The sequence below is a fragment of the Lygodium microphyllum genome, chromosome 9 (assembly GCF_053477565.2).
Source record: "Lygodium microphyllum isolate KBCC chromosome 9, Lygodium_microphyllum_v1.1.10, whole genome shotgun sequence".
Classification (NCBI taxonomy): Eukaryota; Viridiplantae; Streptophyta; class Polypodiopsida; order Schizaeales; family Lygodiaceae; genus Lygodium; species Lygodium microphyllum.
Window position 1 is genome coordinate 157,859,116 of NC_141143.1, and position 72,089 is coordinate 157,931,204.

At 42.5% G+C, this 72,089-nt stretch overlaps 2 protein-coding genes across 2 annotated transcripts; both read right to left on the minus strand.

Annotated features, from left to right (window-relative positions):
- Positions 1-24,672: 24,672 nt before the first annotated feature.
- SPP1 (Phosphatidic acid phosphatase (PAP2) family protein) lies at positions 24,673-55,526 on the minus strand. The gene is made up of 8 exons (XM_087685451.1): positions 55,049-55,526; positions 54,804-54,899; positions 54,649-54,723; positions 54,422-54,552; positions 54,241-54,341; positions 25,704-25,832; positions 25,505-25,620; positions 24,673-25,403 (listed from the first exon to the last, which is right to left on the minus strand). Exons 1-8 carry the CDS (start codon positions 55,220-55,222, stop codon positions 24,978-24,980), a joined length of 1,248 nt encoding a protein of 415 aa, XP_087541577.1. The 5' UTR covers positions 55,223-55,526; the 3' UTR covers positions 24,673-24,977.
- A 12,063-nt stretch (positions 55,527-67,589) lies between these two features.
- On the minus strand, positions 67,590-68,468 carry LOC148031786 (uncharacterized). Its single transcript, XM_087685604.1, has 2 exons — positions 68,325-68,468; positions 67,590-68,171 (listed from the first exon to the last, which is right to left on the minus strand). The coding sequence occupies exons 1-2, from the start codon at positions 68,466-68,468 to the stop codon at positions 67,590-67,592; spliced, it is 726 nt and encodes a 241-aa protein (XP_087541730.1).
- Positions 68,469-72,089: the final 3,621 nt, after the last annotated feature.

Consider the following 72,089-nt stretch of genomic DNA (forward strand, 5'->3'; position numbering starts at 1 on the left):
TGAATAATTAGGTTTACTTTGCTGAAATCCCATATTGCATAAGAATTTGCTGATTCTATCACACCATGCTCTTGGTGCTTGCTTCAATCCATATAAAGCCTTCTTCAATCTGCATACATAATGTGGGTATTTTGGATCTACATAGCCCTCAGGCTGATCCATGTACACTTCCTCTTCTAAGTTGCCATTCAAAAATGCATTTTTCACATCCATTTGATAAAGCTTCCAACCGTAGATAGAAGCCAAGCAATCACCGATCTCACTGTCGTCATTTTAGCTACTGGACTGAATGTTTCTTCATAGTCCAAACCATAAGTTTGTGCATATCCTTTTGCAACCAGCCTTGCTTTATACCTCTCAAGGAAACCATCCAACTTACATTTGACCTTATAAACCCATTTACATCTAATGGATTTCTTGCCATGAGGTAATTTCACCAAATCCCAAGTCTTGTTTTTCCTTAGTGCATCCATCTCTTCATCCATTGCTTGTCTCCACTCTTTGCTCTCTACTGCTTCTTCAAAGCAAGTAGGCTCCACATGTTGCACATAAGAAACCATGTATGCATAATGCATCTTCATGAACCCATTATAAGAATCTATCAATTGGATACCTGACCCTTTTTGACCTTCTCAATTGAGGTGCACTGCCATGCATCTCAAGTGATCTAGCATGTGGTGGAACATACTTTCCTGCACTTCTAGTGCCAAGTATTTTAATATGCAGAATGCCATACTCATCATCTATAGATTCATCTTTTGAACTTTCAGCCATAGGTCGCAACTTCTACACTCCTTTGTGCACTTTTCAACCTATCACTCCATGGACTGTAACTGCCACTGCTTTCCACATTCTCTTGAGGTCCTGAAGCATCTTCCACATGCTGATTTTTAGCCTTGTTATTTGCTGAAATTTTCCTTCCATAGTCATCATCATCACTGCTTTCATAATAATCAACATCCACTGCAATTTTGGGCTTGTACCATGATTCATATTCACTGAATTTGACATCCCTGCTTATGTACACTTCCTTGTATCCCTTCTTCTCATCAGGATATCCAAGAAAAATGCATTTTATAGCCTTTGGTTCCATCTTCTTTCTCAAATCATTTGGAACATGAACATAACAAACACATCCAAAGACTCTAAAGTATGCAATAGTGGGTGTCTTGCCATACATTTGGTCATATGGTGACATATTATGAGTCAAGGCTGTAGGTGTTCTATTCATAATGTGAACTGCAATATGCACTGCTTTTGCCCAATATGACAATGGCATGTTCATTTGGTTCATCATTGCCCTTGCAACCTCTGCAATGATCCGATTCTTCCTCTCAGCCACAACATTTTGTTGAGGTGTGTACCTACATGTCAATTGCCTTTTGATATCATGATCTCTCAAGAAGTCACAAAACTCATATGACATGTACTCTCCAACATTATCTGATCTCAAATATTTTATGTAGCATCCAAACTGCATTTCAGCCATAGATTTAAATTCCAAGAACTTTTCAAATGCCTCACTTTTATGCTGCATAAAGTACACCCAAGTCATTTTGCTAAAGTCATCAATGAAAGTGATATAGAATCTACATCTTCCACTCATGGAAACATTCTGACATGGGCCCCAAATATCTGAGTACACCATTTCCAAAGGATAGCTGCTTATTCTCCCCCTCTTTGGAAATGGCAATTTGGTCTGCTTGCCAAATTAACAAGCCTCACATACATGATCAAAATTCACATATCGTGGAACCTGATAATATAATGTCAATATAATTACCAAACTGCTGCATCAGTTCATTGCTGTCTTATGCCTTCTTGCTACATTTGTAGTCGTTGATGCAGCTCATCGTGTCCGCACTCCCCTTAAAAAATTGGCCCATCCTGACCTAACGAAGATGCTTCTCAGAGGAAGAAAAGGAGGATGACGAGGATTGAGGGAAGACCAGCCCCACGAGCTCTTCGTAATGAGGCTTTCATCGTAATGCTGTTGAGGCTACTGCAAGAGAGACGTCAAGATACCCCTTACAATAGCGCCCACCATTGCCATAGCCAAGAAGAGCTACTATCACGACTGATGAGGGATAGGATGAGGCTCTTCGGGGAGCAGAAAAGGGATCAGGACTTTTGGGTCGTTGTTGAGCCCCTGTTCCTTGTCCAGTTTCCACACATCACCAAGTGACTTAAGAGACATGCAACTGCCCTTGTCTCTATCGATGCCTTGTGGATAACGTTTATGAAATTGTGGCTTGAACGCGTATTGAGAGGTGAAATCCAAGCAGATTTAGTTGCCGAGTCTTTGAAATAAAATTTTACTAACGAATTTTGAGCTCTGATACCAACTGATAAATAAAGGGGAGAGATGCGCAGTGGAGAGTAGTCCACATCAAATATGGAGGCTCAAGCATTTATCCTGTTCATCTTCTTCTATCTCACTTCTTCTTCCATTCTCTCCAAGTCAACTACAAGTGGTATCCTCCAGTGATAGATACCCTCAACTTAGGGAGACTTTACATATGCTTCTACTTTAGATACACACAACCATAGGATATGACTTAGGATATGTCATATTTATCAACATGATGAAAGCAAGATCGGGGCAAGAAGAGAATTCATCAATGAAGCAGACTATTGAGTCATATAGGTTGTTAGAATATCAGGCTCTTGTTACTCTTTAGTCAGTCTATCTTTATGTGTGTGATCGACATTAGCTGGATACAACTGTACACGTGTGTGACATTCAATCAGTCGCATCGATGTAGTTAGTGACTTAACCACAATTAGTCTTGGTTAGTCAAACCTACGTGTGTAAGTCTCTTTCAGTTAGTATGATGGAAGAATAATGGAAGAAGAACAACAATGAGCTGAGGCTCATCTTCGGCTCCACTCTATCTCTCTCCTTCTCTTTCAACATGGTATCAGAGCTTGAATGCCTGAAGCATGAAGGCTTGGCAGTGGCCATTTGACATCAAGACATCAGATCTGAAGAAAACGTCATCAAAGGAGACTGTGCATGCAGCTCATTTTTTTGCAGAAGCTATATCTTGCTACAAAAATGGGTTTTCGAGAAACGGCTTGTGATTCCTGACCGTTTTGACATGATCTACAACTTTGCAGAAGAAAGTTTTTTCAAATTCCTAACAGATTTTGAGATATTTAGCACAAACCTGTGCAGATTGGTTGTTTACTGCAGTAAACATCAGGTGATTCTAGGGCACTAGTGGCTTTTATCCTAACAATGTATATGCCCTTATTATCATGAATTTGAGCATGATATTGAAGTGTTAAATGCACAGTTTTGGAGCTTATTTGTAGGCTGGAAACAGTGAATTGGTTGCTGTCCTGAATTTGGAAACAATATACCTACAGGGTTGAAGTATCTGTGATGCTTATTTGCTATTAACAAATGCTTGGATCATACCACTTGAGTGGTAGATGCTTTTTGGGATATTGTGAGTGCTGAAAATCCAAAGTTTGGACTGATTTGTTGTTGGTTATACCAGGGTATTGACTGGTTATTGTCTGTAGGAAGGATACCTGTCATCTTCACTTGACGTACATGTAATATATTCTGACCGGTTGGACATGTATCAACTCTTGCATAGAGTGGCAAAACTGAATGAGATATTTTGGGGCTATTTTGAGGTCTGAATGCTCTTGTTTTAATAGAGAATATATTGCTAGTTATAGCAGTGGGCTGGCTGTATTTGGTACTACTACTTGCATACAATACAAACATTGATACTTGTATGGTTATAGTTTATTGTTGGGATGTATTGCCACTACCATAGAATGTTTTGAACTGATTTGATCTTGGTTTATGCTCAGTTGACTGTGTTTTTTCATTGTTGGAATACAGTTTGCAGCAAGAAGGTTGTCAGGAAAACTATCATGAATTGCAAAAAATTGTCCTGAATAGCACAAAACTGGTCCAAAGTTGTAGGAAAAGGAGTCAGATACTTACAGGTTGTATACATCATTAAATACCTAAGTTGCAACTATGGCAAATGCTCAAGGCATTGACAATATCACTCAAATTCTGGGAGAAAAGCTAGACAACAAAAATTTTGCTTTATGGAAGTGCCGTATGAAGATTTTTTTGGTTGGTAGAGGTTATTGGGATTTGTGTATAGTACACGCACTAAGAGAGCATGCAAGGTGTTACATTGGTTTTCCTTATATATATCAGGATGCTATGGTTATATAGATTACTGGATGCAGTTTTCCAAAGGATGAATGGGACATACTCATGAAGAATTATAGAAATGTAACACATGCATAAAAGATTCAGCTGAAGCAACATTTCAATAACATGTCTAGGAATGGCAGAAGCATTCAGGTCTACACTACAGAGATAAAAAACATAGCAGATCAGCTTGCCACCATTGGATCTTCAATGTCTAAGGATGATATGATTGTAGTGACATTGAATGGACTTGGCACAGAGTATAAAGCATTTGATACGTCTATTTCTGTGAGAGCTGAATCCCCTGATTGGGATGAGCTGATTGCTTTGCTACTGCGTGAGAAAGTTAAGCTTGGGCTGAATACATGTTCTAGTACGTCTCAAAGCAGAGACCCTGTTCTTTACTCTAGCTAGCGTGGTAGAGGCGACAGAGACCATGGCTCTTTTCGAGGTCGAGGAGACACTTGAGACACTTATGGACAACATCAGCAGAATGCCTGGCATGGCATAAACACACAGGGCCAGCGTGGATCTGGTGGCTTTAGAGGCAGAGGGAGATCACCCCATGGTAGAGGTGGTGGATCTGGTTCATGGCAGTCAAATGATCAGTCAAACAGAGATAAGGATTGTCATTACTGCGACAGATATGGACACATTGCAAAGGATTGTTACGAGAAGCAAGGAGATATGAAGGCAAAGGGCAAACAACATGGGCACTATGCATCGTCTAGCAGTGCTCATGATGAGCAGGTTGATAGATTGTTTGCCATGCAACATGTGTCTAAGAATGCATCTAGACAGAATAGAGATGAGAGATGTTACATTGATTTAGGGGCTTCAAATCATGTGACACCCCATGGAGAATGGTTTGATGAGATGGTTGCAGGTTCACATGGTTATGTGTGTACTGGGGATGACACCCAACATGACATTCAACACACAGGAATTGTTCCGTTGTTGATGCATGATGGCAAGAAAAAGAGCATGCATGATGTACTACATGTACCTACAATAACCAAGAATCTTTTGTCAATTGGACAGATGGCATAACAGAATCTGTAGGTAAGATTTAATAGAGATGGATGCTTTGTTGAAGAATATGGTAATGACTGCGAATTGATTGCTAGAGGCCGAAGAGATGGCAGAATGTTTACTCTTGATGCATCAATTCCAGAATTGAAAGCATCCATGTTTGCACATGATGATGGTGCTATACGGGATGTTGAGATATGTCATAAGCAGATTGGCCATGTGAATATACAAAAGCTGAAATCTATGCAGCAGAAGGAGATTGTGCTTGGACTGCCTAAGTTCAAGTATCATGACTTTGTACATATATGTGATGCATGTTAGTTTGGAAAGCAAGCACAATTTTCATTTATGAGACATGTACGAAATAGCTCACGACCCTTGCAGTTGGTACATTTAGATGTATGGGGTCTATTTCATAATGCTTCATTTGGTGGTGCTCGTTACTATGCATTCTTCATTGATGATTTCGGTAGGTATACTTGGCTTTACATACTGAAATATAAGGATGATGTGTTTGATGCATTCAAGGACTTCAAAAAGCATGTTGAAAATGAGTTGAGCTGTAAAATTTTATGTCTTAGATAAGATGGAAGTGGAGAATATATCTCTAATTACTTTAACAGGTACCTTGCTAAACATGGGATCAAAAGACACTTAACTTGCAGCTATACACCGTAGCAAAATGGTGTAGCAGAAATGAAAAATAGGGTACTGATGGAATTGGCAAGAGCTATGCTGAATGAGAAGAGTTTGCCAAATGGTTATTGGGCTGAAGCAATAGTGACTGATGTCTATGTGTTGAATAGAACTACAACATGGATTCATGATGTAACTCCATATGAGAGGTTGTATGGTCATAAGCCTGACATTTCACGCTTGAAGGTATTTGACAGTATTACATATGTGCATGTTCCTGATGAAAAGAGGAAGAAATTGGATCCTAAAGCTGTCAAGAGTGTGTTCCTTGGTTATGCACAAGACCGGAAAGCTTACAAGTGTGTTATGTACCATCTACACATGAGGCATTGATTAGCAGATATATTTTTTTTGATAAGCTGGCATTGTGGTATGGTAATCCTGTTGCAGTGGCTACTGATGGATCAACCAGCACTAGTAATGCTGAATATACACCTACAGTGAGTACATCTATGAGTGGTCCTACAGTGTGATGGGTCACCTACAGTAAGTTCTTGGTCAAGACGCTTGCGGAGTCATACTCCTATGTCCACTGACACTGATATGTCAGCGAGGGGGAGATTGGATAAGGGAAAAGAAAAGATGCTTGAGGATGTGATAGGTCCACTTATAGCAGGTTATGAGTCATCTAATAGTGACAGTTTGGATAGTGAGTTGGGCATATTGTCTATTATGACGCTTGGACCAAGGCAGAGTCATTATGTACCATCTCATGAGAGGCAAGCTTAGAGTGAGCCACAGTTACGGAGATCTGAGAGAGTCAAAAAACCAGTTGACAGGTTTACATACACTAGTTATTCAGTTGCCATTATGCATATATGGCTAGTGTGACAGGTTATAAAGAACCTACAAAGTTTGATGATGCAGTTACAGATGTTAACTGGTGTGCTGCCATGGATGAGGAGTATGCAGCCCTGTGATGATGAAGGAAAGGCGGCATGGCAGTAGCGGCAACAGGTCCTGGCGTGGTGGCGATTTGGCGGGCTGCAGCAAGGCACTCTCTGATTTCCCCAAGCTCAAGGGGAGGGTGGTTCATATAGGCTGGGGGGGGGGGGGGGGGGGAGATCCACACATGTGGAGGGCTTTCATGCCTTCCCTCCCTCATGCATCGACTGAGCTCCACTCCCTCTCCCCTGCCATGCATTGACTGAGGGGAGGGGGTAATAATAAAAAAATTTGCACTACTTTAATCATTTATCCATTTGCCTTTATGTAAGGGGTGTTTCTCGTGCGGCTTGTGGGTTTTAACCTCGGCCTTATTTGCACAATGCGGATGGGGTTCATTATTGCGCGTGCGGGATAAGGACTTTGTTACTATCATTATTCCGTTGCGGAAGATGACTTAGCATAGCTTTTGCATGGTGCGTGTTGTGATCAAAGTTCTTTAATATTTCGTGTGGAAATATTACATAAAGAAAACATAGATTACTTATCAATGCAAGTGTCCATCCAAGGAATGAATTACTATTGGGTGAGTCTTGGCAAGTCAAAATAACACTTTTTTTTAATGAGACAATTGAGTGCCATGTCAACCAATCTGATCTTACATTCATGAAAATATTTTTTACTACTTTGCATGCCTTGATTTAATTGACATAGGTCTTGCTTAGATGAATTTGTCAAGGAGTGGATTGGAGAGGAGGAAAGAGAAGAGAGAGACTATAGAAGAGAGAGAAGATGAGGTGTAGAAGAGAGAGTGATGAGGAGAGAGAAATACTAGGAAAGGAGAGAGAAAGATAGAAAGAGAGAGAAGGTAGCCATGAAAGTTGAGAAAGAGAGAAGATGAAGGCAGCTTGTATTATAATAATCATGATCCAAAAAGCAAGTCCCTTACACCTTTTATACCAGCTAGTGTAGCTAGTATTTTACCCTCATTATTTTATTTCCCCTCTCTTACATTCTATCCTCACCCAAAGGTTTTTGCCCTCGAAAACAAGTTGGGCACTTATTACAAAAAGACAAGGTAGGAGCATATCAAAGTACTACTCTATTGTGCAGACATTACAAGGGTTATCTGGTGGAATGATAGGTAATTGTTGATGTATAAAGGGTTATTGATCAAGTATGATATATAGATATGATTGGGAGAAGATAAAATTTAAATCTTGACCCATATTCTCTAAGAAAATGAGTGCTGCTTGACAGTGGATAGCATGACTACATGACCCTATTGTAGTAAATCTGAGATAACTTTCTATAGGGAACTCTCATCAAGGTGTCTAATACATAGAAATGGAGTTCTTAACGATTACTTTCAACCCATGTATGGTACTTAATGTTATCCATAATTTAGAATAAAATTTGGTTCAAAACAATGAGTTGTCTACAATCTTCCATGCACTAAAACATAGCGAGAGATAACCAATCTTCAGCCAAAAGAGCCTACCAAAAAAGAAGAAATTTTTCACAAGATGGATGCTAGTCTAAATGAGATCCCCAAGCAATCCATTAACCTCCTAGATCAAAAGGTATTCTATCATAATGGAGCCCCAAGAGGAACACCAAGGAAAAGGGAATTCTCTTGCAAGAAAATCTATCTTGTAACATCAACAAGCTTGTTTATTAGGTTTTATATGATCACAATGAAAAAAAGAACACCAGGCACAACAAATCTTCATGCAGCATCATGTAGATCTCCCACGGATTTGATAGAATCAACCATATTCTTCAATATCTTCACAAAATCCATCAATAGAACAAAGAAAGCAAAGGAATACACTATCTTTGAATGGAAATACATCACATAGTATTCATCTTCAATATCTTCATAGTCTTCTCTCTCAATCTCTCATATACAATCACTCTGTTTTAGTAGAATTGACTATCTCTCTCTCTCTCTCTCTCTCTCTCTCTCTCTCTCTCTCTCTCTCTCTCTCTCTCTCTCTCTCTCTATCAATAATACATCATATCCTCACTACAATCTCTCATAATGTATCATTTGTAAATGGCCTAAAATATGAATTTATTCTTTGAACATAGGATGTAGTTTTTGAACACAGGTTGTAAATGGCCTAAAATATAACTTTATTCTTTGAATATAGGCTATAGTTTTTGTTTCGTTGTGTATATGTTGTGTCTTATATGTATATTCTCTCATTCTATTTGTGATTTTGTGGGGTCCTATCCATCATTATAGAAATGATTTTGAGAGGCCTTGCTTGCAGATGTGGAAGTATATGCTCATGAGGTCTCCTTTTTTATATCCCATGTGTTTATGTTGCTGATCATAGGCTCGCTTTTGTTTCATTTGGGCTTGTTGTAGATTTCTATGTATAAAAGATTTCAATATGGAATATTTTGAGAATATGTAAGCATAGCAATCAACTACATCAGCATGGTGTGGTTCTATCATTCTAATGCTCAATTTTGGTGGAAAATAGGGAGCTTTGAATGGTCTTACCTTTGTGGAGGTTTGCATTGATGTCCTATATGCCTACATAAGGACTGTCAACCTCTCATCCCAAGTCTATTGCAATGGATCAATGTATATTGCCAATATTTTTTAGGGTTTTATTTATTCTTTCAATCAAGCAATTCTTCATTACTACTTTTAGTGGAATTTGATGTTTGTTTCCTACTCTAGTTGTATTATGCAAAATTTTATTATAGCTTGATGTTCTAATAGCCAATCTTAAACTACTACAATTTGATATACTTGTGTTGTTAGGATGTAGAATTCGTGATCAAAATTTTTATTGCCTATGTTTAAGGTTATGTTTATGACTTGACTTGTGTTATATTTATCTTTACTATTCCTAAATACTATAGTTATTGGTGTTGTTCATTTAATTTTTGTTTCTAGTTTTTTTGCTAATTTATAGCTTATTGAAGATATTACACTTCTTGTTTCTATGAGTGCTTCAATCACTTTGCCTTGAATATTTGTGATGATTGTGCACACTTTGAGTGATGAAGGCTTGCTTGCTATCTAGCATTGGCCTTTGGCATTCATTCACATATTAATATCTCGGCACTACTATGACCTTTACATTATATGCTTTATGTGATGCAATAACCATGAATTCTAGCTAATGATGCATTTATATCACCAGCATATGTCCTTCCATGACCTAATTCCATGTACCATTGTACATCAAACAATATCGTATGGAAACTTTAAAATCAACTTGCATTATGTTTTGTATGAGTGCATGATATTGATACATTTATCACTAGCACATGTTAGCCTAATCTCACTACTATTACACATGATTTGATTCTTTTCAATTTTTACATTGGATCAACAAAGCATGGGACTTGTTCTATTACCAAAATAGACATTCTAAATGAGGAAATAATTTATTAAGCCTTGAGAAATTTTAGAAAATACCAGTACTCTTTTACAAAAATTTTAAAATTACCCCTCAAAATTTAAGAATTACCTAAACACTCCTTGTATATGGTTGAAATTCCCTATATATGATCCCATAGGTGATGCCCTAGTGGTCAGCACTTAGGCTCATAATCATGAGATTGCAACTTCAAGTCTTGCTAGGTGCATCACTTGGTTGGATATCTATGTTTAAATGGTATGTTGGTGTAATTGTGGGATCTTGCACACTCGGGCACTCAATTAGTCATCCTCCTTGATGGCGGAGGATCCCAATGTGATCGAGCTCTATTGCTCATTTCGTTTGCGAGCTATCTTATTTGGGTATAGGAAAATGCAACTGCGGCACTTGCCCACATTCTTGACTAATATTTCAAGAGCCCTTCCATGCGGGAAAAAAGTGTCTTGCATGGACATTGGTTTGTGTGTCTTATCTTAGTACCATACCCATTCAACTTAGTCAAAATTCCCCACATGCAATAAAATTTTTCCCATAATTCTCAATATAACTTTCATACTTTTATGAAAATTACATCATACTTTGCAAGTTTTTGTGAAGATAGTTGTGCTTTGTAAATATGGGATGAAAGGATGATAATTATTTATGTTAAAAAGAGATACAAAAGCTTACGATTTGTGAGGTCATGCCACTATTCTTCAAATTAATATTGTTTAAGACACTCAAAAGAATGTCCTTAATATAGAAAAGAGTAGACTAGCAAATTCAACTAAAGCATATACAAGGGTATTTGTGTAATTTTTAAAGATTGAGGGGTATTTGAGATTTGCACAAACCAGATGGGCATTTGGTCCGTTTTCCATTAAAGATTCCATGAATAATGGTAAAATTATGTGTACATGGAAGAATATGTACATGATATACCTCTTTTGCTATATAATGTCATATAATACTTGCAACGTTGTTGATGATATGCATAGGGCTTAAGATACCATCCATTTAAGCAAGCTATGTAGTGTATATATGACCTTTTCTAGAACCTAGCAAGACACCTTGGGTCTTTGAAGCACATCCTTGACGGTCAAACATCATGCCCAACCTTGATACCATTAAACCTCGGGCACTCATATGGCATATACATCCAAAACCCTCCATTACATCCAACTACATGACATAGTTCTTATAGCACCACCACTCGAGGTGACTTGTAATCTACAAAATATTATTGGCCATGTGGACCACTTATTGATCATCGATGACAATAGCTCAAGTTAACAAGATGTGTTCAAATTCAACATGTATATTGTACAATATTATGGGACTCTCTTCTTTTGTGTCCATATGCAAAATGTTCACATGTTCTTTGTGAACAATATTTGTTTATACAATGCATACATAATTATCACATGCCATTTGAGAGACCACGCAATCATGTAGGGTATTGGCCATTGGATGGAGTTGCATGGATAAAGTTTTTGAGGTTGATACTACCATTGCATGAGAGAGAGAGAGAGAGAGAGAGAGAGAGAGAGAGAGAGAGAGAGAGAGAGAGAGAGAGAGAGAGAGAGAGAGAGAGAGAGAGAACTCATAGTAGGATAACTTAAGAAGCAATAAAGTAATGACATAAGATCCTTACTTTAAAGAGGCATCACAAGGATAAATAGTAGTAAAAGTCTTGGGATAGAGTTGCATATAAGTAGTCACAAAGACTTTATTAGCTAGTTTTATTTGCAAGTTTAGTTCTAGTACACATATCAAAGCCCTTGAAATTTGGTCCATTAGCATACATTATCAATATTCAGTTTGAAAAAGCAATTAGGCACTTACTTCATGAGTTAGATGTGTGTCTAATTTGACACTTGCAAGTGACCATGGTGTGCATGAAGAATATGTATATAGATCTAAACCATGCACAAATGCAATGCTATGCACATATCATGGATTTATGTATGTATGGATATATAAATGTATCTCATATGCATGTGTGTGTGTGTGTGTGTGTGTGTGTGTGTGTATGTGTGTGTGTGTGTGTGTGTGTGCGTGCGCGCATGCGTCTTCCGTGCATAAGAGCCCATATGTATGTATGTATGTCAATAAATAGGTTAATTGTGTGTAAAAGATATGTTAGCATGTATGGTTGTATAAGTCATATATAGTTGTCTAGTTGAGATTAATCAAATGATAAAGCTAGTTTGATAATAGACTTTGTAAGTTTTTTTTTTGGGTTTGAGGGGGGGGGGGGGGGGGGGGGGGGGGGGGGGGGGGGGGTGAGTGAGCGAGTGTGTATGTGTGTACAATTCTTGAAGGTCCTCGAGTCTTCAACAAGTAGTTGACAAATAATAAGATTTTGAAGTAGACATTGAGAAGTTGAGCCTCCCAAGGAAACTTTTTAAGGCTCAACATTTGTGTATATCATGTAGCACATCATCTCTGTATGATTTTAATGCGGCAAAATATATTATCGTGGCATCTCATCTTTGCATGTTTTTTTAAAAAATGTGTTTTTCCATTCAGATAAGTAAAGAAATGTTTACATTGCCCTTTTAGGCGTTTCAGGCCATTGGCCATTGATTGACATACAAAATCAGGGCATTGAGCCTAGCTTTTTGCCAAAAAGCTTGAAGATCCAATGCTCTAATTCTACAGTTCTAAGTATCATAATCAGTTCAATATGAAGGGACTCGGATCAATTGGCTAGGTTGTTAACATATGGGTATTTCTGAAAAGTATACTGTTTCTTTTGCTCCAGATATGCTTCATGACTATTGTTGAGATAAGCAGTATCAATCTCCACATGGCTTCGTCTAGGTTGGCCTTGTCACCAAAGAAAACAGTGGCAAAGCCAAACTTGGCTTTGAGATTTGCACCATTTAGCCACTTCCTCACTTTGTGCCAAAGGGGTTTGATTACCGAGCAATCCCATAGTAAGTGTTTTTCATCCTCTTCATGTCTCTTTTGCACAGTGGGTAACGTGGAGAGATGGGGATCTTTCTAGCCCTTAGGGAAAGCTTCTTGATAAGAAGTCTCCATCTGAAGCAATTGAGCCTATGTAATGGTGTGTTCTTCCACACTCACTTAGCTTGTCATTTCCAGGTGGCAAGAGTGGCCAAGGGGCTGCATTTCTTCCATTTACCTTCAATGTGAGAGGGATGACCATAGAGGGAGGGCTAAAGTCCTTCAAAGACTTGCATTTGATAAGCTGTTTGTCCGCTTGGCTAGTTAGTGCAAGGAGGGGTGGTGAGTTTCTGGACACCAGTGAAGTGGGCCAATCATTTCTGAGCTGTGCAAGAACACTCTGTAACCAGAGTGACTCCTTGGTTGTCAAGCCGAAGCTGGTTCTAACAGAGTCAAAAGGAGACCAATCATTGCGTGTAGGGCCCCAAAGCTGCGACCAGAATCTTAAGCCTTTAGTAGCTAATGCTTTTGCAAGAGATCTATTATGAAGCACAAGTGAGCCCAGAGAATCAAGTCATGGAAAGGGGTTAAGCCGAATTGGCAAGGTTAGGGCCGCATCACCCTACCTGCTATACTTAGGAGACCAGTCAGATTGTGAGATGACAACTTGCCAGCTTCTCACTAAACTTTGGGTTGTTGTTGATTGCGGGATGTGAATCATTTTCTGGTAATTACAGACTACATCGGTCCAAACTACCCCAATCCATGCTCGTTCAGCTTCCTCGGAGGCTGTGATCCATGTCTTCAATATTACTAACCATGGCTGGTTGTCATTCAGCCTTGTGAGTACTCTGAATGCCACACAGTTGGCCTTGTCTGCTAGGGCTTCTATACCAGAACCCCCTTCATCTCTTCTTGAGGTGATTAGGTCCCATGACATTTGGTGCATTGGAGGGCCTTCCTTCTTCTTCCACAAAAACTATCTGAACATCTTTTCGATTTGCCCCCAGGCTGTCTTCCCAAACACAAAGAGGAATGCCATGTACACAGACTCTGAAGAGAGAACATTCTTGATCACGGTGATTCGCCCCGCCAAAGACTCTGCTTGTTCTCGTCATATCCTGGAAAACGTTCAAGCGGAATGTCGGTCGTCTACAACGTCTGAACATTTTACCAAGATTGGAATTTTGTAGCGTGTCTATGGCGTGAGGGATCCATTTCTTTGAGCTTATAATAGCCAATCAAAGACGTTTTATGCATTGTAGCCATGGCTAGATGCAAGAATCAGCAGCCTGGGCCTTGGCTCAGAGAATACTAAGCAAGCCCGTCGATCAAGGAGATGTGGTTATGGAGGTGAAAGCATTGTTGAGAATGTTGAGGCCAGCTTGTAAGCAAACCAGAAGAATACGATTATGCCTGAGTAGGATGATGGGCCTTCTGACAGGATCGTGCTCGACTTAGAGAAGCGATGCGACAAGGTAGTGCTACGTTTCAATAGCAGGGCTATTCCGGTGTCTTTTAACTGGCAAGCCGCCCAAAGCCATGGAGGTGGCAACCTGGTTTAACACAATACTTGACAGGAAAGAAGAGCCGGTGGATCAAATCCTTTACAAGTTACGGGGAAACAGGCTTTCATGATCTGGTGTATGATATTAAGGAAGCAGGACGAAGAGTCGTTTCTCAAGGCTTGTAAAGAGTGTTCCATTGAGCAGGAAAGCCCAGATCTCCCCACTGATCTTTGGAATACGCTCACTGATATCGTTAGGGGCCAGGCAACCGGTTCTTCAAGAACAAGCTTTTCCTTCTAATATGTCGACTTGGACATTCCGCACGTGGACCAAGTTTGCCAAAGTCTGCTTGAACCGGGAGCACACTCTTTATCGGGCGACGGGGAAGGGCCGCTCATTCAAGGTTGAACTGGCCAATGGGATGGGCCAAAATGGAAAAAAATGCGCTCCCTCGTTACACATCGGGGGATCCCGGTCGCAGGAGTCGCGGGGGATATTGAATGCCCCCCCCCCCCCCCCCCCCCCCCCCGGCCTTCTTTCCCTATTCCACAGGGTGGGGGAGTTCCCCCGTCCGATCTCCTCCGTGGGTGAGGTGGGCTCCTCCGTCACTTGTCTATTGGTCGAGCAAGAAGTCCATTGCGCCTGGAGCCGTTGTTGATCATTGCTTGCCATTGTTGTTCGCTGCTCCCTGGGTGATGATCGTCATTGTTTGCTAATGCTACTGTATTAAACGTGAACAGGAGAGATGCCATGCCTGCACAAAGGACATCCTGCAGTGGATCAAGATATGCTTCTCTCTCTCTCTCTCTCTCTCTCTCTCTCTCTCTCTCCACAAGAGAGCAATCCATCATGCATCATCTTCTTCATTGCTCACAGCATGTCCTTCATTGCTCCGATTGGTTCAATTTCTGGTTTAATTTCATGTCCTTCATTTTGCCCTTCTAATTGGTTTAATTTCTGGTTTAAGCAAGCAGTGAACTCTGAATTTCTGGTTTGATTCAAAAGGGTAAAAATGAAAAAAAAGGGGCGCCCCCTGTTACACATCATTTGAATTTCTAGTTTAAACATATATAATCTTCTTCATTGCTCAGCATGTCCTTCATTGCTCTAATTGGTTTAGTTTCTGGTTTGATTTCATGTCCTTCATTTTGGTCTTTCCGATTTGTTTAATTTTTTATTTAAGTAACCTGTGAACTCTAAATTTCTGGTTTAGTTTATCTGTGAACTCCAATTAGAAGGGCAAAAATGCAAAAAAGGGTGCCCCCCGTTACACATCATCTAAATTTCTGGTTTAAATAAACATGCATCATCTTCTTCATTGCTCAATATGTCCTTCATTGTTCCGATTGGTTTAATTTCTAGTTTAATTTCATGTCCTTCATTTTGGCCTTTTCGATTGGTTTGATTTCTGGTTTAAGTAACTTGTGAACTTCAATCAGAAAGGCCAAAATGGAAAAAAAGGTGCCCCCCGTTACACATCATCTGAATTTATGGTTTAATTAAACATGCATCATCTTCTTCATTGCTCAACATGTCCTTCATTGCTCCTTATGTCTGTAACCTATGAACTCTGAAGTTCTGGTTTGATTAAACATGCACCATGATGCATCATGATAATCGTGCTTTAATTATCTTTCTGGAATGATGCATCATGTTTCGGATTTTCTGAAATGATGATCATCTGTATTTCTAAAATGATTAAACTTGTATTGCTAGCGCCATAATCGTTAAATATGCATCATGCATGAATGCTCTCTCTCTCTCTCTCTCTCTCTCTCTCTCTCTCTCTCTCTCTCTCTCTCTCTCTCTCTCTCTCTCTCTCTCTCTCTTCTGCACAAGAGAGCAATGCATCATAATTTTTTGTTTAATTAAACGTGCACTGTGATGCATCATGATAATGGTGCCGTGATTGTGTTTTTGGAATGATACGTCATGGTTTGAATTTCTTGAATGATGATAATTTGAATTTCTAGAACGATTAAACATGTATTTCCTGAGCTATGAATGTGAACTATGCATCATGCATCAATGGCGTCTCTCACTCTCTCTTTTCTGCACTGGCAAGCAATGCATCATCCATCATTCATGAATGGAATATAACCGGTCTAGGATTTTTGGATATCAATACAATGCCACTCCATAACTTCAACATATTTGTAAGGTTTTCATGAGAATGTTGTTAGCCCATTGAGCCATGAATGATTATTTGGTGCATGAAGCTCACAAGACAACTTATTATCACTTACAGTTAAATTTGTTGGTACACACTGGCTATCACAATAACATATTTTTGTAGGATTACGCATTGGCTCTTGTTTTGAATTTAAAGTAGGCAAAAATTTCATGGATACTCTTTTGGTGCGGCCTATGACAAAATTGGCTCTTGTTTTGAATTTAAACTAGGCAAAAAATGACCTTTCAAAACATTAGCCATTATATAAGTGCTCTAAATTGAGGTCAAGCAATATAGATAATCTTATCTTTTATACATAAAAGATGTTTTAGAAGGCATTGAACAACACGGCATACATGTCAAGCGAAGAGGTGCAACCTTGGTAGAAACTATGGGTTAAGGAAAATGGCACCCACAACAAACCTTTTCGAATGATGACTCTAAAGCAAGAATAGATGAAACCTTATGCACGTGTTCATAAGCATGTTCATAATGATGACTCTCGTAAAGTTATGCAAGAATATTGGATAGGTGGCCTCATGGTTTAGCCAAGCTTATAAAACATATTTGCAAAATAAATTATGTTTTTGTAAAAACCTAAGTACATTCTACTTGCTGGATAAGTTTTGACATATTGTACTTAGTTTTCATTAAAGCTATTTTAACTTTACAATTCATAGTTATGGATAGAATAAAGTTATTGAACAATAAATCTATTTGTCCATTTATGTATTGTAAATTATAGATAATTTTTATGCATAAGGTGGAGCTCGATGGATTCTCAAGAGAGCACTCCCATGGAGGAGTTTCAACAATTCATATCTCAAATGAGCCAGGATGCAATATGCAATAAAGACTTTATGTACTTTTCAAGCCAAAGTTTGGGTGTTCCAAGCCACCTTCCAAGCCATAGTGTGGTTGGCAGTATTCCGGTAAATGTGTTTCCAAACCTCCCTCTGATCAATCCTCGTCCTCCTCATTTTGCACCGTTCCAACAACCAAGACATTCAGGTGTAGAGGGACCCACAATAATACACAATCATGTAATTCGTCGTCCAATCGCACATAGTGCTCAACATGGCCCCTCGACACCACCATAACAAGAACGACAAGCAATAAGTTCCTGTGATGCAATCCAGGACACATGTGAAGAGGTTGACTTGGTTCAAACTCAATAACCAATGGTGCCATCTTCCGAGAGTGCCAACAAGCAGCATCCACAACAAACCTCATCTGAGTTCAATGTGCCAAAACCTCCTAAAGCAAAGAGGGTGCAGAAAGAAAAGAATCAGGATGACGGACCTAAGACACAAGATCATTCAACAACCACAAAAAAACCATTTGCGCAGTGGAAGGACACGTGGACAGTACAACTCATTCACATCCGAGGATCCATGAGGCGGAGTTCTCAAAGGCACCAAAGCAAGGAGTGGATATATGGTCGAAGGTAGCCACACAGCTAGCATCACTATTTCTAGAGTTTGACAAAGATGGTGAGGCATGCAGAAAACATTGGGGACGCATTTATGAGTCATATAGAAAGGATAAGGCCCACAATGCCATATCAGGTAATGATCGCAGGATCATTTGTCAATGATATGATCTTGTGGATGAATATATGTGGAATCGTGCAAATGTTGTCAGCGATGCACATGCCTCATCTGTTGGTAGGTTGTCTTCTCCAGAAGTCAACACTACATCTATCTCCAATGATCTATGTGACCACACCCAGGAAGACATTGGATCCAATGAGCCTTCGAAGATTGGGCAAGATCAAACAACTAGCCAAGGAGCACGCAATAAGAAGGGTAGAAAGATAGAGGAGTCTCTTAGTGACATGGCTAGCACCGCTCGATCTATCTTAGCCAATCAAAAATCAAACCTAGAGGAAAAGAAAGCATTTGAAGAGCGCAAGCTCGTTATCATGGATACACTTGCCTCCTCTGTGTTTGTTGGTAATCAAAAGTCTTAAAAAGGAATGATGGTTTGAACTTTAGATGAATTTGGAACTTCAAAAAAAAATTATTTTTTACTCTACCTAAACATCTCTATTCAATTCTCATAGAGTTTCATCAAATCTTTTGACAGGTGAATGGACGATAAAAGTATTTTGATAATGTGTATCATCGATGTTACAGTTGTTGTCATGGCAATGTTTCACCTATTGTTAAGTGATTTGGATGACGGGGATGATGGCAGTATGCAATTGCATACTTTGATGGAGTGCATGGCTCGTGGTTATGTTGCACATCGAGCTAGGATAGGTTAGCAAAGGCACAATCGACAGTCATGTTGGGCCTATCCAAGACCACAAACTTTTATGGAGGAGGGGCTTCTGGGGAGTTATTCAAACCGAATGTTCAAAAGCAGGTTACGAGTTGGCAGGAGTACATTTGAATATATCGTCGCAAAGCTAGCACCACAAATGCGATGCAAGAACACGAACTATCGAAGAGCAATACCTGTGGAGAAGCGGGTTTGTGTGGCTCTGCATCGCTTGGCGAGTGGCTCAAATTTGGGACTCATGGCTGATTTGTACGAAGTCTCAACTTCTTTTACACATATAGCTATTCTGGACTTTTGCGATGCACTGGCCGCATGTGGATTGCATGCTATGTACATAAAGTGGCCAACATCACAACAAATGTAAAAAAATGTAGATGCATTTCAGGCCCTTCGAGGTATACCCTATGTTGTTGGTGCAATAGATGGTAGTCATATTCCCATCATTGCCCCAAGAGAGAACCATAAAGATTATTTTAATAGGAAGGGCTTCCACTTCTACAGATAAGTGTGGCAACCAATTGTGTTGTTTGGGACTATGACATTGGCTGGGCAGGTTCTATGCACAACTGGAATGTTTTTCAATGTTCAAACCTAGGAAAACAATACATAAACAAAGCTTTGGGACAATATTGTCTACTAGGTGATTATGCTTATCGTGCACGCTTTTGGATGCTTCCTCCTTTCAAGGGTGGTAAGGATGGACTATCTTCAGAACACTATCATTGGAATTACATACAATCAAGTACTCGTATGCCAGTTGAAAGGGTATTTAGCATCCTTAAAGCGTGATTTCGTATTTTGTTGAAGAGATGTGATATGCTTTTACAAAATGTCCTGAAGATGATGGCAGCATGCCTTGTTCTACATAATATATGCATTGTGCATGGAGATAGTTTTAATGATGCATGGATATGTGAAGCGACAGCGAAACTTGAGAGAGAAAGTAATGCACCTCGTCAAGATATGGACCAGCAAAATAGTTTGAGGAATGGATTAGCAGAGGTTGCTACGCTAACTAACACAGGTACCACGCAAGCAATATACAAAGAGCTCAAGCAACGGAGCCAACACTAGAGGCAAGCCTTTTCGGGGTCGGGGGGGGGGGGGGGGGGGGGGCATCTCGAAGAGACAACATTGCTCGAGCCATGTTTCGAGAGAGGGAGAACGCAAATGTGAGAACAGTCTTTGGTGATTTTGACTCTACAGAGGAAATCGACGACGAAGACAATAGTGAGTAAACTTCAGTAGCGTCTGCAGTGCAAGTGGAAAGGTGGAAAGAGAGGTGGAGTGCTAAAAAATTTATGCAGAGAGCTGGGTAGAGCCATGTCTCAATAGCATGGTGAAGGGGTTCAACTCCCCCGCTCTCTTTTTCATTACTAATTTACGTTAGTGTTATAAGCCGTTTTTTTAAAGTTTGTAATGCTTTTAATTCTATTAGTCGCTTTTTATAGTTTTGTAACGCTTTTAGTTTTATGAATCACTTTTTTTCAATTTTAATAGTCATTTTTTAAATCTAGCATCAATGATTGTGTTTAAATAGATATTCAAATAGTAATTATTATATTAATAATGATCAACATCCATAGCATCCCTTCATTCACACGAGTCGAGAAGTGTCTGGTGCATAGGTGGTGGCTGGTGTGTAAACGATTACGAACAAAAGATGGATAGACTTAATGACCACGAGAAGTGTCCGCCACCCAGTGTGTAAGCAGGTGACGGACAAGTGACCGCCCAGGTCAATTTTTCTTGTGCCCACCAACTGGGCACAAATTAGGCAGGCAATGGCTGTGTGTAACCAGCCTTATATTGGGTAGTGCCCAAACATTCCAAAACACCGACGTGGACTAAGGTGGCCAAAGCTACTCAACATGTGGGCAACACTCAAGTGCAGATATTTACCCCAAAGATGATGAAGAGGAGCCTGGCTGGCAAGTTGTCAAGAATAACAAAGATAAGCTTGAGATTTCCTAGCAACATCCAATGGTTCCAGAGGGGACTTTGGCAGCAACCCCCGTGGCAAGTCACGAATTTCTAGCCCAAAGCTTCCATACCTCAAAATAGCTGTGGTAGAGCCAATGTTTTCGCTTATCTTAATAAAGTCCGTCTTGAGCACTTGGATATGGACTATCTCCGCATGGATGTAACATTTCAGATGACCACAAGAAGAGGGTACATATCAATATGATTGTAGGAATCAAAGTTGGTTCATAACACAATATAAAATATGATACATTGTGACTATTGGAGATACAAGATGTAGAAGCTCCAATAGTCACAATGTGTGATAGGTCTTTCATTATTCAAATGTCACTGAAAAAATAAAGAATGAATTTGATAGTGATGGGTGCTTGCCACCTGCAATGTACAGATGTGCAGGTACTGTCACTATAATGAATACACGGGCAGTTAGGCACAAGCACCTTTACCTCCAACACATCAATTGTGCAAGGCCATGTCTACTTGGATGTATAGTAATAGGAGGCTCCTCTTGAAAGATCACCTTGCATACCTTAACTAACTACTCAAGCTACTTAATATTATCTTCTCCTCATGGAAAACAGCATCATAGCTGCAGATAACCTTCCAAGTCTATGGATCCCATAGGCAATAGTCCATGTGTGCAAGAACACAAGGTGCATGAATAGAGTGGGTCTGAGTTCACCTATGAGGATTATGTTTGTATAATAGGCGGATTGAAATGCCAAAACTCAGGCTGCATGATGCTGATCAAAGCTTCCAGGGAGCCACGCTGCATACATTATAGATCTGAGGATGGAAAATTTTGGGTTGTCTCCATCAAGTGGGAAGATAGGCGCATTGAGTTGATCAATACATCTGGTCACAATGATAGTAAAACTCAAGTGAAATCAGTGGTTGCAGTTACACCTTATTCAATGTGAGAAAGGCCTCCTGGGAGGGAGATTTTAACATGGTCCTGAGCCATACTAAAGCCTCTTCTCCATCCTCTAGAAATTCTGGTATGGAGTTAGATTCATTTTGCCATAATGGATACTGGGCCAGTTCAGATAGATGGTACTACTGCTATGAAGGAGATTGGCTGCCAACCGTCCCCACGCTAGAAGTTGACTTTAACTGTTTGTTGTTGGATCATGCTCCTAGGGAGTAAGGCTTAAGCATGAAAGCAGTAGATTATCACCAGATTGAAGGAACTCACAAATGGCTCACTGCAGATGTTAGTCATTAATATAAATAAGCTGCTTTTAAGTACATGACGAGGGAAACTGGACAATGACATCAGGCAGCACACTGATTCGTGGGATGTTTTTTCAGTTACCCTTCAGCATTCCATCAACCCATAAGGATCTTGGCTTTGCAAAAAGGCCCAAGGACGGAGTTGAACTGGGCAAACAAGCTATTCCAAAATGTTTCTATGATAGCCAAAGTTTTAGAAGTTTCACTGATGAGGAATTGACCCTCCTTAATGAAGCTCAATGCAGCAAGCTTCACTATCAATTATAAGAACTCATCACTGATAAGCGTTTGAGAGGACAATTAAGAAAGCCTCCAATGGAAAGGGAAAATAACCAACAGAGGGTCCAAATCTTTAGACGTTTGGGTTTTAAGGTTGGCATAGAAGTAAATCTGGTAAATCTTTAGATGTTTGGGCTTTCTGGTCGGCATAGAAGTAAAATAATCAGATAGAACCCATCAATGGGTTCTTGAGAGAATCAAAAGTTTAAAAATTGGAGCTTGACAATTGACCCTTGCATGTCAAACTCCCAGTACTTAAACTATTCATTTATCTTGCTGTTTCTTTTTACCTACGTCTCATATGCTGGAACACATGCATGCAAAAGGAATGGGACTGCATGGTACTATGGGGATGCCTATGGAGAAAGGGGGGTACGAGCAGTATGTGGCTCTTGTGTCAATGCATTCTTTCAAGAAATCTAAGAGCAAGGAAGGGCTGCAACTACTAATTTCAGAAGAAGAAGGTGATGCCTCGAGAGAAAATTTTGCTAAAGAGATTCCAGACTCTAAAGACTTCTTGGACCGACATGCTTTTGTATTTGTTGGTTCCGAAGGACTCAGCCCAGCTTCCCGTCAACACTACCACAGTACTCAGCCCAGCTTCCCGTCACTACAGCCAAACGACTTAGCACAGCCTCAGTCATTTCAATAGTCAACCCGTATCAGCACACACACACACACTCTCTCTCTCTCTCTCTCTCTCTCAATAAAAAGAATCGTGAATCAAGCTTACAAACAATCTAGTCGCCATGTTCATTTGTTAGCTTCTGTATACATGCAAATACCATCAACGTGCCTCTATTGAATCTTGTCAATTGCGAAGGGTATGAAGGAAAGGCTTATTATCCTTGATACAAGATGTATCCATACATTTTTGTCAAATAACCTTCTATCTTTACTAAAGGTTATATCAACATTAACCTTGGTGCAAGATGTGAACATTGGATTTTGTCGAACAATTAAGAATTTAAGAAGAGACAAGAATAGCTAGGAAAAACAGAAGCCATTATTAGTTTTACAATATAACATGCAAAGACCTTTAATAAGAATGTTTGAGCGTTGAAGTAGAGACCAAAAGCATAAATATAGGAGCAACTCTCTCGTTCCCCAAAACCGGAAATTAGTTTTGGGGCCAGTTTCTAGCTTCTAAAAATATGATCTGGTTTCCATAAACTAGCTCTAACATTTAACAATACTCTTTTATCTTATGATTTTCCAAAAAAGTACTATCCTACAACTTTGGGACCCTTTACGATTCCTGCCCTTTTACCATTATCATTAATTATGAATTATTACTCATCATTAATCAATTGTTTATTTGTTGGCCACACCATCGTAGATTGGTGTCCAAGCTAAGACATCATTAAACCCATGTTCCTCATTGAGAATAATTGACTTGAAAACAAAAAGCCACCTGGTATACCCTACAATTGTTTTTAATTTCTATTGAAATTTCTGAAACCTAGTTTCTGAAAACCAACTCACATAAAGCGCTCCATGGTTTGATCTCTCCTTTGACGCAACCAACCAATGCAAAAAGCTTTTGTGGGTTTGATCCTTGCATGATTACCACAAGATCAAACTTATTAAGGCTCTTGTTTCACGTACTAGATTGCAAGCATCCAAACACAAAGTGAGCCTTTCAATTCCTCAACATGTCAACATCAAGGATAAAGTACTATATATCAAATCCAACGAGTGCTAGCCATGTTTATGAACAAATATCCCAGATCTTCGAAAGTTTGCTACATCTCACTCTTATCAGAAAAAGAAGATCACAAGTCTTGCTATCACTTTATTGCCTGCCCACAGAGGGAGTCCATAGCCATTGCTTAGGTGACCCCGCCCCAGTTCTTGCCATTATAGTCCCAATCTCACATGCGCATGTGCACACAAGACCGATGACAACATGAACCCGCGCGCGAACACACATGCACATCTCACGTGCCCACCTGCCATAATCGTCTCAAACATGCATGCAGGTGAACACACGTTAACAACACAAGGGCTAAAACAGCCTAGCATACATATGATAAATACAAACCAACATCCAACCAATGAGAATTTTGAAACATTCTGATTCCAGAATTTTCAAACAAAAAGGAACTACAGCTTGACACAAGGCCAAAAAGAAATGGTAGTTAGATACTCTGTAAAACATCACAGAAATGGATGAAATGATGTTTTCTGAGACATATAATGGAATCTTCCTAGTTCTCAACCCGTACCTGCTGCCCAATTCAGCATCAGACTACATCAACCAGTGATGCTCTCAGGATCAGTACAAAATGTACAAAAAAATAAGATATTTTTCTGACTAGAGGTTTGAACTGCTGTCCACAACCCAGGTGCCACAATAATATCATCAAGACAAGATACAGATTGTGACGAAATTTGAAATTAAATTACATGCACTAGATATGTACAAATTCAAAGAGATATGGGGCCAACTCTGCTACAGACCACCCAAGGCCTGCGTACTGTATTAGCCTAATTCCTGTATCAATATCACAAGATTCTCCTGCTGAAAACAGCATTGAGGTTAACCTTCTTGCTCCAAAAACCATTGTGTCTTGGCTTTTGCCATCATCTTTCAGGGGGGTATCTTGCTGATGCACAACAACATTGTAGGTAGATGATTTTACAGGAAGGCCAAAGCAAGCGCATATGGTTGGAAGTAAAAGTTTGGCTAGCTCCTTGAACATCACTTTTACTCCTAGGACAAGGGGATAACCAATAATCAGCCGCTTAACTAGTTGATTTAGTCCAGACTCCAAACTAATCAGATTAGCCACTCCCTCGTGGTGGTACTGAGAAAATGTACGGTGCACACCCATTACCTGCAAGAGCGACAGATTAGAACTACCTTGTAATCCAGATCATGAAGTTCATAGTTCAGCAGAAACATTGCAGCTACAATCCACTGGCATGTAAGACTTACCACCCCCAAAGCAACACCATCAAATGCTGTATGGAATTCAAAACTTGGTGTAGGCATCTCAGGGGTTGGGTATGCAAATAGTAGCAGAAATGAAATGCTTCCCCAGAAAGATTCAACTGGAATCATAAGAAGCACAAGGTAAAATGAGCCAACTGAACTGAGAGAGCATCGAACTTTCAAGTATGTGCAGCTTCCTTACCATTACTTCCTTTGGTGATGAAAGAGTCTAAAGATTCATCAATACAAGACCAAAATGCTAGCAATGAAGTACCAATGAGTACCCCAGCAAGAATGTCAATAGGAGTATGCATGCCCAAGTAAAGTCTTCCTGTTAGAACATTCGAACAGATTCAACAAATTAGCATCTTCCTCAAAATACCCACGCAAAGGGTGAGTTAGTTACTTTACGACAAATACAACTACCAAACATGTAAAACACTAAACCCAGTTCCCCATAAAAGCTGTGTATACTTTCCTTCACATACAAAAGGTGCTCAACTTCTCCAACAAAAGTTAATCTGCCAGCACACCATACAACTTCAGACCCCCTCTCTCAGCTCCAAGCATACAGAATTGACTCCAAGTCCAAGTTCCATGTCACCATCTTTAATATTTACATCTACCCAGACTGAGTAATACAACTATGATGAAACCACCGCAGACTGAGTAAAGTCCATCGGTCCAGCTCATTGAATAATGCCACAAAATAATTGCTCTTGCAAAACAACAATGATATTTTTACATGTCTTTTGTGCTCGACTGGAAGAATTGGGTTTGAGAAAAAGTAATCTTAGATTAACATGAGTTAAGGAATCTTGACTATGGAAGCTGAATACTGTACTGAAGGCTGCATTTTACACATCGTGTTCAGAAATGTCCAAGCAATTCTCTTAGAGGTTCAGAGCCTGTTCATGTCAGTTATGCACAGTCAGTTCTGGACAGGGTGGCAGACAGGCTGCATGTTGCATTTCAGGACATTATTTTATTGCTTTTGTCATTATTTGCAGCAGATTTACCCGTTTTCAGGATCCAGCCTGACAGCTGGTACGCTGTATTTATTGCCTGCACAAGTATGGTTTGTCTATTTAGACAGTTTCAGAGATATTCAGTCGGTCGGTGTGAGGTACTCACTGTGAGATGCATGCACACACACTCTTGTAAAATCTGCATTCCATTTTCTGATCAGCCTGTGCATTGACCTCCTCATTGCAGCACTCTGACATGCTGTCACAGCTGCGGGCTGCTATAAAGGAGTGCAGACCTGATGACAGAGTTTCTTCGTTACATCCAGATTGAGAGCACCATCAAAACAAAGGGAGGTGGTGAGGAGATGACCTTGTTGGATTAGTGTAGGAAGGGCAATCAATGTCCAAAGAGCATTGGCAAATATTACAACTCGTCTCATTATCATGCAATACTGCATTGGCAAGTATCATAAATCGCCTCATTATCATGCAATAATGCAACATCTATGTGCTCCAAAAAAGCATAAGTAGACAACACACTGTTATGAGGCTCAACACCAGAGCTTGAGACTTGTAGAGACAGGTATACTATAAAGCCAAGTTTAGACTTTTACCCATACATCACTGATAGATCAACAAGAGGAGGTAAGGTCTGAGCCTATTTCACAAGCAAGAGGGAATGATACAGAGAAATATAGGGAGCACACACAACAACCACCAAAGAGTTGCACTTGGAAGGAAGAAAAGAGACTTCAAGCAATCAGGAACCTGAGGCTACTAATCATGGCAAACCAACAATGGCAAGGGTCTACTCTAGAAGCACCTTGTCGTGCGCACCCCAGACCTGGCAAAGCACAGCCTCGATTTGGGCTTTTGTGTTTGCTATGGGATTGGTGGTTTGGGAAGTTAGCAGCCGCCCCACTGCACTATAGTGCAGCCTCTGACATAGCAAGTCCCTCTCTATGTTGCACCCTGATGGCCTGTCAATCAGAAGCTGAAATAAACCCAACCTGTTGCTTTGAATAGCAACTATTTTAGTAGCAGCTGTTGTTTCCATGGCCTGCTCATCACACAATGGCCTGCTCTAATATCATATTGGTAATCAGCCCAAATGTGTGTGTGGGGGAGAGAGAGAGAGAGAGGAGAGTTTGCACAGTATGAAAAGTTGAATAATAGATTGAGTGATTTGATATGAAAGTACAATAGCTAGGGTGTCAATATACAGGCCAAAGTACACACCCAAACCTTTAGGCTTTGACCCTTATTAAATGCTCGGTGGTGTAGAAGGCATCCACACTTGCACACACTTTAACAATAATGTGTTCACACGTGAGAGCTACGAAATATCTAACAATGGGGAAAACAGAAACTCATGAATGACAACCTTTAAAGAAGAGAGAATACCCACCAAGAGAGCTGAAGAGGAGATCTAAGATTGGGGCTGTTGTGAAGGGAGGGGAACAATAACACAATCTACCAAAAATAGGAACCAAAGGTGGCCTTCCGATGCTGAGTAGTGTCAGAAGTGGATGTGCTTTAATAAACTGCTGAACACAAGACAAAAGAGAAAGGAAAGAAAGAGCATTGAAGAACACAATACAGATGAGAAATCTGATGTATGCTCGGGAAATGGAATCCATATATCCAACACGAGACAATTGCATACAACAGTGAGTCACTGGCTGTGGGCACCGGCACTGGCTCCTCTCCCCAACAAAATATCCACAAGTGTGATGGTGAATGACTGACTAGCTAAGGAGGAGGAGCTTGAATAAATAAGACAAAAATATGTCCTCAATATGATCAGGTCAGCCAGCATTTAATGCTGGTCGGCCAACAATAAATGCCAAATATGACCGAAATGAATACCATAAAAATACCTAAAATAAACTAAATAATGCCCAGCCCTAAAGCATGCGCAGACTCATGTGAGTTGACATATCAGCTAACACCCTCTCTTAGATCATGGGTTGGATCTTATACAATATAATAATACAATGATAATGAATCATAAACCATACAACATAGAACCACCAAGTAGAACCATGGATACTCAAGTAGTGGATGCACAAGCCACCACCAAGGTGCCTCAGAGAGAAGTTAATGTCAATGTCGATCGCATCAGCACTTGAAAATAGAGATCATAGCATATCTTTGTGTTTGTCCCAATCTCTCTCAGTAACCCACATGAACATCTTGCCAAAAATGCCTCTAGAACATACGTGACTATGGATTCCCCACCTTTGGCCAAACCGCCAAAGTGTCCCCTCGTGTGAACTCATGACTAGGAACCAATCCCATTCTTTGTCAAACAACCCATCATGAACCTGGATATCAATATCTAGCTCGGGGCCTTCGCTGTGGCCGAAGGATCAAAGGCAAAGTTTGAGGCAGAGAATGATGCGTTGAAAGAGGCTGCATCTCGCTTTGTCTACTTCTCCTTTTGCTTCCTAGAAGCCACTAACTCTCTACAGTCCCGTAAATGACATTTCTTCCCACAACGATAACACTAGGGCTTCTTCTTCGAACCCCTCTCTGAAGCTACAAAAGCCTCACGGGAACCTCCATAAGATGACGAAAGCCGCTCCTATAACCGCAAAGACGCCTCATGCTCAAGTAGCATCGAGGTCATATGCGTAAAACTAACAAGAGTGAATGATGTATGCGCCATCAAAGCATTCGCCATTCCATTAAACACCTAAGGGAGATTGGAGAATACAAGTCCAATCAGACGAGCCTCTAGAAGGAAAAACTGCATTTGCCGAAGCTGGTCTTGGGTCTAGGTCACACAAAGTAGAAAAGACTGGACAAAATCTTTGACCTCGAACGTAATTTGCTAGAATTGGCCATAAAGAGTGACTGCCCTCATAGGGGAAGGTGCTATGTATAACAGCTGCAACTTCAGCCATACTTTAGAAGATGTTCGACAAGAGATAACCGTCGGGAGGAATTCTTTAGAAATACACCGAAGCAAGGCCGAATAGGCACGAGCATCATCCAAATCACATGTAGGCACCACTTCCTCATGGTTGTCTTTATCAAAAGCATCCGATGTTGGAGTAAGATGCTGAGGACCAAGAATAGCTCCACATACAATGTACCATAACTGCTTTTGCACAAACCAAGCTTTCACCACAGCACTCCAAGTGAGATAGTCAAGTTCATGTAATTTATCATCAGTGGATGTGCACAGAGAAGCCATCAATAGAGGATAAAAGATAAGGAGATAAAAGAAGATATTTGGAGAGGGAACATAACCAAACCACAAGCACACTGCAAAAAATGAGAGTTCACATGCAATATTCACCAAAATTTGACCAAAACAAGAAGAAATTTGCCTAAAAGTCAAAAAAACAGCCAGAAGCTGCCTAAAACAGCAAAAAACGGCTTGATAATGCAACTGCCCAACTAGGAAGAGAGGCAAAGACACCAAAACGCAAGCTGGAACTGACATGCAAGTAGGAGGAGAGACAGCGATACCAAAGCACAGGCTAGAACTAACACGTAGGTAGTAGAGGTGCTGATGCAGGCTATATAGATGCTGACGTCAGCACAAAAAGCAAGTAAACAAGGCGCCTAGTTGAAACAACAATCGCCTAATCAATAATGGTCAAAAAGTCCCAAAATCAACAAAGAAAACATGATAGGAGCACAAAAACTGAGTTTTGATACCATGTTAGAAGTGGATGTAGCAATGGAAGCATAAACATGTGCTGTAATAAACTACTAACACAAGACAAAAGAGAAAGCAAAGAAGGAACACTATGCTTGAGAAATGGAATCCATATATCCAACACGAAACAGTCGCATACAATAGTGAGTCACGGGCTGTGGACACCGGCACTAGCTCCTCTCCCAGTGAAATATCCACAAAGTGTGATGGTGACTAACTAACTGACTGAGAAGGAGGAACCTAAATAAATAGGACAAAAATATATCCTCATTATGATCGGGTCGACCAACATTCAATATTGGTCGGCTAGAAATAAATGCTAAATATAACCAAAATGAAGACCATAAAAAATGCCTAAAATAATCTAAATAATGTCCAACCTAAAGCATGCACCAACTCACACATGAGCTATCATGAGGACATATATTTTTGAAACCTCACTTAACATGTGGATTAATTTTTAATCACATGGTTAAGTGAATGTTGCACATGTGAAGTGTAACTAGGGTTAGAGTAAATTTACGAGCCCGATTCCGGAGGAAATCATGGGATATCAAAGGCAAAAGTTATTATTGTTGGGTGTAAACTTCCGCGTTTATAAACTTGCAGGTGTGAATACACCCTTTACTTGTACCCTAACATATAAATACATTTTTATTATTTGTGTACCATGCAACACACCGGTACACTCTAACACGATTCTCTAAGCTCTCTGCTCTATCTCTACTCACTTTGAGCTAGCATTCTAGTCAGCACTCAAGTGCAACAAACTGGTATCAAAGTTGACGGTGCAAGGCGGTAGCCACTGGAAACAGTGTTCTCTCTTCATCATTGGGATCAATAGTCAACAGCTGAGGTAACGCCCACTGCAGGCATAACAATCTAGCGGGCTGTTGAAGAGTAGGCGACACAACTGCAGGTCAATCAAAGCCTACAAAACAGGACAAGCGCGTGGGGCTGACAGCCAACGTAGGCGAGAGCAAACAAACGTGAGGCAGGTAGTCGACGAGGACCAGCGTAACAGGCGCTAAGCGTAATTGACCAGGCGACGGGACTAATGAGTGACGGGCGCCAGGCGTAACTGACCAATGCACAAGAACTCTACACAACGAAGATGAGGGCGACGGGCATTGTTGTGCTCCAGGTTAGCGCACAGGCGACACGAGGCGTGCGTAGCGTGCGACTGGCGGACGACTAGAGGCATGCGTATCAAGCGACTGGAGTACGTGGCGTGTGTGGTGGATAGGTCAATGGCCCCCAGCAAATCAAAAAAAAAATCCTTTTTTTTTATTTCTCCCCTTCCGGGCGTTCACACATAAAAGCACAGATCGTAAATCTGTGCAAATTTGCTCCTTAAAATTTGGGCTTTTCCTAGATTTGGTGCCAAACACATGATTCATTGAATTCTGAACCATAAATTGCAAACATTGAGTGCACAAGTCTCAAAAATTTTGGGGATTTTCAATTCAAGTAAAATTTTTGCTTGGTTGAGCCAATTTTTGAAAATTTGTGCACTCTTGGACCCCAAAATTCATGGCTTTTGCAGAATTCGGGAAATTTCTGCAACATTTGCATACACTTGATGCTCGGGATGTATTGATGCAATCGGTTCAAATTTGTCAGTAAAATTTTGGGGCTTCTATTGAAATTTGAAAATTTTGGCAAAAACAATATCTAAAATGTACATTGGAAACATTGCTGATGCAATCATGGTGCTGTAAGTAGTGAGATTCATTCCCCACTTGTGAAATATTGAAGAAATTGCAGAGAATCTTGGTTTCTTTTGTGTATCAGTACTCAGTTACATATGTATGCAATACATATGTTGGGCAACTTCCATTGAGTTGATGTATTGCTGAACATTCATTTTGCAGCAGTCTTAGTGATCACTTGCAGATCTAGGATTTATTGCAGATGTACTTTTGGTGATACTGCTGAAGTGGGAGTCACCTGGCAGTGATGTATGCTTTGAGTATGTGCTGAAATTTCAGTTATACTGCTGAAAGTCATCAGTCCTACTGCTGTACATGTACTTGGATTAAACCTTGCTCTCATTGCCTGAAAATTTGGGCTGATATTGACTGAATATTCAGCTCATTGTTTACTGTTATAAATTGCAGTTTTTTTTTGGGTTCATTGCTGAACAATGGCTGCAAATGCTTCAAGCAACAGTGACACAAAATCCCTTCTTGAAATCAAGAGATTTGATGGCATTGGCTTTGATTTGTGGAAGGGCCTGCAGGATACAAGGCATTTTGTTTCTCAAAGATTGTTATGATGCTCTCTTGGAAGTCAAGCTTGCAGCTATGACAGATGAGGATTGTGCTAGACTCAACAAGAAGGCCATTGCATACATTAAAATGGTTGTATCTGATGATGTACTTACGGATATTAAGCGTCTTGATACAGCTTATGCAATATGGAAAAAGTTGATGAACACTTATGAAAATACAACTCCAATAAATCAAGTTCACCTTATGCGCAAGCTTGTAAACATGGAGTTGGATGAGTCTAAGCCCGCATCGGAGCATCCGAGTGCTTTCACAAGGATTTTGAGCCAATTATACGACTCTAGTTTGCAACTCTTGAATGATAAATTGAAGGCCATTTTCTTGTTGATGACTTTGCACGATAGCTGGGAGCCCTTGGTTGTTTCACCTAGCAACAATCCTGCTTTAACCTTCGATGGTGTTAGGGGCTCTATTCTCAATGAAGAGATTAGAAGAAAGTCCAGTGGAGAAAGCAACGGTTTAACTTATCATCTGAGAGGCAAGTCAGAAAAGAAGAGTAATGCAAGAAATAAATGCAAAAGCAGGAGTAAAAGCAAGGGCAAACAACAAGATGTCACTTGCTATCAATGTGGACGTTAAGGCCATAAAAAGCCCGATTCTCGCTACTACAAGAAAGAGCAAGAAAGAAAGAAACAGCAAGGAAAGAAAAAGAAGAATGACAAGAAAGATTATGACAGCTCTCCCTCAAAAGAAGTTGCAAAAGCAAATGTTGCATCTAGTGTGGTTATTGAAGAACTCCCTGACACTGGAGAGATACTTGTTACAACCTCATGTAATGATGGAGATATTATGGCAGCAGCAGGTGATATGCACATCACTAAAAAGGAGGTGATTGATGCCTTACTTTCAACTCATGATGGGCTATCTCAATCATGGATAGGGGACAACGGTGCCTCTTTTAGTATTACTCCCTCTTTGGAGTCATTTTCTGAATACATTTCAAGTTGCCTAGGCAAGGTTTACTTGGACAACAACTATGCATATGAGATAGAGGGTGTAGGTACCATTCAGTTGGCTCTTGAAAATGGCCAAGGACGAGAGGCACAGTCATGTGAAAACAAGAGAAAGTGAAAGCTTGCTATGCAAGAAGAGATGAAATCTATGTATGCAAATAACACATGGGAGCTTATATCTTTGCCCAAGGATAGGAAAGCTATCCCTAATAAATGGGTTTACAAGGTGAAACGTATCGATGGGAAGCCCAAGTACAAGGCACGGTTGGTTGCTAAGGGCTATACACAGAAGGAAGGCATAGACTTCCAGGAGGTCTTTTCACCAGTGGTAAAGATGACTACGCTTCGTGTTTTGTTTGCTCTCACTGTATTCTTGAATTTAGAATTGTAAACAATGGTACAAAAAGTTTTATACCTTCATGCTCAGCCATGGTTTTAAACGCAGTCATGCAGATCATTGCTTACACATTAAAAAGGCTGATGATGGAAGCCGTATTATGCTGGTCTTATCTGTGGATGACATGCTGATTGCAGGAAAGCATAAGAGTACTTTGAATGCTCTTAAAAAGCAGCTAGGTTCAGCCTTCTCAATGAAAGAATTGGAGGCAGCTAAACACATTTTGGGAACACAATTTGGGCATGCGCATTAAAAGAGATCGAGGGAAGCACTTGTTGTTTCTCTCACAAGACAAGTACATTAGCAAAGTACTTGACAAGTCTCATATGGCTGATGCTAAGCCTCTTGGTCTGCCTTTACCACCATATACAAAGCTTAGCAAAGCTAATTGCCCAAAAGATGATGCAGCTGCTACTGCGATGAAAGGCAAGCCTTATGCATCAGCTTGTGGTTCTTTGATGTATGCCATGGTTGCGACTCGTCCAGACATTGCCCATGCAATGGGAGTTGTTAGTAGATTCATGTCTAGCCCTGCAAACCACATTGGGAAGCAGTGGAATGTATCTCAAGATACTTAAAAGGTACAAAAGATAAATGTATATGCTATGGAAAGGGTACACTAGAGCTGCAGGGGTTTTTATGATTCGAACATGGCAGGAGATCTTGACACTAGAAAGTCTACCAGTGGGTATGTATTTACTTTGGCTGATGGAGCTATTTCTTGGTGTTTAAGATTGCAGAAAATTGTAGGACTGAGTACTACAAAGGCTGAATATATTTCAGCCACAAAAGCTTCTAAGGAAGCTATTTGGCTTGGCCGTTTGGTCAAGGATTTTGGTCTTTCTTCTCGTGCTCCAGTGCTTGGTTGTGATAGCCAGAGTGCAGTATGTCCGACTAAAAATGCCATGTTTCATACTCATACCAAACACATAGATGTTCAGTATCATTTCACTTGACAGGTCTTGGATGATGGCCTTGTCACACTGACTAAGGTCAAACCCAAGATAACCCTGCAGATATTCTCACTAAAAGTATTGCAAAGATGCCGCATGAGCATTGCATTCGACTAGTGGGAGTTGGATAGTTTACCAGCACCACTTTGGGCCTTTAAGTGGGAGGTGTTGGGTGTAAAGCCCCTTCGGGTGTAAACTCCCGCATGTATAAACTTACGGGTGTGAACACACCCTTTACTTGTACCCTAGCATATAAATACATTTTTATTCTTTGTGTACCATGCAACACACTAGTACACTCTAACATGATTCTCTAAGCTCTCTGCTCTATCTCTACTCACTCTAAGCTCGCATTGTAGTCAACACTCAAGTGCAACAATTATAAGTTATGCCGCACATGTACTTGGTGGTATTTGGTGCCAGTTGTTGGCCTAGGTCATTCATTTGGTCATAAGTGCCAGTTAGTGACACTAGAGAAGTGTTGTTTAATGGTACTTAACGCCAATCTGATGATCAAAGATGACATAGAGACACTCAGGAATTGAAGTTGCCTAGCCAATTCAATTATTGGCCAATCAAATTATTTTTAAAGGAACCGAAATAATTATTAAATTAATTTTCAGTATTTAAAGACTGAAAATTAATATTTAATTATAGATAATACTAGAAAAACCATTTGGAAAAGGCTGCCACTAGTCAAAAATGCCCATGCAAGACTGAAAAACGTCTTTAGAGGCTCGAGAGAGGCATTTTAGTGTATTCAACCTGCAAGAGAGGGGGAGGAGATGCTATTGAAGGGCCTTCTGAGGCAGCCATTGGAGGACCTTTTGAGGCAACCAAGGGTAGAAGAAGACCAATCAACAGCAGGTGACAGCATGTACATGCTGTTAAGGCAGGGCAGCAGCAGTAAATGACTAATTTTCTATCATGAGGACATGTATTTTTGAAACCTCACTTAACAAGTGGCTTAATTTTTAATCACATGGTTAAGTGAATTTGCACATATGAGGTGTAACTAGAGTAAGAGTAAATTTACGAGCCCAAGACCCAAGGAAATCACGAGATGTCAAAGGCAAAAGTTGCTATCAGTTATACCGCACAGGTACTTGGTGGTATTTGGTGCCAATTGTTGGCCCAAGTCATTCATTTGGCCATAACTATCAGTTGATGACACTAGAGAAGTGGCGTTTAATGGTACTTAATGCCAATCTGATGGTCAAAGATAACGTAGAGATACTCGAGAATGGAAGTTGCTTAACCAATTTAATTATTGGCTAGTCATATTATTTTTCGAGACACCAAAATTATTATTAAATTAATTTTTAATATTTAAAGACTAAATTAATATTTAATTATGAATAATGCTGAAAAAAACATTTGAGAAGGCTGCCACTTGTCAAAAATGCCAATGTAAGACTGAAAAACGTCGTTTAGAGGCTGAAGAGAGGCATTTTAGTATATTCAGCTTGCAAGAGAGGAGGAGATATTATTGGAGGACCTTCTGAGGCAGCCAGGGATAGAAACAAACCAATCAACAACAGATGACAACACCTATAGGCTTTTGAAATAGGGCAGCAACACTAAATGACTGATTTTCTTCAGTTCTTTACATCTACAAGTTGTTGAGATAAGGCAGCAATACTAAATGACAAATTTTCTTTAGTTCTTCGCGAAGAAGTCTGAATTTTCTCTCTCCTCAACATTCTCTCATCTCCCAACCTTTATATAGCCTTGCTCCGAAGATTACAACTTGAGATCACAAAAAGGTTGAGAAATTTAAGATTTCTCTGTTGTAAACCCCAATCTGCAGGGCAGAAATTAGGGTTTAGCAATAGCCTTGGGAAGCATTCCAAAAATTGGAAGCTTCAAGACTTGGATTCAATAGGACTGAAGCTCCTTTTAGTCAAATTCAGGTGAAGGAACCAGCAAATCAATGAATTTGGGGCATTTTCCATCTCCATCAAAGCAGATGAAGGTCAATTAACTACCCGAATCAAGGGGTAAATCAGATTGAAGACTTGCTAGTCATTTTGGACAACAAGGAGAGTTGGAATACCAAAAGGGATTGGGAGAATCCCATTGTACATCAACTTCTTCTTCAATTAAAGTTAAATAAATACCAAAAGGGGCGTCAATTTTGGGGCCAACAGGGTATCCAATGTCCAAGATTATATGGTAAAGTGTGAATTTCAGTTTTGTGAATTTGTTAATTGCTATAAATAATGCTTAATCAAGTTATTTACCATCCTATCCGAGGAGGAAGGCTGGTTTCATGAACTGATATATCTGCTAACAAGTAGAAGAGGGATGGAAAGAAGGGCCATCAGTGATCACAAATTACCTTTGAGTCATACAAGGGAGAAGGAATGTGCAGCTCCTAGAAGCCGTGGGTGCATAACAGCCTCTATCTCTTAACGAGGCACATTGTGGAGCCAAAGGTGGCAAACAATCACTCTCTCTTGATGAAGCGAACTCGAAAGCCAAAAGTCAAGGAAGCTACTAAACCCAAAAACTAGGGGGGAAACCTCTGTAGCTTGTTGAGGCAACCTCCAAGAGGACTTATCTCCTCGCAAAGTCTCATTGGCTCTACGGTGCGGAAAGGCACTTAGCGCACATTGTAGACACTCCTCATTTAGGAGTGTAACACGTGCTTCCATGGAGAGAGGGAGATTGGAGGCACTATGGCTGATCATTAGAGTGTTGGTTATCCTATTGCTATTGCACTTGTTCTTGTGCTTTCATTTATGGATTCTATTGACCCTTCACGTATTCTCTCTAAGTTCACTGTTCTTTCTTGTTCACGCTGTTCAATGTGTTATATTTGTACCTTTTGTTTATTGTTTCTGCTTTGATTGTGCACTCTCACATGGCATCAAGGATGATCAAACGTCTAGCTTGCTAGATCCTTGCAATGATAAGAGGAGGAAGAACAAGCACAAGAGTAATATATAGAAGAGGAAGAGAAACTCACTTCTAAATGATACATATATAATAGTTAAAGAAACTACCTTTGTTTTATAGATTGAGAAAGATCATGGTTGTGTATCTATACTTGGCAAGAAGACAAAAATTTGGACACATTCTATGCATACAATAGAAAAGAGAAAATTACTAGTGCAAACTTGAATGAAGTAAAAAATCATATTCAAGAAAAGACACGTTGGGATACTTAACGGTGCAGCGGTGCGGAAGCGTAGGACTGAGAGAGAGAGAACGCAGAGAGAGAAGAGAGAGAAAGAGATAGTGGACGATGAAGATCTGCTGTATAAAGTGTGCTGAATACAAAGATATGCAGATATATACACGGGCACAGTGCGCTGGACTGCGTGTCTCCACCTCGACGATGCAACCTGCTGTTCACCTCGAAGTCCGCTGCAGTCTGCACTGTCTCCTGTCTGAAATCTGCAAACAGAGACGGAATCTGCGCGTGTCACCGGTCTGTAATCTGCGAGCAAAGAAGTGTGGCAGACTGCTGAGAATGTCGGCTATAAATAGCCAGAGACAGCCAGGAAATAGGGCGCCAGAAATGCCCAGTCGGCTGCAGTGGGTCGGACTGCCACGTGGCAGTCCCACTGCATGCAGTCCGACTGCACCAGGCTGAAGTCTGCTGCCTGGCTGTGATCTCTCTAACACCCCCTCTCAGAGCCTGGGCAGGGCAGAAGCCTGAGGGATCTGGAATGTCTCCGAAGTGGGGCCTGGGGAAGTGCCTTCGTAAACAAATCCGCAAGATTGTCCTCCGTCTTGCAGTACTCCACAGTGATGGTCTCATCCAGAAGCTTCTCTCGGATGAAGTGGTACTGGATCTCTATGTGCTTCGTCCGGGCATGAAAAACAGGGTTCCGTGCCAAGGCAATGCAACTCTCATTGTCACATCGCAGCAAAGTAGGATGAGTCTGGGGGCACCCAAGCTCCTCCAATAATCTCTGAAGCCACACAGCCTCACATGTGGTAGAAGACGCGGCCCGATACTCCGCCTCAGTAGACGAAAGGGCTACCGTGGGCTACTTCTTGCTACTCCATGAAATAACACCTGCACCCAAGGTAAAACAGTAACCTGTAGTAGACCGCATGTGGTCCACATCACCGGCCCAATCCGAGTCGCTCCAACCTGCAAGTACAAGATCTGAACCATCTGTGCCTGCGGGGTAATGAATCCCTAAATCAGACGTCCCCATCAAATACCGAAGTATCCTCTGAGTAGCCTGCCAATGTACCGTCTGAGGTTCACTCATGAGCCCTACCAAGAGCCCAACAGCAAAACATAGATCAACCCTAGTGTTGAGAAGCCAAATCAAGGACCCAATCAACTAGCGATAGCGGGACGCATCCGCCAAAGGAGAAGCTGAATGGGAAGTGGCCTTCCAGTTCGAATCCATAGGAGTAGGCCCGACAATCCTCCATCTCAAAAGACACCAAGAGCTCCTGTACATATCTCTGTTGAGAGATGAAGATCCCCCTTTGAGACTGATAAATCTCATGGCCCAAAAAGAAATGGAGTAGACCCAAGTCCGTCATCTCGAACGTCCGATGTAAAGCTGACTTCGTCTCTTGGACCTGCTGTGCATCATCACCTGTGATAATCAAATCATCAACATATAAGACAAAAAGCACACAACCATCCTCGGAAGTGTGAACATACAGCTGCTGATTCGCCTTGGACCACCGATATCCCAACTGAGATTGGAAGAACGAATCAATCTTCTCGTTCCATGCACGCGGAGCCTGCTTGAGGCCATACAAGGCCTTCTTCAACCTGTAGACTTTCCCATCTGAAGATCCAAAGCCAGGAGGCTGCTCAACATAGATCTCCTCCTTCAAATCACCATTGAGGAAGGCCGACTTCACATCCAACTGGTAAACAGGCCATCTCCTATGGCCAGCCAAAGCAAGAACAGCTCTAATGGTCGCTATACGAGCTGTGGGGGCAAAAGTATCATGACAGTCAATCCCTGGGCGCTGTGCAAAACCTTTAGCAACAAGACGAGCCTTGTGCTTATCCAAAGAACCGTCGCTAAGGTATTTGGTCTTGAAGACCCACTTGACTCCAATCACCTTCTTATTCGGGGGGGGGGGGGAGGGGCACGAGTGACCAAGTGCCATTCCTCTCAATAGCCTCCAACTCGGCTTCCATAGCTTTCTTCCATGGTGCGGACTGTAAAGCCTCCTTCACGGAGGTGGACTCTCAATCCTGCATAACACGGGTCATCAAACAATAGTTGGAGCAAACAAGCTCCGTAGAATGTGCCTGGTGCCGCCGTGACCGCCACGGACCATCCTACGGCCTCCACTCCTCAGGAACCCCCTCGATCCCTGAATCACGGAGTGTGTCACGGGCCCAGCAAGGAGGAGGCCGAACCTCCCCTCGTCTTTCTCCATCAGCAGAAGACTCTCGAATATCCACCTGTGGTAACTCCTCAGAGGTGTCCGGTGGAACAATAGACTCTATGTCAGAAACCGAATCATAATCAAAAGGCACGGGCTCCAGTGGAACTATAGAAGGAGCCCAACTCTCCCCTAGATCTCCAAGAACGGGATGCTCCTCACCCGTTGAAGTAGCCAGAACCTCCACAAACCGCACATCACGGCTAGTGTACACATCCCGCTTGACGGGATCATACAGTCGGTAGCCTTGGGACTGGGAGCTGTAGCCAACAAATTCCTGTTTGCGGGAAGCTGCTTCAAATTTATCACGCCGAGCCTTGGGAATGTGAACATAGGTATCACACCCAAAGACCCGGAAGTAAGAAACATCTGGCTTCCTCCCAAAATAAGCCTCAAACAGGGTCATCCCTTCCACGGCCGAAGTAGGGGATCGATTAAGGTCTGCAGTAGCCACAGCCTCGGCCCACAGAACTTGAGGGGTCTGTCGGTGCTCCATCATGGTGCGCGCCATCTCAATCACACTGCGGTTCTTCCGTTCAAGAATGCCATTTTCTTGAGGAGTGTTGGTATTGGCAAACTCCTAGTGAATTCCTCTATCTGCACAAAACCGACCAAACTCATTAGAAACAAATTCACCTCCCTTATCGGATCGCAAGGTCTTCAATTTCCGGCCCGATCGGTTCTCCTCAAAGAGAAGCCAATCCTTGAAGTGCAAGAAAGCTTCTGACTTTAATGCCAAAAAATAGGCCCATGTCATCCTGCTGTAGTCATCCACGATCAACATGAAGTAGAGCTCCCACGCAAGGACTCATTCCTCATAGGGCCACATAGATCCGTAGATACTAGCTCCATCGGTGAAGTAGACCGCCGCGAAGCTGTGTGGGGAATGGCATCCCTATGCTGCTTCCCCCGAATGCAAGAGACACATGGCTGCTGGCTCACCACTATATCCGGCAACCCTCGAACAAGCTGTCCACGTGACGCCCTCCGAAGATAGTCATAGTTCAGGTGACCAAACTGAGCATGCCATAACTCTGACTGTGACTGAGAGGTAAGAAGAAGAGTAGAGAGGGCGGTGGAAGACTTCAGTTTGTAAATGCCGTTCTCCTCATATCCGGATGAGAGAACCTTCCTCGATCCATGATCAAGGACTCACACCGTAGTATTGTCAAACTCCACCAGAAGGCCAAGGGAGCAAATCTTATGAACTAAAAGGAGATGGTACCCTAATCCTGGTACATGCAAAACCTCTGGGGTATGGGTACCACCTCGTCCATCGGAAATAAGCTGCATCTTATCCCGACCTGCAATAGATACTGAAGAGCTGTCTCCAATGAGAATCTGCCCACGCGAGGGTCGCAACTGGGCAACACCATCTGATGAAGGAGTCATGTGCCGTGAGGCACCACTATCAACGATCAACTCTCGAGCCTCGGGAGCCGTCATCGCAGCATCAAAAGCGTTCGGTGAAGCGTCCTCAATGACAGCTAGATGAAGAAATGCAGCTGATGAGGGTGCAGCCACCGCTCCAGAATCCTTGGTGTCCTTCTTCTTGGTGTCCTTCGTGTCTTTGTCAAGGCAATCATTCTTCCAATGGCCAGTCTTTCCACAAATATGGCATGTGGAGTCTTTGTCCTTGTCCTTCTTGGACTTGTTATCCCCCTTCTTCCTCTTTTGGTCCTTCCCCTTCTTCTGAGAGGCTTGACCTGTCAGTGCCTCCAACTTGGAAGCATTCTGTCCCTTTAACTGTTCCTCTCGGTCCAAGACCATAGGAACTAACTCTTCCCACCGAAGAGTAGACTCTCGCCCCGAAGCAATAAGGGCAGAATAAAATGTACCGAATCGTGGCGGCAACTAAGACAAAAGTGTGATCGCCATGTCTTCGAAGGAAATCGGCTTCCCCACATTTTGAACCTACATCTGAAGCTGTCTTAGCTTGTTAATGTACTCCCGTAGCGAAGAAGACTTATTTACGGATAAGGTCCGTATCTGTACCTCCAAAAAAACCCGCTTCATAAGGGTCATCCAATTGTACATCTGATCAAGCTCCAGCCATATCTCCCAAGCCACCGTCAAGTGCTCAATGTGAGCAATCACGGCTGTAGTGCATGATAGAAAGAGAAAGGAACGAATCCTGGCATTCAGTTTGTCCCAATGAGACTGGGCCTTGGCCAACTCCGCACAAGCATAGGAAGAGAGTTTGGACTCATCTCTTACCGAAGGCCGGTCAATCTCCTCATGTACCAGCTCCGCCAAATCATAGGACTCAAGGATGGCCGACATCATGACTCGCCAAATGCGGTAGTTGTCGCCGTCGAGCTTCTGATCTACAGGAAGAGCCGGTAAGACAGGCACCTTCCGGTCCATAATCTCCTGGAACTCCAAGTCAATCTCTGTAGACATCTTCACCTGTAATGCCTTCACAAACACAAAAGCAGCCCCCTCTGATTGGGAAAACTCAGCCTGCTAAGGCTCTTCCGCGTCCTGAACCTTCTTCACCCGCCGGAGGCGATGAAAAAGCAAAACTTGCACTTGTAGGCTGAAAACTCAAACTTCCTCCGCGTCAAACAGCAGCAAATCCACCACCTGGACTCCTTTCCTATGCGCCCACACTCGTTTCAGCCTTGTTCCAAGGCGCAGCCCTCCTGTCTGCCCTTAAACGCAAAAACGCAAATTTGTGTCGCGATGGAACCTCCTCTTCAGGTTGATTCTGCACTCAGTCAGCCTCAAACACTGCTCTGATACCATGTCAAAGTGCAGCGGTGCGGAAGCGTAGGACTGAGAGAGAGAACGCAGAGAGAGAGAGAAGAGAGAGAAAGAGACAGTGGACGATGAAGATCTGCTGTATAAAGTGTGCTGAATACAAAGATATGCAGATATATACACGGGCGCAGTGCGCTGGACTGCGTGTCTCCACCTCGACGATGCAACCTGTTGTTCACCTCGAAGTCCGCTGCAGTCTGCACTGTCTCCTGTTTGAAATCTGCGAACAGAGACGGAATCTGCGCGTGTCACCGGTCTGTAATCTGCGAGCAGAGAAGTGTGGCAGACTGCTGAGAATGTCGGCTATAAATAGCCAGAGACAGCCAGGAAATAGGGCGCCAGAAATGCCCGCCTGCCTGCAGTGGGTCGGACTGCCACGTGGCAGTCCGACTGCACCAGGCTGAAGTCTGCTGCCTGGCTGTGATCTCTCTAACAATACTTTGGTAGATTCTTTTTTTGTTTATGCTTATCTTGCCAAGTCATAGAACACAAAAGTTATTGTGGAAGAAAAGAGAAAAAATGATTATGGAAATCCAAGTACTTCAAAGAGGCTAGCTAAGGAGACTAGTAGATTTGACTTCAAATTGTCTTTGCATTTTGCTAGACCATCATCAAAGCATACTATGCAAGATGTTTCAAAAGAAAAGAAGCAAGAAAATGCTAAAGCAAAGGGGAAAAAAACAAGATATAAATTGCAATTAGGCATAGAAACTATCATTAACTTAAAAAAGGTCTTGGAAGAACTCATTTTGAATACTGAAGTGGAATTTACTCTAGGAGAGATTCTTGGAATTGCCAAGAGAGAGTTCCATGAAGAGATCATTGAAGTCACTAAGAGAAAAAACAAAAATTTGGAGATTTGACACATGCTATGGTTCAAGTAGAGGAAGAGCCTAAGTTCATGGTATTCAGGAAGTGAATGATGATGATGAAGGTGCTAGAGCTGAATTTGCTAATGCTGAAAATGTAATTGTTGATGGTAGAAAAGTAGGTGTTAAGGATGAAAATGTAGTGATTTGTAGCTATAGACCAAAGGGAGTGCATGAGGAGTGCATCAAATGCATTATAGTGATGAAGCTCTTCTGGCTTTCTTTTGGTTGACTGCAGTTTATTAACTGCTGAGGTTATTAACGGGCTGTATTTTCTCATCCTGAGGTGATAAACTTCTGCATTTTAATTGGCTAGAGCTGCTGTCAATTGTGTTTCATCTTTCCTATCATTGCATCAAGCTGGGCAGCCTGTTTTTGGTGGCTGCAACAGCCTTGACCGTGCCTATCCATCTAAATAAGCTGCCAAACCTGCGCTTCTGCTGCGCATGCTGACACCTTTCTGATTGGACTAACATTTGGGCTCCCTATGCTGTTAATAATTACTTTTTGCTGCTGATGTCATGTTTGACCTGGGTGATCTGTTGTGATTGTTAAATTTCAACTTTAGAGAGGGTTTTCATGTCAGTCATCATTTTAGTCACTAGCTTCTCTACATTGATGTTCCTATCTCTTATATGCTATGATTGAACCATGTGATTGAATTGTTGAACCTTTTGATTGTTTGGATTAGTTGACCGTGAGTACCCCAAGTATCTCTTACTCTCTCTGTTCTCCATTATTGTCTTGCATATCACCGATCTGATGGCCTAACCTTGATCCTTTGAGGCTTTCTTTTTGAGCTTGGAGGATGCTTGGATTTGGTTCATAGCTGTAGGTTCTTCATCTTCAACTTTGACACAATACCGAGCTTTGCATATTCACTCTGTAGACATAGTTTGGCATTCACATCCATAATGGGAGGGTTCAACAATAAGTTGTTTTTGCTCATAGTTAGTCCTGCATGGAGAAATACTTTGGTGGTCTGGTTGAAGGAGGGTAATATATGGTTATGATGTTCTTCTACATGGTAGTTCATGACAAATAGAGTTCCAATTATTTCCACTCTCTCTTATCAAGGTTAACCATAATCAACATCAACTCAAGTGCTTTCTCCACGGTGCTAAACTGTCCATGGTGCATTTTATTGAGCAACCAAAATCATGGCATGCATTAAAGATAAATTGTGGAGCATTAATGCCTAATTTTGCTCTTCATCACTAGCAACTACTTAAAGGCTTTATTTGTATATCTGGTTTTTATTTTATATGATAGGACAAATGCCTACAACTTGGCATAGGTTCTGTTAGAGATCATAGCCAGGCTGGGCAGGAGTGCAGTGTGCAGTCGGACAGGCAGTCGGACTGCACAGTGGCAGTCCGACCAGTGCAGTCAGTCGGCTGCATTTAATGCAGCCGACAGGCTATTTTCTGGAGCCCTGTTTTTTGGCAGCTTCTGGCTATAAATAGCCGACATCCCTAGCAGTCTCCTACACTTCTCTGCTCGCAGATTACAGACCGGTGACACGCGCAGATTCCGTCTCTGTTCGCAGATTTCAGACAGGAGACAGTGCAGACTGCAGCGGACTTCAAGGTGAACAGCAGGTTGCATCGTCGAAGTGGAGACACGCAGTCCAGCGCACTACGCCCGTGTATATATCTGCATATCTTTGTATTCAGCACACTTTATACAGCAGATCTTCATCTTCCACGGTCTCTTTCTCTCTCTTCTCTCTCTGCGTTCTCTCTCTCTCAGTCCTACGCTTCCGCACCACTGCACTGACATGGTATCAGAGCAGTGTTAGAGGGCTGACTGAGCGCAGAATCAACCTGAAGAGGAGTTTCCATCGCGACACAAATTTGCGTTTTTTGCGTTTGAGGGCAGACAGGAGGGCTGCGCCTTGGAACAAGGCTGAAGTGAGTGTGAGCGCGCAGGAAAGGAGTCCAGGTGGTGGATTTGCTGCTGTTTACTGCTGTTTGACGCGGAGGAAGTTTAAGTTTTCAGCCTACAAGTGCAAGTTTTGCTTTTTCATTGCCTCCGGCGGGTGAAGAAGTTTCAGGACGCGGAAGAGCCTTAGCAGGCTGAGTTTTCACAGTCAGAGGGGGCTTCTTTTGCATTTGTGAAGGCATTACAGGTGAAGATGTCTACAGAGGTTGACTTGGAGTTCCAGTCGATTATGGACCGGAAGGTGCCTGTCTTACCGGCTCTTCCTGCAAATCAGAAGCTCGACAGCGACAACTACCGCATTTGGCGCGTCATGATGTTGGCCATCCTTGAGTCCTATGATTTGGGGGAGCTGGTACAGGAGGAGATCGACCGGCCCTCGGTAAGAGATGAGTCCAAACTCTCTTCCGATGCTCGTGCGGAGTTGGCCAAGGCTCAGTCTCATTGGGACAAACTGAATGCCAGGATTCGTTCCTTTCTTTTTCTATCATGTACTACAGCCGTGATCGCTCACATTGAGCACTTGACGGTGGCTCGAGAGATATGGCTGGAGCTTGATCAGATGTACAATCGGATGACCCTTATGAAGCGGGTTTCTTTGGAGGTACAGATGCGGACCTTGTCCGTAAACAAGTCTTCTTTGCTGCGGGAGCACATTAACAAGCTAAGGCAGCTTCAGATGCAGGTTCAAAATGCGGGGAAGCCGATTTCCTCTAAAGACATGGCGATCACACTTTTGTCCCAGTTGCCGCCACGATTCGGTACATTTTACTCTGCCCTTATTGCTTCAGGGCGAGAGTCTACTCTTCGGTGGGAAGAGTTGGTTCCTATGGTCTTGGACCAAGAGGAACAGTTAAAGGGACAGAATGCTTCCAAGTCGGAGGCGCTGACAGGTCAAGCCTCTCAGAAGAAGGGGAAGGAGCAAAAGAAGAAGAAGGGGGATAACAAGTCCAAGAAGGACAAGGAGAAGGACAAGGACAAAGACTCCACATGCCATATTTGTGGAAAGACTAGCCATTGGAAGAAGGATTGCCCTGACAAAGACAAGAAGGACACCAACAAGAAGGACACCAAGGATTCTGAAGCGGTGGCTGCACCCTCATCAGCTGCATTTCTTCATCTAGCTGTCATTGAGGACGCTTCACCGAATGCTTCTGATGGTGCGATGACGGCTCCCCAGGCTCGAGAGTGGATCGTTGATAGTGGTGCCTCCCGGCACATGACTCCTTCATCAGACGTTGCCCAGTTGCGACCCTCGCGTGGGCAGATTCTCATTGGAGACAGCTCTTTAGTATCTATTGCAGGTCGGGGTAAGATGCAGCTTATTCCAGATGGACGAGGTGGTACCCATACCTCAAAGGTTTTGCATGTACTAGGCTTAGGGTACCATCTCCTGTCAGTTCATAAGATTTGTTCCCTTGGCCTTTTAGTGGAGTTTGACAGTTCTACGGTGCGAGTCCTTGATCGTGGATCGAGAAAGGTTATATCATCTGGATATGAGGAGAACGGCATTTATAAATTGAAGTCTTCCACCGCCCTCTCTACTCTTCTTCTTACCTCTCAGTCACAGTCAGAGTTATGGCATGCTCGGTTTGGTCACCTGAACTATGATTATCTTCGGAGGGCGTCATGTGAACAGCTTGTTCAAGGGTTGCCGGATATAGTGGTGAGCCAGTAGCCATGTGTCTCCTGTATTCGGGGGAAGCAGCATAGGGATGCCATTCCCCACACAGCTTCGCGGCGGTCTACTTCACCGATGGAGCTTGTATCTACGGATCTATGTGGCCCTATGAGGAATGAGTCCTTGCGTGGGAGCTCGTACTTCATGCTGATCGTGGATGACTACAGCAGGATGACATGGGCCTACTTTTTGGCATTAAAGTCAGAAACTTTCTCACACTTCAAGGATTGGCTTCTCTTTGAGGAGAACCGATCGGGCCGAAAGTTGAAGACCTTGCGATCCGACAAGGGCGGTGAATTTGTTTCTAATGAGTTTGCTCAGTTTTGTGTAGATAAAGGAATTCACCAGGAGTTTGCCAATACCAACACTCCTCAAGAAAATGGCATTCTTGAACAGCTTGAAGAACCGCAGTGTGATCGAGATGGCGCGCACCATGATGGAGCACCGACAGACCCCTCAGGTTCTGTGGGCCGAGGCTGTGGCTACTACAGTCCACATCCTTAATCGATCCCCTACTTCGGCCGTGGAAGGGATGACCCTGTTTGAGGCTTATTTTGGGACGAAGCCAGATGTTTCTTACTTCCGGGTCTTTGGGTGTGATGCCTATGTTCACATTCCCAAGGCTTACCGTAATAAATTTGAAGCAGCTTTCTGAAGACAGGTATTTGTTGGCTACAGCTCCCAGTCCCAAGGCTACCAATTGTATGATCCCGTCAAGCAGGATGTGTACACTAGCCGCGATGTACGGTTTGTGGAGGTTCCGGCTATCTCACCGGGTGAGAAGCATCCCGTTCTTGGAGATCCAGGGAAGAGTTGGGCTCCTTCTACATTTCCATTGGAGCCCGTGCCTTTTGATTATGATTCTGTTTCTGACACAGAGTCTACTGTTCCACCGGTCACCCCTGAGGAGATACCACCGGTGGATATTCCGAGTCTTCTGCTAATGGAGAGAGACGAGGGGAGGTTCGGCCTCCTCCTCGCTGGGCCTGTGATACACTCCGTGATTCAGGGATCGAGGGGATTCCTGAGGAGTGGGGACCGCAGGATGGTCCGCGGCGGTCACGGCGGCACCAGGCACATTCTACGGAGCTTGTTTGCTCTAACTATTGTTTGATGACCCATGTTATGCAGGATCGAGAGCCCACCTCTGTGAAGGAGGCTTTACCATCCGCACCATGGAAGAAAGCTATGGAAACCGAGTTGGAGGCTATTGAGAGGAATGGCACTTGGTCACTCGTGCCCCGCCCCCCCCGAAGAAGAAGGTGATTGGCGTCAAGTGGGTCTTCAAGTCCAAATACCTTAGCGACAGTTCTTTGGATAAGCACAAGGCTCGCCTTGTTGCTAAAGGTTTTGCACAGCGCCCAGGGATTGACTGTCATGATACTTTTGCCCCCACAGCTCGTATGGCGACCATTAGAGCTGTTCTTGCTTTGGCTGGCCATAGAAGATGGCATGTTTACCAGTTGGATGTGAAGTCGGCCTTCCTCAATGGTGATTTGAAGGAGGAGATCTATGTTGAGCAGCCTCCTGGTTTTGGATCTTCAGATGGAAAAGTCTACAGGTTGAAGAAGGCCTTGTATGGCCTCAAGCACGCACCGCGTGCATGGAACGAGAAGATTGATTCGTTCTTCCAGTCTCAGTTGGGATTTCGGCGTTCCAAGGCCGATCCGCAGCTTTATGTTCACACTTCCGAGGATGGTTGTGTGCTTTTTGTTCTATATGTTGATGATTTAATTGTCACAGGTGATGATGCACAGCAGGTCCAAGAGACGAAGTCAGCTTTACATTGGACGTTCGAGATGATGGACTTGGGTCTACTCCATTTCTTTTTGGGCCATGAGATTTATCAGTCTCAGAGGGGGATCTTCATCTCTCAACAGAGATATGTACAGGAGCTCTTGGTGTCTTTTGAGATGGAGGATTGTCGGGCCCTTTCTACTCCTATGGATCCAAACTAGAAGGCCACTTCCCATTTAGCTTCTCCTTTGGCGGATGCTTCCCGCTATCGTCAGTTGATTGGGTCCTTGATTTGGCTTCTCAACACTAGGGTTGATCTTTGTTTTGCTGTTGGGCTCTTGGCAGGGTTCATGAGTGAACCTAAGACGGTGCATTGGCAGGCTGCTCAGAGGATACTTCGGTATTTGAGGGGGACGTCTGATTTAGGGATTCATTACCCCGCAGGCACAGATGGTTCAGATCTTGTACTTGCAAGTTGGAGCGACTCGGATTGGGCCGGTGATGTGGACCACAGGCGGTCTACTACAAATTACTGTTTTACCTTGGGTGCAGGTGTTATCTCATGGAGTAGCAAGAAGCAGCCCACGGTAGCCCTTTCGTCTACTGAGGCAGAGTATCGGGCCGCGTCTTCCACCACATGTGAGGCTGTGTGGCTTCGAAGATTATTGGAGGAGCTTGGGTGCCCCAAGACTCCTCCTACTTTGCTGCAATGTGACAATGAGAGTTGCATTGCCTTGGCACGGAACCCTGTTTTTCATGCTCGGATGAAGCACATAGAGATCCAGTACCACTTCATCCGAAAGAAGCTTCTGGATGAGACCATCACTGTGGAGTACTGCAAGACGGAGGACAATCTTGCAGATTTGTTTACAAAGGCACTTCCCCAGGCTCTACTTCGGAGACATTCCAGATCCCTCAGGCTTCTGCCCTGCCCCGGCTCTAAGAGGGGGTGTTAGAGATCATAGTCAGGCTAGGCAGGAGTGTAGTGTGCAGTCGAACAGGCAGTCGGACTGCCACGTGGCAGTCCGACCAGTGCAGTCAATCGGCTGCATTTAGGCTATTTTCTGGCGCCCTGTTTTTTGGCAGATTCTGGCTATAAATAGCCGACATCCCCAACAGTCTCCTACACTTCTCTGTTCGCAGATTACAGACCGGTGACACGCGCAGATTTCGTCTCTGTTCGCAAATTTCAGACAGGAGACAGTGCAGACTGCAGCAGACTTCGAGGTGAACAGCAAGTTGCATCGTCGAGGTGGAGACACGTAGTCCAGCGCACTGCGCCCGTGTATATATCTGCATATCTTTGTATTCAGCACACTTTATACAGCAGATCTTCATCTTCCACTCTCTTTCTCTCTCCTCTCTCTGCGTTCTCTCTCTCTCAGTCCTACGCTTCCGCACCGCTGCACTCTGGCAGGTTCTGCATGAACTAGTTTAGGTGCCTAAAACCAATCTTTCTTCTCAGATAGGGTGGTAAATAACCTGATTTAACACTAATTACAAAAAGCATAAATTCACATAAACTGAAAATACACACTTTACCACTTTAATCTTGGACACTGGATACCCAATTGGCCCCAAAACTGGTGCCCCTTGCAGTATTTATTTACCTTATACTGCAAATGGAAGGAGTACAACTAAGATCCTCTAATCTCCTCTACTAATCCAATCGTCTCTTGCTATCAAAACTGACCAGCGAGCCTCCAAACCAACTTACCCCTTGGTTTGCTCAGGAATTGATCTTCACCCTACTCCTTAAAAGACAAATTCACCCCTAAATCTAATATTGGTTGGATGGCCTCCTGAATCTCCCTGAAATTTCTTAATTCCAATTGTTGGAATTCAAATCCTAGGCCCTCAATTCTGAATAACATCCCGAGGCAGCTGTCAAAACCCTAATTTCTGCTGTAAATTAATGTTTACAACAGAGATTGACTGAAATCTCTACCTCTAATGGCTCAAACTGCTAGAATATGTTGAGATTACATGAGAGATAGCTAGGGTATAAGAGATAATACTGTAGAGAGGGAAAATTTCAGAGTTTCATTGCAAGATACGCTGAAAAGTATCCTTGAGTAGTTATTGACCCTTAGACTGGAATTATTTAATTAATTAATGCCTAGTCTCTAATGTCGCCACCACTGACATTAGTGGCCAATAAATTGGTCTAGGCCAAAATCTGACACTGGGTACTACCTAGTACGTATCAAATATAACTTTTGCCTTTGGCACCCACTGCATCCTCGAGATCCTTGGCTTGTTACCATGAAATAATTGCAATGTGCATCACATGTGCTAAAAACCTTGCACATTTGATTAATATCTTAGTCAAATGTTATTAGCAATATTAAAGCATCTTAAAATTTCACATCCCCGTGATAGTGCCCAAATATCATCACGATCTCCAAGAATAGGGTGCTCCTCATTCCCCTCTACACAACTGAAAACTTCATAAGCCGCACATCTTGTCTCGTATAGACATCCCATGAGATGGAATCATAAATCCTATGCTCCTATCACTAAGAGCTATAGCCAATAAACACTTGTTTCTTTTAGCTAGCTCGAACTTGTCCCGCTACTTCTTTGGAATTTGAACACAAGCATCATACCCAAACACCCTAAAGTAAGAAACAACCTGCTTTAGTCCAAAATACACCTCAACAAAAGTCATACCAACAACAGCAATGTGGGTGACCAATTGAGGATATGAATTGTGGTGGCCATTGCTTTAGCCAAAGACATTGAGGTTTTCGCTAATGCTCCACCATAGTCCAAGCCATTTTCGATCACACTCCTATTCTTCCACTTCAAAATGTCATTCTCTTAAAAAGTGTTAGTATTAGTAAACTCTTGATAAATCCCTTGATCCACAAAGAACCAAGCTAATTCATTGGAGACAAACTCTCTACCCTTGTCAAATCTCACAATCTTAAGCTTCCTCCTTGAACGGTTTTCCTAGAGGATGAGCCAATCCTTAAAAGTGTGAGAAAGCTTCTAATTTTTATGCCACAAAATACACCCATGTCATCCTGTTGCAATCATCCACAAGAAACTTTCCTTTAGGGACTCCATCCACATTGGTCCACACAAAGTTGTAGAAACACTCCTATTGGTATTGTACTCATTTTCATGCTTCCATTTCTGGATTCCATTGGCCATTCATGAGTTTTCTCTAAGTTTATTATTATTTCCTATTCATTGTTCATATTGTGGTGTTCAACCTTACTTTAGCTTCCATTTTAGTGTTAATGCCTTGTATATATTGCTTTAACTTCCATTCTGCACTCTCAAACTTCAAAGATCTTTATATGAAGCTAAGGACAGTGACCATCCAAACTCATATACTCAAAGAGTGTTAGAGTAGGTGGTAACATACAAGTCATCGAGACTTTTATGAGGTACGGCTTTATAAGCTCATCTAGTGCAACAAATTCACACTCAAAAAGATGGTCCACTCAAAGAACCAAAGTATGATAATGACTATATTCTCCTTTGTGATAGGGATTCCAATCACACCTCTCAAGCTTCCTTTAGTGAGTATGAGTCTCTTGCTAGGAGCAGATTAAGAATTCTATGTGATTGAACTACTTACTTCTTAAGATTTTATCTTTTGTGTTCCATAGTCCACTTTCATACAAGTTTACAAATTGAACACATTGTACAAATCATAAAAGACTTCCTTTGCAAAGGAGCCATTCATGTCATATGCCTTGATCACATTTTGGCCATCCCAATGGGTACTACTCATGTCTTCCTTGCCTAGATAGCCATCACATCTCAAGGCTTTGTCTTGTCCTCTCACAGGGCCATCTATCAACTACCAATTGGCTACTCATCCTTTGTTTTTCCCATGCCCCAACATCCTCCTTACACTTATGCACCTAGATGTGTGTTGACTATGTATCTTATTGCCATGCTAGTGGATACAAGTGGTTTCTAAAGATAAGAAAGTGATGAACTCATTAGCCCTCTATACCAGAATCATGAAGACTCCAGCACGCACAGATGTGTTTGGAATGAAGCGGACTGTCATTTTTAGTCTAGATGCTGAAAACCCAATAGAACCTAACCACCATGGCACCCAAGTTAATCGAATGTTAAAGCATTGAAGAGCACCAGTATACTGATGGCCAAGAATGAAATTTGGGCTGGCTTTATATAGCACAGGGATTAGTTTGCTTCCTGACCAACTGATCTGCCACAAGACAGATCAAATGCCTATTCCTACACTACTTACAGCCATGTTAGTCAAGGTTGGTTTGCATTGTACATATCCTAGGTTGTAGAGCTCATAGCCAGAGCACATTTCCATTCTGAGTCGAGCATTTGATGCTGGCTGACTGCATTTCGGGCCACATTTAATGCTGGTGGTCCTGCTCAATTTGATGTATTTCTTCAGCCTATAGGTCACTCCTCCTCCACTGTTTATCACTCAGTCATACAAGCACACTACTACTTATCAGAGAGAGGGAGACTGCAGCACTCTAATGGTTGCCCACAGCCCATGCCTTTGTACTTGAGCCTTGGTATATGGATTTCATTTCCCAATTCATTCTCTTTGAGTTCATGCATTCTACTCTTCTTTTCAGTTCTTCGTGTTTACAGCGGTTCTATCAGCTCTCTCTTTGCTCCTGCCACTCCACACCATTCTGACACGGTCTTGAGTCCTATGCACATTATTGTCATTCTGCATCCACTAAACTTTTGCTTGTAGCCATGCTGGTCATAGACCCCAAGTCCTATCCACAATACTACCATTGTGCAGTCGCTGAGCTTTGGTGCACACCAATGTATAGAAATCTGTCTACATTATATACAGAGCATGGCCCCTGACTGGAATCACATATGAGCAGACAAGTTACTCATATCTCTCAACTTATGAATATCACCATTCAAAACAATTCTGATTTAGTAAAGTGAAAGTTCCTGCATAAACACAGTTAGCTAAATATTGTACTTTCATGCATGTATAGGCCTTTTGTTTAGTCTGAAGCAATGATGTTCATCTAGATTCAAACCAAGAATCAATGCAACAGTGCCTCTACTACCAAAAAGGTTTTGGAGGGGGGGAGAGAGATGGACAACATCAAATCACAAGATTGTAATACATGAGTACGTGGAAGTCACTTACCCACAATGGTGATCACCGAGATGCTGACAAAAAATAACACCAACAGGACTACATAGATGCCTCTCAAATCCAAGACCCTCAACATGTGCATGAGCAGATAGCTGAAGAAAATCAAGAGACTCAGAATCGGTTCTAGAAGAACAACTCATGAAGCTTTCACTTGATGAGCACACGCTTTTACCCTGACAAGCAGATAGTGTTGATGGTATGTGATGAGGGCAAACCATATTCTAGAGCAAAATCCTTTTCACTTCCCGTTGCAGTAAATCGTCTAACTGGAGGACAAGGTGGCCTTGGTGCTGAAACCGTATCCTAATATAAGAGACCACTTCAGAGTTTCAGCTAAACTAGTTTATTGCCTATAATTAGTCACTGCCCTGCAATCGAATGAGCAAAGAGATGAAGAACCTTGACACAGTTTCCAATGTAAATGCTGAAAGCCATGAGCAACGTCATTTGTCTTGCAAGCCTGCCATTTCCAGACTGGAAACAACATTCAAAAAGCAAATCAGCTTGGTATATAGCACAGTACAGTAAGTACCACGACTCTGTGCATTACATACCCAAAAGAGGAAAGGTAGAAAAATCGTATAAAACTCCTTCGAGACTAGTACAGTAAAGAGACCGAAAATTGCATCCAGAGAACGATGCTGGAATCTCTGCAGATATGAGCACGAGAAGCGCTATTACTGAGGAGACGATTTGAAGAATCAAGGGGTATCCGTGCTCTCAAGGCACTGCTTGAAGAGCAGAGATATGTAGACAAGCAAATAGAGCGCTAAAATTGTGCAGCGGATGAGAAATTTACCTGGAGGAGAAGCACTGTCTGGACGCCGTTCTCCACTTGCTTGGCGACGAAAGGCTGCAGAGAGGAGCGGAGGCGAGAGGCCAGAAGCGAGGCACGAGCTAGAGCCACCCATACCACCATCACCGTGATAGACAGCATTTGCCATGAAGGCAAAGCCACACTCGATGTAATCATTCTCGAAAAATCTCGAGCGAGCGGGCAAAAACAGAGAGAGAGCGAGAGGGAGAGAGAAACACACACACACACACACACACACAACGATTATAAGCGGGGCGATGGCTTCTCTCTTCCTCCTGAGTCCTGCTCTTCCTCCTCCTTATTCTTCTTCTTCTGACTGCTTCTGTCTTCTTCCTGCGGATCCCGCCGTCGCCTGTCGGCCGCCTTTGGTTCTTCTTCTTCTTCTTCGCCTTCGGCCATATACGCGGCTACGCAGGGCCCCCCTTCCCATTTTCTTCCTTTTTTCATTATTTTTCTTTAACAGGTTGGAAGGTTTGGAAGGACTTGTCCACAAAACGTCCGTCTCCTTCGTTGTTGTAACTTGCCTCGGCCTGCACTTTTGGTGTGTAACTGCATAAACTGATGAAAAGTATTTCGTTATCGTCGCATGCTTTGTGGACAGTGACAAGTTGATTAAGGGCCAGGTCACGCACGGATCAATTGATCTGCCCAAGTCGCCATAGTCGATGTTGAGCTGCACATGTCCTATTAGTGCACAACATAACCCGAATTCCATAGAGTGGATAGAGCAACTCCAAATATAGAGAAGCTTCAATTTACTCCATAGACTTCGTTGACGTGGAGATTTCTGAGTAGCTTGCTCTTCCTTTCTCTCACAACCTCTGCTTTCTCTCTCTTATCTCTATGTTTATCTCTCCTCTACTTGTAGGCAATGGATCCTAGTCCTGAATATTGACTTGTGTGTGGCTTGGTATCTTCCTCCGCCTCCTTGCTAACGTGTAGGTTGCAAGTCAATTGATCGACCTGTTGTAGGGCCCTTAGTTTTCTACTTAAACGCCCTCAACTAGTTGTAGGCAAATGCCCAAATTCGATTGTTGCCACACCTGTCTTTAGGTATTCTCCCATCAAAACAACTCAAATTTGTACATCTATCAAGCATGTCTTGTTCTAAATATTATTAGTTATTTTTCATTGATATTGCATAAGATACTTAGATTTAGAAATAATTTGAGGCTTAATCCAGATAAATAAAAAGTACTTCAAACAACTTAGTTATCACATGAAATATTGCGCATCATGTGATATTTAGGCCTTTGTTGAAGGTTTTAGCATACGACAAGTTATACTATCCTTTATCATTAGCTTAAGCACTTGTATTATCATATTTTGTCATCCTCGTTACCTTTGGATAAGGCTTTCCTCTGTGTTTTGTTGTATTGATAGCTTACACTCATGGCATGCATTTGGAGAGACCTATTTATTGTTGTGCTCAATTTACTAGTGTATTGCATCTGTGTGTTGCCACACTTCTCTATGTGTGTGTGTGTGTGTGTGTGTGTGTGTGTGTGTTTTTTTAAAGAGGGTTCAACAATCCCAAGATGGTTCAAGGATTGGCACATGTGATGTCTCTTCTTCCCTTGCCTCCATGCAAGAAAAAGACCACCCATCACCCAAGAGATTAGGAAGTTATGTGTGGCAAGAGATTGGAAAGTTATGCCAAGCTAGTGAGGATGTGGAATGGCCACATCATCCTATGTAGAGTAAGTTAAACGTCCCTTTTATGATGCAAATGCCATCTTCCAAGCCATGGTGAATGACCTTGAGGGCATTTATGATTGACCATCATCACTCTTTGGGTGAAGATGAGCATACTCACAAAGCCATAATCTCCTTGGCTATGGAGTCAATTGTGCAACAATTACTTTGACTATGCAAAGGATAGGTTCTCCATGTATTTCATGGGTAAGATTCCATTTGAAGATGAGTTTCCCCCCGCTGGTCTATCCAGGCATTCCAAGCATCACTTAGCCAAAGAAAGGGATTGGCTCCTTACCTACTCCTAGGGTGAACTTGTGCATTGCCGATTGTGGTTGATGGGCTTGGATGGCATTCTTCTATTTGAATGTCCAATCTAGGTTTCATTCTCGAAACTACACACATTTTGGAGAATGAACACTAGTTGCATCTTTGGGTCAGATTCCTTACACAATTCTCATGCAGTTAATCCTAGGGGGGAAAGAAAGGCATGTATTCAACGTGATTGTAGGGTGGAGCTGCCAAAGGCCTTGGAGCTAGAAGATGCCTCCAGCATTGAGATTGTACATACTGTCAAATCACCCCCTTCCTTGATGCATGCTATGCATGCAAGGAGAATGGTTGTTTTGCATAGAACTGCCCAAAGAAGATTGGCAAGCTACTAGAAAAACCAAAAGAGAGGATGAATCTAATAAACCTCAGAAGGTGCAAGAAGGTTCGATAGATAAAGCTCAAAAAGTGGACGAAGGCATAGATGGTGGTGGATTCATTAGCATGCAAAAACCTCAAACAAGAAGGATGCTCAAAGCCCTCAAGGCAAATAAGTGGAGAAAGGATCTACCTTAGCTACTATTGTTCTAACTATGCCAAGCAAAAAGGAGGTGATGTGATCATAAGGAGAATGTCTCTCCCCCTCATAAAGAAGCTAGTACCTAAATTTGGTAATGTTGATTTTGCAAAATCTACTAAGGGAAATATCCCCCTCAGAAAGGAGCTAGTATCTCTAAACCTGATAATGCTGATTTTGCAAAATCTAATCATGGAAATGTTAGCTCTCTCAAGAATTTGGTATAGAAAGAACAAACATTTGTCAATGCCTATGGGCATTTGGGTGAACTAGATTCCAATGTGTAATCTCTACATGAAGTCTCTAAATTTACATTCTTGGAATATCAGGGGCCTTGGCACACCTCCCAAGCAATAAGCAATTGTAGAGATGATTAAAGTTAGAAAGGTGGATGTCCTTGCTTTACAAGAAGTGAAGTGTGGTGAAGATCTCCCCCTCATGCTTAGGGATTTTCAATCCTTTGCTTACACTTCTAAGAAAGGTTCTAGTAGGTCTATCATCTTCTACAAATGATTCCTTAAAGGTCATGTTGTTGCCATTTGGGTACCTTTGAAAGATATGTCGATGTGGTACCAGCCTCTATATGTGCTCCCAACACCTCTTATGAGAGGGCTCAAGTGTGGGATTTGTTAGCTCAACAAGATTTTGTTTGTTCCATATGTATTCTTATGGGTGATTGGAATATGATCATGTCCCCTTTTGTTAGATCACATGAATTTGTAACTAAATTATGGGAAGAGATTCAAGAGTGGGAAAAGCTAGTACTTGTATATGATCTCATTGACCTTGCAAAGATGGATAGAAGTACAAACCTTAAGGAATTCACTTGAAGAAATAAGCATTCTGATGATTGCATCCGACCTCTTCTTTTGGATTGATAAAAGAATCCTCCATCTCTAAAGCCATTTCCCTATTTTCCCATCTCTACACATTCTCAAGGAAAGAAATCATAGAGCCAACCCCCCTCTATCTAAGATTAACACCTATTTTCTTACAAATGACAAGTTCGAAAATCATATTGCCAAGATCTAGCTCAATTCACCACAATTGTGTGACCCAATAGAATGATGGGATAGAAATATTAGGGACTCCATAGAAGTGGCAAAGAAGTTTGGGAGGAAGAATGCTAGTAGCCTCAAGTATATAGATTAAGTGGCATTTGATGCTAACAACAATACGTTGCCTATTACTAAGGAGTGTCCTAAAGATGGGATTGCTCAAGCTCTTATTTTTGCAATTGAGAATTCCCTTCAAAGTCAAGAGGATGTGATGATGGAAGGTGCTTGAATTCAAAATAGATTTCGATGGCTCTAGGTCAATGATTGTCTAGCTTCCTTATTCAACTGTTTAAAACAAAGGAAGCTATAGGAGAAATCTATGGAGGTGATAGACCGTGATGGTGTTAAACATATAGCAGAAGAGGGGTACTACTATTGCTTTTTGTAACTATCTTTCTAAATATGGTTGGAGAATTAGCCTCGAGTGGATAATAATTACTATAAGAAGGCTTTTGAGTTCTTTGCTCTTATCTCCTCATTCCTTCCACTAGAGAAAATACTCCTACTAAATATATCTTTTTTTATTGATAAAATAAAGGATGTGGTTTTTGAGAATGAGGAAGGAGCTCGGAAGGAGAAAGCTCTTAGAAGTGATGGTCTCCGCATAGATTTTGAGAGAGAGGGAGGGAGGGAGGGAGGGAGGGAGAGAGAGAGAGCCCTCTTTCAATTTGGCCCCTTTCTCACACATCTCTCTCACATACACGTCGATGGAGAGAAATCTCTCTCTCTCTCGTGCACATAGCCAAGGCAAGTGGTAGGTGAGTATGCAGTAGGCGGGCACCACAAGTGGCATGCAACTCTCTCTCTTCCTCATTGATGCATGGCCTCTCTCTCTCTCTCTCTCTCTCTCTCTCTCTCTCTCTCTCATGCACATAGCCAAGGCAAGCGGTTGGTGAGTAGGCAGTAGGTGGGCACCACAAGTGGCATGCAACTCTCTCTCTTTCTCATTGATGCATGGCCTCTCTCTCTCTCTCTCTCTCTCTCTCTCATGCCTTGGCAATCGACTTGGTCTTGTGGAAATCTGCCTCCTCGCAGTAGATGACCGCGTTAGTGTTCTCTCTCTGTCTCTATCTCTCTATGTGAGGCCCGTTGCAATCACCCCGCTCTCACCTAGGACCCTGTCATTGAGTATGGCATCTTGTTCTCACCCAAGACCATACCATCGAGTATGGCATTTGAGAGGCAGACCTACTGATCCTTAGGGGAGGGTAGGCAGTGGCGGACATGCTAATCCTTCGAGGAGGGGCAGGCAGACATGGTAGGAGTATCTACGGTAGAGGTAGATGCGACAAGGGAGGGTAGGATGAGTGGTTATGGCAAGGGAGGGAAATGATAGCACGTACCGGAGGCTGCAGGTAACATATGCCTCAACAAAAACGAGTGGGGTAGAAGCTGGATGTGCGGATCCTATTGTGGCAATAGCAAGCAAGAGGTATTGTAGAAGTGGTGAGTGAAAAGAAAAAAGAGAAATATTTCCGTTCATTAATTCAATGAGAGAGAGAGAGAGAGAGATCTTAGTTATTTCTTCATGCGTGTTTACATGCATGCATAGGCTATGTGTACCTCCATGAGTTACTTGCTTAGAGGCGCTTTGCAAATGGTTGAGCTTTGTAGATTGTTATGAATCCTGCAATGTAGAAAATGATCCCCTCTGTAGAAAAAGTTTGCAAAGTCCAGGCTTTGTTTATTTGATAAGTATAAATTTACTATAATAGTTAATGCAAAAAGGCCAAGTTCTCCTTCTTTGTGCAAAGCTCCTCTTATGCATTATAAAATACAAAAAAAAAAAATCATCTATTGCTGCAGAGTATGAAGCTTGGATATGTGTATATAAGCATTTGTATCATTGCATAGAGTTAAAAGTATTTGTAAGATGTCCAAGCTTCATAGTAATATCCTAAATAGCGCGTGATGAGCTAGACAATAAAGAGGTTGTGGATGTAGATGCACGTTGGTGTAGACAGTCTAAGGATATAGACGTTAACGCTCATGGACGTGCTTTGATGGATATGGTTAATGGTTTGCACATGTTGATATTGAATGGTATGAATTGTTTTCCTAATACTAAAGGATACACGTGCTACTCAGCTAGTGGAGATTCTAGTGTGGTAGACTTATGCAATGGTACACATGAATGATTTATGCATGATCAGAGAGTTCTAGTTAGGTGCAAAATATCCATAATCAGATCATATAGCTTTGGGCTTGACACTTGATATTTGCCACTATGTAGGACATGTAAGGGACACAGTAGGTATTGGTGCATTCTGTATTGATGTAGACAAGAAACAAGCATATGTTGGTCACTTGTATAGTCTTATGAGCAATCTTACTAGGAGCACATGGGCTGATCTAAGAGATGCAATGTTAAATACGGCTATAGAGGTTTTTGGGAAACCAAAGAGCAATCACAAAAATGTCAAAGGATTGCCATGCAAGAAATGGTTTGATGATGAATGTAAGGCTGCATATAGAAAGTTGAAAATCCTCCCTAAGGGACAAGAATGAAGTGAGGCGGAAAAACGATATAATGCTCTCACGTGTGAAAAGTGACAATGATATGTAGTGGCCAAAGAAAGTGAAGATGCTAGGGAGTTTGAGAAATGTCCAAGGCAAGCATGGAGAATTTTGCAAACCAAATGGATCTATGCATGGGAATTTACAGGATATATGAACGAGTGGTGTGCCGCCTCAGAGGTCGCAATGGGTTGTCACAAGTATTTGAGAGTAATATGGGAGTCAAACAAGGTTACCCGCTCTCCCCTACATTATTTGGTTTATTCATTGATAAGCTAGAGGAAATACTTCTCATGGCTATGAATGAAGAGGAAGCCAAAAGCCCGCATATTGGTATGTTTGCCATCTTGCTCCTGCTTTATGCAGATGATGTGGTCTTCTTTACATATACTGGGGAATGTATGCAATAGTTCATGGGGATTCTTGAACGGTTTTGTCAAGATAGTGGTTTGACGATGAATGTATCAAAAACAAAGCTAATGGCTGTGCACACTAAGCAATCAAAGACCCCACCAAAAGTACATTATGCAGGACGGTCTATAGAGGTAGTATCTACTTTCAAATACTTAGGGATTGAGATACATGCAGACCATAGATGACATACATGTGTGGAGCAGTGATTAGTGGTAGGAAAAAGCAAGTATTATCACTTTGAAAATGACTACAATCATACAGATACTAAATATTGGAAAATATGTTATATGATTTTTGATGCATGTGTTCTACAAACTGTATTATATGGAGTGGAAGTGTGGAGGGGAAGCATCTCCTCATCTACATGGAACGACATTGAGAAGCTACAAAAAGCTTTTATTCGTAGACATTTGGGCATCAAAAGCACCACACCATATGTACTTATGCTTTTGGAAACTGGCCATCGGCCAATTTAAGTACATGCTATGATCTGAGTACTGAGATATGCCACTTGAGTACATTAAATGGATGATAGTAGGCTCCCCAAATGGGCATGGGATGCTAGCACACACCTACAGTTAACATGGAAAAGTGAAGTGCTTTCAAGAGGATGGGTGTTGGATATATTAAAATGGTTTAAAGGGAGAGGGAGAGAGAGAGAGAGAGAGAGAGAGAGAGGGAAGGACGTTGGAGCTCCAGGGGAGAGAGAGATCTATCGGTCACACTGGATGCAAGTCATAAAGAGAGAGAGAGGGTAGGTCGTAGGTCACAACATGCTGGAGCTTGAGGGGAGAGAGATATATATTGGTCATTGGATGACACAAGTCACATAAAGAGAGAGAGGGTAGGTCACAGGTCACAACACATTGGGGCTCGAGGGTAGATCATAGGTCGTAGCACTAGCGCAGTGGTGAAGTGACTCGAGGGGACAGAGAGGAGATGGCACATTGGCGCAACATTGGAGCGAGAGAGAGAGAGAGGCTGTGGGAGCTTTCGCTCAACCGCCAAGACCCACGGACCACTTATTGCTTCAAGTGTTTCAAGCGAGCTCTAATGGCTATCTTGATGCTAGCTCAAGCATCCTCAAGTCTCCTCCATCTCCAAGCTCCATCCTCCATAGCCGCGCGCGCAAGAGAAGAGAAGAGAAGAGAAGAAGAGAAGAGGAGATGGTGAAGAGCTTCACCCTCTTGATCCCTCACTCCCACACACACTCACTCCCTCACACTCTCACACTCCCTCTCTCAAGAGCACACACAAGGAAGAAGGAGAGAAGAAGAGAAAAAGATGAAGACTCCTTTTGCCACACACCAAAAGAATGAGCTTCTCATTCACTTTTCAACTTTATATACAAAACCCTAAATCCCTTTTGGGTTGTCATCCCCTTTTCCCCTTTTTTACATGGCCGGCCGTAGCCTAGGCTCTTTTTCCCATTGTCCTTCTATCTTCTTAGCTTCCTTTCCACTGCCCGTCTACCTTTACAAATTGCACGGATGAGAGCCTGGCGCTCCTTGAATTAAACCATGATGCGCTTGCGCTCTTTTACAATAGTTTTGACTTGCGCTTTTCCTTGTGCGCCTTTGTCTTCCGTTTCTCTTTGCCTTGGCCTTTATCTTTATCTTCTGTTTTAGCTTTCCGGATTTTCCACCGCCTGGCACTCTTTTACAAGATTTTAGGGTGCGCCTTTGTATTTTAAAATGCACCTTTCTCCTTTTGCATTTGCCTTGGACTTTTTAAGGTTGCCCTTGCACTTTTGGCCTTTTCTCATCCTCTTTCTTCAGTTGAGCTACATTTTTTCCGCCTTTGCCCTGTATCTTTTTTATTTTCTTTTGCTTTCTTCGTGTTGGGGTTAACAGAGGCAATGGTGCAACACTAATGCATAGTAGCACAGTGGCTTGAGAGAGAGAGAAAGAAAGAAAGAAAGTTATATTAACGTCTTCGAAAGACCAAAACTAGCCTATGAGAAAAACTGTGATACAACTGATGAGGTCCAGCTATCCAAAATAAAAGTGCTGAATGAAAAGCTAAAAACTGGAAACTGAAAATACGGTGCTGTGAGTGTGATAAGTGTCGTGTATGTGTATGTGCGTATATAGCTCTGGTACTCCAGATAATGGCTACAAAAGGGGAACAAATGTCGGCTGTGATAGGGGAACAACTGTCGGCTGTGATAAAGTGGTGCGATGTGTATATGTAATAGATGCAGGGAGATATACTATCCTGGGATGTAGTAGCAGTCGTCGAAGTCGCTAATAGCAGGTGATCCCTCCTGGATGCAGGATGTGGTACATCGGCGGTGGAGAAAGAGCAAACTGGAGATCTGAGATCCAATGTGTCAAGTGTCGTCGAATCTCAGTCTACTGTCGATGTAGATCAAGAATCCTCCGGATCTCCTATCGGTGTGGCTGTGGGGTCCGAAACCCACGGATCCTCGTGCAACGTCGGGTATGCTGGTCCTCAGCCTGCTGTAGTGTGAGCCCGGAGGTCTGGCTGGAGGCTGGTACAGTAGCTCTCACTCTGTCTGTCTGAAAGAACTGTGTAATAGTCGTCTGGGTGGGCCCCTCTCTGACTAGGACCCGCTGTGTGCTCTGCTCTCTGATGTGCCATGCCTCTCCCAAAAAACGGCCAAATGATCTCTGATCCATATCAGTCATACATCCCTGAAGTGAGCTGCTCAATGTGTATCTAGATCTCAACTCCGAGTATGCCGGGCATCTGAGAACAAAATGCTCCTCACTCTCCACCTCTGATCTGCAAAGGGGGCATATCCTCTCCTCCCGTAGGATGCCACTGGCTCTGTCACTCTCAATCATAAGCTGATGTGATGATACCCTGAGCTGTCCAATAAGAACTCTCAATCGATGTGGCATATAGATCTGCATATATCTCGGAATCTCTATGAATCCCTGCTCTGATATGCTCAAGAACTGTGTATAATAATGTGCCATCTTCGATAGCAGTGGCTGTGCAGGGCTGACCCATGTCCTCTGTATATAAATATGCCATATCTCCTGTTTGATGACTCTGTTCCTCTCAGAGAGAGAGAGGGTGTAAGTGGGAGCCTGAGTATCATATAGAAGAGGCGGGAGTCTATCAATGTCCAGCCCATGTCTGTCAAACCAAGCTCTAGTCTATGCATACCATGATGTGGTATCCCCCGCACGAGCCATCTCCTGAGATGCCATATATGCTCTGTATGCAATGCGATCTCTGTCCATATCCTGAAATCTGTGTAGGAAGCAGACTGTCTGAAATAATGCCTCGACTAGCATGGGCGGTGTGGCAAGCTCTGCTCGCACAATGTCATGTGGGACTGAGGCCTTGCTACGAATCAATCTAGATATCATGATCACCTGAGGTCTCTCCATTAATGTCCATACATAATCGGCAAGTCCTGGCCCCCATATAGCTACTCCATATATCAGTGCTGGAGTGACTAGAGTATTAAAGAGCCACCCCTTGGTGCGGGGCCCCTAGAAATGTGCCTGATGACACTGTCGCTCCATAAGAGCCAATGCTGAGTATCCTCTAGTGAGGCGGTCACGAGCTGCCTGTGTCATCGAGAAAGTCCCTGAAGCTGCTGTAAAGGTGACTCCCAAATATACATATGATCCAATGACCTCAATACTCCCTCCTGCTGCCATGAAAATACTCTATCTGCGTATCTGAGCTGATGTATGGAATATAAGAGCCTTGGTTTTACCAAGGTTCACTGTCATGCCTCTCTGTATGCAAAAATCATCCAATGCTAATAAATGCTGTTGTAATCCCTGAGCTGAATTTGAGACCAACACAATGTCATCTGCATATAGTAAGATATGAACTGTGGCTCCACTGAGATCTATACCTCCACCGGCTCGCTGTTGAATAAACTCTGATATCTCATCAATGTATAGCCCAAATAGAGTCGGTGAGAGTGGGCATCCTTGTTTCACACCAATGGTGCTCACAAGGGGATCTGATATACCTCCCGGACATCTGACTCTGCCAGTAACCCGCTCATATAGTGCATAAATGCCCCACATCATGTCATCATCCACCCCCAGATCAAGTAGGCGTCTGAAAAGCCTCTCTCTCGGAACCATGTCAAAGGCTTTGCGAAAATCCACAAAGCAACAATACAATCTCTGTTTCTTCACTCGTGTCTGGTCGATCAGACAACGGAGAGTGAAGATGTGGTCTATGGTAGAAAATGCCCGTCTGAACCCTGCCTGTCCGGGTGTGCACATGCACTCTCTCTCTACCAGCATGCTGAGCTCCTCCTCCATCACCGTGCCATAAAGTTTGGCCAAAACTGGCCCAATCATGATGGTCCTATATGTGTTAGGATCCATAGGATCCCCTGACTTGTGGATAGGTACAATGGTGTGCTCTGTCCACGAGTCAGGGAACCCCTCAGACAATGCACGGTTGAAGAGGTGAGCAATGAGTGGAGCCAATGTGTCTCTGCCATATATAATATGCTATGCCTGAAGATCAAACTGGTCTCGAGTGCGGCCATGCTGTAATCGTGAGATAGCATGTTTCACCATACTAGTGGTGAAAAAGGATGAAATACCCGGTCTCGGTGTACATGGTGTGGGTATCAGCGACTGTGCGGGTACATGATATAAACTCTGTGCGTATCCATGCCATACTGCAGGATCATGTATCGGTGTGGGTGAGCGTGGTTCCCTGATTTGCCTCCATGCCTTTGCACAATCTCTGCTCATAAGAAGGTGGTATATATCCCAATATCTCTCCTCCTCCCATTCCCGCTTTTTACGGTGGGTCAAGTGGTGCATGCGTCTCTGCGCCTGTCTGTGTGTGATCTCTCCTTTGGCCTCCAAATCACGTAGCTGTCGACGTAGATCTCTGCACTCATCATCATACCACCTGTTCTGTGGCATGGTACTGGTCCGAGGGGGGTGCGTGTATGTGTGATGTGGAAAACTGAGTGTAGCAGAATCATGCAGAATGCGTGTGATATCAGTGGTCAATGTATCAAGGGGTGTGTATAGATCAAGTGACGTGATGTGCTCCTCCACATGCTGAGTAAACATGTGAGAGCTTATGAGTGAAGTGTATGGTAGTATGCATATGGGGTATGATATCTGCAGGTGGTGATGGTAATGAGATGAGGAGTGAGAAACTGAGAAAGGTGTGATCGGCACCGAGTGGAAGTCTCCCAAGGCCGAAGGACTCGATAGTATGCATCCCATCGATCGGTCCGAGCAGATAATCTACAGTACTCTCGCCCCCCCCCCATGTGGGAAGCATGTAAGACCTCCTGAATATGGCCATCGTGCCATCCCATTATAAATAACGAGATGATGTCTACTACCAAGCTCAAGTAAATGCCCTCCATACCCTGTGGCGTCTGGCCCAGTATCTGCTGACTCCTGACTGATCCCCAACTCCTCAGGGTCTAATGCTCTCATGATCTCTGGCTGCTCCATATCAAAACTCTCACACTGTTGGCTTTGTGTGCGCCCGTTGAAGTCCCCCATAAGGAAGACCTCACCCAAACTAGAATACATAATAATGTCCTCTGAGAGCTGTGAATAAGGGGAGGGGGAATCTCTGGCCTGAATATCACCCTGCGTAGTAGCATATCTGGACCCTCGTGGTGAAAAGTAGCATACTGCCATATAGATCCATCTCTCATCTGATATTTGCACTCTGATCCATATGTAACTGGCCTCCTCATCTCGTCTCACTAACTGGATATGTCTCTGTATCCCCTGACGGAATAGAACTGCCACCCCTCCTGAGCCCCTAGATGTACTCTGCCTAGTAGTAGCTCGGTATGCAGATACCCACTCAAATCCTGTAATGCGTGGAAGCCCTCTCTCTGGGCTCTCACGTGTCTCTGTGAGGCATATAACATCATGGTCGGGTAAAATCTCCTCAAGTCTGTCCGATCGTGACCATAGGGAGCCGTTGTAGTTCCAAACTGCCACATGTATCGGGGTCTCCTGTACAGTCCTCTGCCCCGTCTCATAGGCCATGGCCCCTATTTGGTGGGGCGTCCATCTATAAAAATCCGGCCATCTCGATAGAAGGCCTTACGGCCTTCTCTACGTGCTTGGAGTATCTGTGGTATGCATGCTCGTCTGTGTGCAATCTGCATCTGAGTCAGGTCCTCATCCATGAAGATGGGAGCCCCAGTCATCCCTCGGAGCAAAATCCGCTTCCGAAAGAAAGTAGCTCTATCCTCCAGTGTGCTCATATGTAATATCAGAGCTCTGACCCTGGTAGTATCTCGTCCTGCATGCCATGCCTGAGTAAAGGGCATGCTCGTGTACCCTAGTCGAGTGCATAGCCTGCGTGCGTCCTCCTCCGGAGAGGCCCCTTCGGGGAGCCCGATAATACGCACGTTCAATCTACGCGCGTTCCTGAGCCTCTCCTCCTCTAAGGTCTCATGAACCCGGACTACCTCCTCCTTTTTATTTTCTTCCTGGACCTCCTTCTTAATGTTCTTCTTCACTACGTCAATCCACCCCTCCTTATTCCCTTCTAATTCTTCCTTCATGTTTGCTTTGATTTTTTCCTCCCATCCCTCTCTCGAAGCCTCAACTTCAGTTTTAATGCATACCTGGAGGTCCTCTCGGCATTCCTTCGTGATAGCCTCTCGGAGGTCCGCTTTGAAATCCGCATCCTCTCTTGCCTCCCGTAGATGTGACACTTCCGTTTGTAGCTTGTCCAGGTCGGTTTTGAGATCCCTCTTCTCTTCCGTGAGTGTCTTCACCATCTCCTCCAGTCGCTGGATCCTCTCATGGAGCCGGCGGGTTTCTTGGTTGAAGGAATTATCCACATCCTTCTTGAAATCTTTATTCGCCTCCTTGATAGCCTGGTTGATTAGGAGCTCCACATTATGGAGCTCGAGTGGCATGTCGCCTCACGGGGAAAAAGCCCCCTTCTGGTTCAAGGATCGTGGAGATTTTGCGGGATTGGGGGGACTGTGGCAGCGGGTCTGTGGGGGGTTGCGAGCAGAGCAGGCGCAGGGGGGGCAAGGGTCACATGCAATGGGGTAGGCAAGGCTGTGTGACAGGCAACAGACCGGGCAAGGCTCTGGCGGAGAGAGAGAGAGAGAGAGAGAGAGAGAGAGAGAGAGAGAGAGAGAGAGAGAGAGAGAGAGAGAGAGAGAGAGAGAGAGAGAGAGAGAGAGAGAGAGAGAGGGAGGGAGGGAGGGAGGGAGGGAGGGAGGGAGGGAGGAGAGGAGAGTAGAGTAGTTTATTATGGTCTATGGAAGGCCAAATTATGACCCATAGGACCTTTCTAGATATACAATGATTGTCCTCCACCATGGTAGGAAAGGGTAGCTATGGTGAAAGAACGATTTATGCAGCATGGTTCTCTTGAGAGCGTAACATGTGGGTGATGAGATTCCCTAACTTCAATATAGGAGTAGTGGTCAGAAATTGGTGAAGTGCCCTCTGTAAAGGGATATCAAAGTCAGCCCATATGTGTGCATATGCTGGGCATGTCATAATTATGTGCTCCTCAGATTCTACACTATGTAGTCCACACAGCTTATATAACCTCGTCTCTCTTGCCTACCCACTCCATGCACCTGTCTCTATCAATAAAGTGTGTGATTGAGTTTGAACTCGTGCAATACTCTGTCTAAATACCACTAAGAGTGGGTTGGCTCTGTATGGTTGTGTGTGTGCCTCTGCCTGCATGTAGGATTTCCAACATGAAGGATAGATATGCATATTGTAATAAGAAAGTTTTCCATTTGCTCCCTTGCTTTGATGTTTTACTTGATACGCTCGTAAGAGGTCTGATTGAAATGTATCCATGCATATATCTTCGGATGCCATATCTAGATATCTATCCACTCCCCACCATTTAAACCATTTTCACATATCCAGCACCCATTCTATTGAAAGCACTTTACTTTTCCATATTTTCTGTAGGTGTGTGCTAGCATCCCATGCCCATTTGGGGAGCCTACTATCATCCATTTACTCGTGTGGCATATCTCAGTACTTGGATTATAGCATGTACCTCAATTGGCCAACGACCAGTTTCCAAAAGCATAAGTACATATGGTGTGGTTCTTTTGATGCCCAAACGTCTACGAATAAAAGCTTTTTGCAGCTTCTCAATGTCGTTCCATGCAGATGAGGAGATGCTTCTCCCCCACCCCCCCCCCCCTCCCCCCCCCACACTTCCACTCCATATATTACCATCTGTAGAACATATGCATCAAAAATTATATAGTGTATTTTCCAGCATTTAGTATCTGTACGACTGTAATCATTTTCAAAGTGATAGTACTTGCTTTTCCCTACCGCTAATTGCCGCTCCACACATGTATGCCATCTGTGGTCTGCAGGTATCTCAATCCCCAAGTATTTGGAAGTAGATACTACCTCTATAGACTGTCTTCCATAATGTACTTTTGGTGGGGTCTTTGATTGCTTGGTGCACACATCCATTAGCTTTGTTTTTGATACATTCATTCATTGCAAGTTGGTTATGGGTTAGTTATGAGAGAGAGAGAGAGAGGGTAGGTATGATATTAGTTAGTTGGTTAGCGATTAGTAGGTTCTCTCTCTCTCATTTCTTTTCTCTCTATCTTATACACACACACACACACTCTCTCTCTCTCCTCTCATTCTTCTTATTCTTCTATCTCTCTCTTCTCCTTCTTCTTCCTCTTCTCTCCCTCTCTCTCTCCCTCTCTCTCCTTCTCTTTCTTCCTTTCTCCGTCTTCTTCTTCTCTCTCTCTCTCTTCTTCTTCTTCTTTTTCTCTCCCTCTCTCTCTCTCTCACGAGTTTTATGGGTTGGTTAATTGGGTAGAAAGAGAGAGAGATAGAGGGAGAGGGAGAGAGAGAAAGGAGGAGATGAGAGAGAGAAGTAGGTTAATTACGTTAATTAGTTAGTTGGTTAAGTAAGGGGAGAGAGAGAGAGAGAGAGAGAGAGAGAGAGAGAGAGAGAGAGAGAGGGAAATTAGGTTGACTATGTTGATTTCGTTACTTACTTGGTGAGTTGGTAAGTAAGTTAGTTAGTTAGGCAGAGAGAATGGTTTATATATCTCTCAAGGTTAATACGTGCTTTTTGTCCAGTATGGAGGCTTGTACAGCAGCAACGAACAAGAATGTGTGTATACAAAATGTTATATGCAAAATGAAAGAGGCCATAAGAAAGACGGCAATTCGTCATGTGCTCAAGTGTATTGGAGGGCACAATAGTTCTGGTGGTTTCTTGAGGATCATTCGTCGCTTGGATGGGATTGAAAAGCAAGTGAAGACATTGTCTCGGTGTCAAAAAGCTTCAATTTCTCTTAGTGAGAACATCGGTGCTTGTCTATTGAGGATCAAGAGAATATTGGAACAGAAGTATGAAGGGAACCTTGCTGATGATGGACTAACGATATAAGGGGAGTTAGAAGAGATCAAGGATTATATAGGTGACATTTATGAACACACCCAGAAAAATTGGTGGTTGCATGCTAGATCTTTGGATGATTAGGATGAGAAGTTGAAGGACATTATTAACAATGTAGGTCGTATAGAGGATGGAGTGTGTGAATTAATTGCCCAAAAGAATGAGAGCTTGGTTACACCAAAAAACATTGCTCATGATGTGCAGCTTACTTTTTTGAAGGTAGATTTTCGGCAATGTTAATGTGGATGAATTAATGCATAGGTCCATCGCCATAGTTTGCTTAATATATGCAATCTCAGTACGACTTTTGGAAGGAGTTTTTGTTGAAAATCTCCATTTTGAAGCACATTGTTTGACTCTTGTAGATTATAATATTGTTTTTTAGCCATCCTGATAGTGCATTTTTTCCTCTGTGTCACTCTCGATTTGCTGATGTTGTGACTTGGCCTCGAAGTTCTTTCGTGTATTAATGCTCCATTGTTTCTTTTAACCAATGTACCTCGGGGCTTATGTGGCAACAAATGGTTTCCTTAAATCAAACATGGTGGATGCAATTCAACTAAAGTACTCCCATTACTTGGTACATAAAATAGTTGAAGCTTAAAGGTATTGGGACACAAAAATGACTTCATAGTTTTTTTTTTTTTTTGTGGGTGGAAAAGTGATATCACCGTTGAAAAGTGGGCTCTTAGTATGCATCTTGCTTCTTTGAAAGTTTATGTTAATAGATTTTCGGCAATGTTAATGTAGATGAATCGTCGTGTAGGCTCATCACCATAGTTTGCTTGATATATGTAGCCTCTACACGACATTTGAAATGAGTTTTTTATGAAAAACTCCATTCTAAAGAACATTGTTTAACTCTTACAGGTTATAATATTATTTTTAAGACATTTTAATAGTGCATTTTTTTCTTTGTCTCACTCTTGGTTGTTGATGTTGTGACTTGGCCTTGAAGTGCCTTTGTGCATTGATGCTTCATTGTTTCTTTTAACCAATGTACCTTGGGGCTTATATTGCAATAAATGGTTTCCTTAAATCAAACATGGTGAATGAAATTTAATTAAAGTGCTCCCATTACTTGGTTTAGATACATAAAATAGTTGAAGCTTAA

Coding starts and splice junctions, on each gene's coding strand:
- SPP1 (XM_087685451.1), bottom strand. CDS start 55,222: ATGATTACATCGAGTGTGGCTTTGCCTTCATGGCAAATGCTGTCTATC. Junction 54,553..54,648: donor ACATTGGAAACTGTGTCAAG/GTTCTTCATCTC, acceptor CTCTTATATTAG/GATACGGTTTCAGCACCAAG. Junction 54,342..54,421: donor AACACTATCTGCTTGTCAGG/GTAAAAGCGTGT, acceptor GATTTTCTTCAG/CTATCTGCTCATGCACATGT.
- LOC148031786 (XM_087685604.1), bottom strand. CDS start 68,468: ATGCCACTCGAGCTCCATAATGTGGAGCTCCTAATCAACCAGGCTATC. Junction 68,172..68,324: donor TCCAGCGACTGGAGGAGATG/GTGAAGACACTC, acceptor GAGGACCTCCAG/GTATGCATTAAAACTGAAGT.